Below are 68,423 nucleotides of genomic sequence, written 5' to 3'. Positions count from 1 at the left end.
GTTTTTCAAGTAAACGACTTGCTTCATGTAATATTTACTATTTAGAGATGCCCTCTTTCTTTTTATGAACTTTTAAATTGTGTCCAAACAAGGGATTTTGGGGTGAGATTTATTCAAAGCTGTAATTTGAAAATTTCTAATGTTGATTTCCATTGTTTGGGTTAATAAAAGAGTTATTTCAACGAGTATGTGAAACCCTGATCTCCGTATTTTTAAGCATTAAAATCCCAAGTTTAAATTTTAAGGAGAATTGTTTCATTATACGAATTCTATCAATAAAACCATTCTCATACCATTATCAAGATTCGTTACGTAGTTAATGTTACCATCACCACTATTGTTGCCAATATCATCCCATATATCTACTACCACTACCATCATAATTACTGTTGTCGTCATTGCCACTATCATCACCACTATCATTATCATCACTTTCACTATCGCCACCACCATCACCACCACCGCTCTCACTAATTGCCAATAATACCTGGACGTTACTTATACTATACCTGGTGACGGCTCTAAAAGCTTGATCACAACATTAGAAAATTGAGGGGTTTTTTAATCAACGGAAAGCAAGACATCTTTATTGCTTTCATGGTAATAGCAGTCTTTCCTGGTCTACCATGTTAGCTGTCTTGTTCTTGGCCTCTGCTGTATTGCATTTTGGCTCTATTAACATAATGAAAGCTGATGTTGCTTAGATCGTCAGTAGAAATGTTCGTCCAGAAGGGAGTCGTTGTCAGCTAATCCTGATCCTGCAACAAGTCAAGCTATGAAAAGAAAGAACGTGATCACCAATGTGGCGCCTGCCACAGGTTCTCCGATGCCAAAGTTAGAATGGCTAGAATAACAGAATGTCAAACGTAGTGCGTTTTGAGTGTATGTGTACCTTTCTTTTGGACCTTATGGGTAGGTGTTTATACAAGTGTTTTCCTCTTCCTTCTAGCCGTTGGTGCTGCCTTAATGGTGATTTTATTCTAGTATCAGTAACGCCTTCATATAACATTGATGGTGGGTTATCTCTCCAACAGTAAGGAAATTCATCATTGATTTGTAACGCTTCATTAATGATCAAAGACGGACAAGTCTGTCCTAGCCTAATGATGATCATTAGTTGGACGGTTCCTAGAATTTTCTTCCTCATCATATCTTCCTGTGGACGGAGGTATAATCGGGATCATCAAAAGCAAGTCTAGTAAAGGCATGAAAACCAATCCTTTAATTAAGAGCTTTATAATTCAATTAGTTCCTCCTAGTAATTCTAATGGATATGTTTAAAATTTAAACGTTGCTCCCCAATTAAGGTGATAGAGAAATAGAGCTAAGCTTTTAGCTTAGGCAAACAAGACGTTCAAAACATAAGCATGAAACATATGATTAATTGACTTCACAAAAAGAAACATATAAATGATTCAAAAAAAATTAAATAATATAATTAATAACATAAAGTAATTATAAAACAAGTGCTTAACTGTCATACAAAATATAATAGGTAATTTACATCTTGATGCTCGCTCGTTTAGGATTTAATTGAGATTACAAAGATTCCTCATGATCTCAAGACATCAATTGGCAATTGCAACATTATTTGTCTATATATATAATTCAATAGGTTGAGGAGAGAAATTTGAACCTTAAACTCTGAACTTTTTGGAAACATAAAGCAATGCCAATAATAATATTAATAAATATTTTAACATGCAACTTTATTAATTAACCAATTAAGAATTTTAAACAAGTAGAAGCTAATAAAAGAAATTCCTTATTACATAGAGAATGTTGGGAAATTTAAAGCCTGATTAATTTTTGAACTCTTACTCTCTTATTCAAGAATAAGTGATTTTACTAGTTGAACTAACTGAAATCAATATAGTTGATACCGTACCGATACCAGCTGGTATGTACCGTACCGGTACGTATACCGGTATCGAAATGCAAACATTTCGTACCGGTTTAAATACCAGTCGTACCGGCCATATATCAGCCATACTAGCCAATTTCAAGCAATACCGGCCGGTACAAAAAAAAATCTTTTTTTTTTTTTGTTTTGTAATTTTTGAATTTTTGTAAGGGCAAAATGGTAACTTATTTGCATTAACTTATTAATATTATTTGTTTTCTTAGTATACAATGAACAATTAAATTTTCTATTTTTTATATTGTGTTTTTTTTTTCTTTTAATTGATGCTAAGGTCTAAAACCATGAATAATTTGTTTTGAATTGAGATAATATTTTATGGTAAACTTTTATATTTATTATTGTAGGGTCCGATTTTTCTAGTTTGGCCCAAAATGCGTGGGACCTTAGACCAGTGAGCCCGATACAATGAATTTGTAGAGAGTGGACCAAAGAGCTAGACTTTGGTGTATGAACAAAGGTTATCATGGTGTTTTACTTGATCGAGTTGAGATGGCCTGAGTTCATCTAAGAGAATTGGTCCTCGGCACGGTTCCGGGAGCTCTTTCTGGTGCTTCTTGTGTGTTGGGGGGTCTCCCACCCTTCCTGTCTCTCTTTCCTCCCTTTTTATAGTAGATTTCTTCCTCCTGAATGGGGTCCCTAAGGTAGGTACTTGTCCCATCCGCCCTTCCCTCTAGTCGTTGGGAGTGGTTGTAAGGACAGGGAAGTATGGCCATGTCAGGCACAAGGCAATGGACACAATAATGGCAGCCTTTTCCCTAGACACTTCCCCTTTCTTCATTGTCCTTTTCTGCTTTAGTACTTTTCTTGCTCCATGGTACGATATGGAGTGTCACTACCAGCGACAGGTTGCCTCCTTTATCCTCGACTATATCCATGCCGAGGAGGATTCTCCTCATGGCCGAGGAGGGGTCTTTCCTTGGGCTGGGCCCTTGGCCCAAATGTAGACATTCGCATGGGCCTCTAGGTCTTTTACCTCCCACAATAGCCCCTCAAAATCCTGCTGTCCGGCTCCTCGGACGGAGATGAGGGTTTTGGTGACATTTGGTCTATGTCTCGGCTTGTCAAGTCTTGCCCTCCATTAATGCTAAAGCCTCTTTGTTTGCCTGAGGTGCGTTCCTGGTGGTGAGACATTCTTTTAGTCTATCCAAGTCGCGTTCTCGTCGTTTCGGTACACGAGGCATGCTTTAATTAGGGTCTCTTCACGAGGTGATATAAACCCAATGGTTGAAGACTATCTTGGAAATTGAGCAAGGTGTATCTCGTTTGTAATTCCTTCTTGGAGATTGGAGTGAACTGATTGCTACCAGGTTTGCCCCCTATATAAGACACACAGTGGGAGATCACTCCCCTTTATTCACAGACCCTTAAGTTTTTCTTAGGCTTCTAACTCTCCACATGTTCCCAAAGTCCCCACTATGAGAGTGACTGAGATTTAGGGAGTGAAATGGTCATGGTTAGGACGAGGGTGAAGGAGCCAAACCCTCTTCATAAGCCTTGGGTGTCTCCGAGATTCAAAATGGCTCGATTAGGGCAAGGGAGACAAAGGCTAAAGATATTTCTTCCCCTCGATAGGACGAGAAAGGAGCCTCTTCTTTCTTCCGCCAAAATCCGAAGCAGGTGGAGGTCGCATCAGATTTTTGATGCAACAACACTGGGACTTCCATCCGGCGCCATGTGTTATGCACGTGAAGGCTTGGACCTCCCATCACCAGTACCATCCATACTTGCTCGATTACTGCTAGAACGATACTTGCTCGATTGCTACTAGAGCAAGTATGGGGATTTGGCATCCCCGCTTCTTCCTCTCTTCCATCACTGATGCCATCCAGACTTGCTGAGTTGCTGCTGGAGCAAGGTTGTGGACCAGGTGCCTCAGCTTCTTTTTCTCTTCCCCCGCCATTACCATCCATACTCGCTCGATTGCTGCTGGAGCAAAATTGAAGGATTTATCGTTCCTGTGTACCCCTTTTTTTATAGTTAGCTTATGATATAGGCTTGTCTAAGCCCTTTTATGTACATTGCACTACCTCTTTATCTAATAAAAGATGAGTTTATCTCATTTTATGTATCCTTTCTTTTCTGCAATAATTATTTTGCGAATGGATGTGTTGATGCCTTTTCTTTCGAACCATACTTAGAACCGATGCCCTTGTCGATAAAGAGTTATCACTTTGAACTTATCGAAACTGACGGGCACAACAATGGTGACTTTAAACAGGTTAATTATATAAGACTAACTGGGATAACAGCCGCACGTTCTGTATTGCGAACGGGGTGACCGCCTGAGGACGTGTAGTCTAAAATAAACTGTCCAAAGGGGTTGCTGGGTATTAGGGATCGTTTCTACGTTTCCGATGATATTCATAGCTTTAACTTGTTTTAGGTGTCTGGTCCGAAGGCCGAGGCATGACTGTACCTGGTCTAAACACTCAGGAAGGCACCATTGTGTGTTAGTTTCTATAAAGCCAGAGGTCCGAGGACCATGCAAGACCTCCATTCCGCCTAGGACTTAGGCCTTTCTTGAAGTTGCTAGTTTCCCGTAGGTTTGAGTCCGAGGACCATGCAAGACTTTGGTTCTGTCTAGCATTTAGGCCTTTCTTGAAGTGTCTAGTTTCCCCATAGGTTTGAGTCCGAAGACCATGCAAGACCTGGTTATGTCTAGCACTTAGGCCTTTCTTGAAGTGTCTAGTTTCCCCATAGGTTTGAATCCGAGGACCATGCAAGACCTTGGTTATGTCTAGCACTTAGGCCTTTCTTGAAGTGTCTAGTTTCCCCATAGGTTTGAATCCGAGGACCATGCAAGACCTTGGTTTTGTCTAGCACTTAGGCCTTTCTTGAAGTGTCTAGTTTCCCCATAGGTTTGAGTCTGAGGACCACGCAAGACCTTGGTTCTGTCTAGCACTTAGGCCTTTCTTGAAGTGTCTAGTTTCCCCATAGGTTTGAGTCCGAGGACCATGCAAGACCTTGGTTCTGTCTAGCACTTAGGCCTTTCTTGAAGTGTCTAGTTTCCCCATAGGTTTGAGTGCAAGACCTTGGTTCTGTCTAGCACTTAGGTCTTTTTTGAAGTGTCTAGTTTCCCCATAGGTTTGAGTTCAAGGACCATGCAAGACCTTGATTTTGTCTAGCACTTAGGCCTTTCTTGAAGTGTCTAGTTTCCCCATAGGTTTGAGTGCAAGACCTTGGTTCTGTCTAGCACTTAGGTCTTTTTTGAAGTGTCTAGTTTCCCCATAGGTTTAAGTTCGAGGACCATGCAAGACCTTGATTTTGTCTAGCACTTAGGCCTTTCTTGAAGTGTCTAGTTTCCCCATAGGTTTGAGTCCGAGGACCATGCAAGACCTTGGTTCTGTCTAGCACTTCAAAAGATTCCGGTTTAGCTCTCAGCTTCCTTCTCCGTAGGGAATTCAGCGAACCGGACTACTAGGGTTCTCAAGAGTTAGCCCCTTAACAAGTGCATGGGGGCACATATCTGACATCCGAAGCCCCTTGAACTGTGCTCTGTCTAGCGATCCTCCCCGCATGATGAGCACTTCGAAGCGTGACCCTAAACGAAGGCTGAGCTATGATAATGATGGTGTGTTCGTGGAAATGATGGGGGGCTTTCGTGCAGCTCGCACCATAGCCAAAATGGTCCTCTCGAGGGACTCTCGTTGATAGGGGCTTGACCGTGATTAACCATCATATTTGCCAATGCAAAAACTCTCCCCACAGATGGCGCCAATTGTAGGGTTCGATTTTTCTAGTCTGGCCCAAAATGCGTGGGATCTTGGACCAGTGAGCCCGATACAATGAATTTGTAGAAAGTGGGCCAAAGAGCTAGACTTTGGTGTATGAACAAAGGTTATCACGGTTTTTTACTCGATCGAGTCGAGATGGCCTAAGTTCATCTAAGAGAATTGGTCCTCGGCACGGTTCCGAGAGCTCTTTCTGGTGCTTCTTGTGTGTTAGGGGGTCTCCTACCCTTCCTGTCTCTCTTTCCTCCCTTTTTATAGTAGATTTCTTCCTCTTGAATGGGGTCCCTAGGGTAGATACTTGTCTCATCCGCCCTTCCCTCCAGTCATTGGGAGTGGTTGTAAAGACAGGGAAGTATGGCCATGTCAGGCACAAGGCAATGGACGCAATAATGGCAGCCTTTTCCCTAGACACTTCCCTTTTCTCCATTGTCCTTTTCTGCTTTAGTATTTTTCCTGCTCCATGGTACGATATGGAGTGTCACTACCAGTGACAAGTTGTCTCCTTTATCCTCGACTATATCCATGCCGAGGAGGATTCTCCTCATGGCCGAGAAGGGGTCTTTCCTTGGGATGGGCCCTTGGCCCAAATGTAGACATTCGCATGGGCCTCCAGGTCTTTTACCCCCCACAATTATAATACACACACATACATACATATATATATATATATATATATATATATATATATATATATATATATATATATATATATATATATTATAATGGGTTGGGTTCAAGTTACACATAGTGTAACTCTAAGCAATATTACACCACCCAATAACTTGTTATAGAATTCATATTTTGAAAATCCCACCATTGAATTACATGTTCTATATGTTCTTAATAATCATGTCAGTTTTCATGTTATTTAGATGTTATTTACCATTTGATACATAAGCTCATCTGTTATGCATTATTTTAAACTACAAAATTTTGAATTTAAAAAATTGATTGATGATATGACTATTAATTTTTTATTAGCTTGAAATTTTGCAAGCATGGAGAATATACGAAAATAATATAATCTAACGGTAGATTTATTAAAATTTGCATCCAATTAAAAGATATTGAGTGGTGTAACATTGTTTAGAGTTACACCAGATGTAACTTGAACCCAACTCATATATAATATATTTATAAATATAAAAAATAACGGTAAACCCAAAACGGTACACCGATATTGACCGGTACCGAAATATATCGTTCTACTAGTCAAACCGGTACAGCCCCCGGTACGAAATTGACTCCCTTGACTGAAACTCACTAATAGATTATAGGTGTCTTTTGGTTAAAAAAATAGTATATAAAACTCCATTAATAGCTACTATGCATGATATTTAAAAGGAAATATTACATTTACCAAACTTTTTTTTCTCTCATCTTCTTCTTTTGATAATATCAATTGGTTCATTATTAAGCGCACTCCCATGTACACAAATTCACATTGGGTTGAATGTTTTTTACTTTTTTTTTTTTTTATAAATTTGTTAGCATATATTAACCCAAATTAAATAATAAAATCTCTCATGTACTTCATCTTAATCCTCTAGATTTACTTTATTTGCTATCATTTTCAACTGAAGGTTCACAAAAAAAAATTTTAATTTTTGGTCCAATGAATAAGGTAGTGTTTGATACTCTACAAGCAGATAATACATTATAGTACAATGCCTTTTGACAAAATCTCTCACGTTTTCATTTTCATTGTCATTGTTCTCGCACTCTCCCTCATCCCTCGTCCCTCGTCCCTTGTCCCTCGTCCTTCCTTTTCCTCCTTTTTTTCAGGCCCCACCTTTCATATTTGGTTGTTGCAGTGGTTGTCGTGGCTAGAGTGTGGCTCGTCACTGAAGACTCGTCAGTGAAAATATTGGTGAGTTTAATGTTGACGACAGCGGCTCTGTTTGGTTTTGGGTTTTGGTGGCAGTGATTTTGATAATTTTCATGGCTGGGGTGAGTTGTCGGTGTCAATGGTCGTTACTTGGTGTGGATTGTTGCTAGGTCAGGGGTGGGTTTGGGTTGCAGTGGCAGGTTTGGTTTTGGCTTTAATTAAAATAAATAATGAGATGTATGATATGTTGTTAAAAAATAATAATAATAATAATAAAATAGATATGTAAAATTATATAGGATCTTACTAACGTGTGCCTTAAGGGCACACAATAGTATACCATTTTTGGAAAAAGTTTTATCCGGAATTGAAAAAAATTTGACAGCTTTTTCAATTCCCAATAAAAATTTTCCAAAAACGTATTTGTTAATGACATAAATATAACGTTATTTTAAATATATATATATATATATATATATATATATATATATATATATATATTTTTTCAAAGTAAAAAGAATAGAGGTAATTCTTCTTCTTTTTTAGTTAAATATTTTTATACAAAAGAAATTAAGAAATTCTTTTAATGAAAAGCATATACCCATCAACAATTTCCAAAAATTATTTTAAAAAATTCAACCAATTTCTGCCATTTCTATACCAATTTTCTATAATTTCCACAATGAGAACATCTATAAAAAAATTTAAAAAAAAAAAAAAAAAAAAAAAAAAAAAAAAAAAACAATTTCCAAAAAAAAAAATCAAATCAAATTCAAAATTTTCCAAATCCAACTAAATTGGCAACAAGAATCTATTAGTACCCCAAAACATCAAAGATAAACACCATAACTACCACATTCAACCATAGACTAGCCCCTACACAACAACCCAATACCACACAAATCCGAAACCATCACCATCAAGTGGTCATGAACCTGACTTTCAAACCATATAATTGGGTTTTGGCAATGACAAATCAAACCATCACTACCAATGACAAAATCCAAACACCCATATCATCAAATCCCGCCGTGAGCACAATTAATAACCGCAATCAGTCTAAAACTCAAGACCACCATCAAGACTCAAAAACCAATCAATTATGTGAGCTTCAAATAGGGCTGACTCAAAACAATTTGGGGCCCATATATAAGACAATAAATTTAAATGAGATTTTTAAATATCTAAATACAAATTAAAGAATTTTTATTTAACTTTCTATAAAACGTATGTTTTTACTAATTAATTTTTTTTTTCTTTTTAGATGCAAAATTATTAAATAAGTTTTTTTTTTTGTTGATAGAGTCAAGACATCAATCGGTTTTCAGTGTAGGCAGAGATTGGATTTCGGATCTCTTACTCAACCATCAGAGACTTTACTAGTTGAATTAATTGAAACTCACTAAATAAGTTTTCTTATTTAGGTTTAATTAACACTTTTTTATATCTTATCCAATAGCCACTCAATCAACACACTCATAAACAATTTTGGAGTTTCAGTTAGGTTGAATTTCTATTAATCCAATATAGCAAAATGAAACTTTAAAATATATAAATATATATATGTGTGTGTGTGTATATTTGGAACTCGAGTTTCTAGTGTAAAACTCAAGTTCCATGAACTCAAAGTTCCTTGAAAATATTCAAGTGGAACTCGAGTTCCATGAACTCAAGTTCTTTGAATGGAATTCAAGTTCCACAAATTTATTTATTTATTTATTTATTTTTAAGTTTCATTTCGCTATAACTCAATTGTCCAAAAATCGAGTTTTACATTGAAACTTGATTTTCTAAAAATCAAGTTTCAAAATAGAAGCATTTCCCTAAATAGTTTCAGACATAGAGTATTTTGCTGGAAAGTTTGTGAGAAATGGGTAAAACCCCATTTTGGCACCAGTGATTGACTTTCTCAATTCTCTTGGTCAGCAGTTGCTTGCTAAAGCCATATGTGGAGGAGGAGGAAAAGTTGTCTGAACAGGGAAGTGTGAAAGAAAGAGAGAAGAAAAGGCATAGAGGAGAAAGTGAGAGGAAAAAACATTCGTTTGAGTCTGGTGAAATGTGTTTCCTGGATCTCACAAGTTTTAGGCTTTTAGCAAATCTTTTGCAATGATGCATGGCTTAAAATTCTTTAGAAGATTGATTCACAAGCTTAACGCCTTGTTCCCAAGGCATCTCCATATTATTAGTAATTAATAGTGCAACTGACCAATTTGTGATATGAATCTGATACCTCCTAGACCCACTCGATTGTTGATATTGAAAATCGAGAATCAATTGATGCGATGCCCAATGTCGATGCTCTCGTACACCATTTATTTCCTTACGGTAGATTAAACGTACCAGATTTAACATACTATTTTTTTAACTTAAAAACTACATGATAGATGAATTCTTTTTTTTTTTTTAATGAACATGATAGACGAGACCATTAGAGCAGCCTTTTTTTTTTTTTTTTTTTTTCCATTTTCTGACTTTGAAGCACTCATTAGGGTTTTTTTTTTTTTTCCTGAATGGAGCACTCATTAGTTTGTAAAGGCACGTAAGTTACCAAAGCATCAAATATAAAATTCTCCAGCACCTAAATAAAGAGTCTTTGCTTTGTCAGCTTCTTACTTTTCAACTTGAAGGCGTGACTGAAGCATCGAAATCAAAAAGTATGGCATTGTGTGGATAAGAATTCTTTGAGGAAAAGTTATTTTCTCTTCCTCTTTGTTTTGGATAATTAAAAATTATTTTTATCTTCTAAACTAAGAATGAGATTTGTTATTGTTAAGAGTATTCACATTCGGTGTTTCAAAAGCACCAAAAATACAAAATCACACAAAAATCATATAATGGACAGGTATATTTGTTGGTGTGGGTGGGTGTGTGTTCCAAACACTTTTATTCTTATTTATTTTCTAGCCGTTGGAAATTTATAAGTAAAATAGCCGTTGGGCAATTATGAGAAAAGTAGCTGTGGGGCCAGAGAAGTTGTGGTCCCGTCCCACTTTCAATTAGGGCCCAAGGCCCGCGCCGAGGAGAGTAGTTGCTGAGGACAAGTAGTGAAAGTCCAAATGGCCTAGAGATGCAGCCGAGGATGACCCTGTCCTCAGCATCCCAAGGCCTAAAAGGGAAGAACGACACGTCATCAAAGGCAGTCTCCAAAGCGCTCCCGAAGAAAAGGCGAGTAGAATGGGACTCGCATGGGGGTATAGTATGGGAGTGGTTCAAGGAAAAGACGTCTCCTCCGCATTGAATGCGCCAACAAACGTCATAGCCACATTGATGGGAAAAGACCCCTAAACAGTGTGGTTTCGGTTATTGCAACTAATAGAAGGTGGGGGAGGCGGCTAATGGGAGCTGATGAGACAAGCACTCAAGTAGTTAACTGCTTGATCGATAGATGGAAGGTCAAGATCAACTAAGAAAGGCTATATAATGTAAGGATTCATGCGGCCAAAAAAGAGGAGGGGAACCGAAAAGTGAAAGGAATAATAAGAATATTAAGCTCAATGGACAAGGTCCATGGACAAACTTAGTTCACCTCTGTGCGTCCACCATGAACACCACGACTAACCACTGTCCAGTGACCAAGACCTAGTCTTTCAACCCACTCTCTACAAATTTATTGTTTGGACCTTTAACGTTCGAATGTTAATTTGGGGTCGCTACAAACTGAGTCCTCACAGTAGCCGTTAGGCAATAATTAATAATATAGTCGTTGGGCTTTTAAGGGTTATTAGTAACCAATAACTATAAACTATTATCTTCATAAGTAGCCTATATATTACTCATCATAACACACTTTCTAAATGGGTCTTTTTTACTACTCTATATTTTAGAAATACACAAGTCTACTATCTTTCTCTCCCACATATTTTTTCTACAAAAATATTTGTTCTAAAGAAAGGCAATAGAGGGTTGTTCTTAAACCTTTTGTGAGTGGAAGTGCATACATCACAAAGGTCGACGCTATAATCTAATCTTAGGGGGTTGTTTGGCCAAGAGAACCAATCACACCAAGTTTTACTTTGGGTGGCACGAATCAACCTTTAAGGACAACGCTTTCGCAACGTGATTCTATAGCATTGTGAGATTGTTCTAATCTTCTTTTTATTTTATGTTCTTTCTAATTATTTGGAATATTATTTTTTGTATCAAAACTTGTTTATTCACTAAAATATTTCCAACAATATTTACATGTTCCCTCATCCCTGTAGCTCATCTAAATCTTTTTTGTTTTTTGTTTCTAAAAAAATTTATTCAATTCTCTCTCTCTCTCTCTCTCTCTCTCTCTCTCTCTCTCTCTCATTTATTTTTTTAAAGATACCTTAATTTAGTAAATTGTAAAATAGATGATGTTATATAGCGTGGATTGTTACAGTAAGTATGTAAAATAGATAAAATAGTTTTTTGGTGATAAAAATGGATTTATTTTGCATTTTCAAAAATTTGTCAATGATGCAAGATAGCTTGATGTTCTATGAGTACCCTTCATATTTTGCATTCTCATGTTCTTTCTCTTTGGGTTTGGTTTGGTTTCTACAGAATTGAGATGCCTTTGGTTTGTTAGATAAGCCATGGCTTTCTACCATATATCTGAGGGGTTCAAGAGGCTTTTCGTTGGACAAATGATTGTGGTAGACTTAGCTTAGTAATTAGGGAATTATAACTTGCTTGGCTTTAGTTACAAAAAGAAAATGCTTTCTTGAAAAGTGAAAAATTAGGTTAGGGGCATTAAATGTAGTGGGTGATTGCATTGATAGAGACAATTAAGAGGAAATAATCAAGAAATTGTCATGCATGCAATAGAATGGAGCATATATGGACCTAGGATTTCAAGTTTCAGGGAAGTCGGAGTATAAGTAAAAAAAAAAACAATCATGAAATTTTAAATAAGCATCTATTTAGTATTAACAAATCATCAACAAAGAAAAATATACAAAATCATTGTTTTGTAATACATTATAATGCAACCATCTACAAACAAAGACAAAAATACAAAATACCATTGTTTCTTACTACATTAGAGCACTTGCATTAGCTCATACAAAAATTTCTATCTATTTTAGCATAATAACCTACTTTTTTATTTTATATACTCATTTTTCAAAATATTCCACATCAGATTATTTATTTTATTCTACATTTCATCAGAATACTATTTCCTTATCAATTTTTATTATTATCTCAAATCATCTCTCTCTTCCTCAACCAAAAACCACTGCCCTCAATCTAAATAATTTATAAAACATTCATTTGCATAGCTAGAGTAATTATGTAAATTTTCCCAATCCTAAAATACACACATATCAGTCTATGTGTCATTGTACAAAAATACATTTGTGCTATAATAATTGCGTAAATTTGCAAAAATACATTTGTGCTACAGTAATTGTGTAAATTTACAAAATTATTGTAGAACAAATGTATTTTTACACAATGATACATAGACTAATGTTGGTGTATTTTAAAATTGATTGGAAAATTTTGAGGGCTTATGCTATTTTACAATCGATGCAAATGCTATGTTGCTGAAATCAATATAAAATTATAAGGGAGGGAGCCCAAAATTTTTGAAAGAGGGGGCCCAAATATAAAATTATAAAAAAATATAACTCTATGCATACATACATACATACATACATATATATATATATATATATATATATATATATATATATATATATATATATATATATATATATATTCTCAAGACTAGGGCGCTCGGACCCCCACCTAGTTCCATCCTTAGAATGGAGTCAAACTCGTAATTCATGTGTTCCAAGCAAACACATTAACCAAGGGGATAGCTACACATTCTTCCACTCGTAAAAAATCACTCTCCTACCTACCAGAATACTTCTACCTATGCTCCAAACTTAAAATTCTCCATGGGCTTGGAATGAGTAAATCATAAAAAAATTGAATAGTGTGGGGCCAAGGAACTTAGCAACCCTAGCCCACTTTGTATTGGGCCCAAGGCCCGCGCCGAGGAGGGAAAAATGCCCGAGGACGCACGAAGAAAGCCCGAACGTTCTAGAGACGATGCTGAGGACGATCTTGTCCTCGGTACTCCAGACCCAAGAAGAAAGGACGAGCACAGAAGGACACACACGAGGGTATGGTGTGAGAGCAATTCAAGGAGAAGATATCACCTCCACATTGAATGCACCCAACTAACGTTCTGGCCGCATTAATGAGGAAATGACTCCTGAACAGTGCGGCTTTGGTTGCCGCAACTCACAGAGGGTTTGGGAAAGTGGCTGATAGGACGAGCACTCAAGTGATGACCTGCACGATAAACAAGTGGAGGGTCAAGATCAACTGGAAAGAAGTATATAATGTGAGAGATCCTCCAAGAATGGGGATCACGAAAAAGAGAGTAGGAGGAGAGAAAAAGGAGAAAGCGGTGTCAATCTGCATGGTCTTGAAATCCATTGTAACCTAGTACTAAAAGTAGAAGAAGAAGAGCACTAAGTTCCTCGGACAAAACGCCCGAGGACAAAATTTCATACTTTAATCCATTTTCTTATTGCCCAGCCCGCATCTAACCGTGTCCAATGATTGTGGTTCAGACTAGGACCTAGTTCTTAAACCCACTCTCTAAAAATTCATTGTATTGGGCCAATTGGGCTTTAGACTTTTTGTCCAATAGAAGGAGCGCTCAAACTCATCCCCTACAAATAGAATGAAACATTTTTAAGTAATGGAAAGGTTAGGGAAAAAAATTAATCAAATGCAGAAGAAATGGAATGAAATCATTTAAAAAAAGATTATTATCATTAGACGTGGCAAAACAAGCGAGTTAGGTTAGGTTAATTGGGTTCGGGTAAAAAACCTGTCATTTTAAGCTAGTTAGAAACAAGATGGGTCAATTGGATTGTGGGTTAGGTCGGGTCAACATATATTTCTCACTTGGTAAGTCATGCAGCAAATTACTTGGTATGAAATGCATTACTCTGAATTCACCAGCCCATATAAAGAAAGAGCTTAACTCAACAAATTGATACTTGTTCAATAATTATAAAATTATATAAATCCCAACATTGCTAACCAAAACAAAATAGCACAAATACAACAGTGTCTAGTCTATCAGTTGATAATTTGATTAAAACAAACACACAATTTTCACTTCTAGACAATATTAAACATCCCAAAACATTTAAAAAAAAAAATTACAAATGCCATTTTGGATAGCTAATTTGACAAAGAATAAAAACATATAAAAAATTTACAATCTTGAAAACTAATTTCATAATCTAATATCTTGAAAAATAATCTAATAGTTGTGTTGAATTTTAGATGCATTGTGTTTTGACTTTGTTTCAATTTGGAAATATACATCAAAGTTTGGTCGTTTACTTATTTATACATGGTATCTTTGATGAATATCATGTCATTGTTAAGCAATACACACTCCATCAAATATCGTATTTTATTTTGGCTATGGACTATTTAAAAAATAAGCCTAAGCATTCATAATTTATACCAATTTTATTGATATATTTCAATTTAATCTTTTCACACATATGAGTGCTTCTCATACATATCTATAATTTCAAATATGTTTTTGACTCTACTACACATAACCAAATTATCTTGGTATGTACTGTCATTTGTTTGAGTTGTGCATTGTAAAACCTACAACAAACAAATAAACCAACCATGTCTTAATTTTAAAATTTCTCTGGCACCTAACTAAAAGAGTGCTTACTTTGTCGACTTCTTACTTTTCAAGTGAAGGCGTGAAGCATCGATTCAAAAAGTTAGGCATTGTGTGGATGAGAATTCTTTGAGGAAAAGTTGCTTTTATCTTTTTTATTTTTTGGATAACCAAAGCTTTTATCTTCTAAAGTAAGAGTGAGATTTGTTATTGTTAAGAGCATTCACATTCAGTTTTTCAAAAGCACAAAAAATGCAAAATAGATGTCCAAAAATACAAAATCACACCAAAGATCATTCAGGCCTGGTAATGTATTGTGTGAATGCTCTTAAGTCATGAGTGAGTAAATTTTTTTTAAGCTTTTGGTAAGATGACATAGTATTCTATATCAATAAAAATAAATAATTTATAGAAAAATAGGACATAAAAAAGTACTTCAAAAGTAATTGACTTAGAGTACCATGTCAGCTGTATTTATACGTAATGATTTTTCAATCATAAGCCACTAGCATTATAGTTATAGCCCCATTTTCAATCTATTTGAGCTGTAAGGACTAAGGAGTAGTTTCTTTGCTATTTACATGCACAACTACATCTTCAGTTCACTGCCAGCTTCACGCAGTCATTGTCTACATGGTAGATCTTTTAAAATGAAATGAGATGGAAAAGTATAAGATTATTAAATGATAATGCTTTGTTTTTCTTTTTGATGAAGTGAGGGAATCAATTCCAGTTTTAAGCCCCACAAATGGGGACGATGTGCCATTAAAACATGAAACTAATGATATGTACAGAAACTAATGAGTATGAGATAATTATTATTTAATGCCATTATCTCATACTCATTAGTTTCTGTACATAACATTAGTTTCATGTGTTACTGTAGATATTAAAAAAAATCTGAACACTAGGTATGAAAGTATAGGTATTAAGTGGTGCATCAACTAGTGTGAAACAATATTTCTAATTATTCTTTGATTTTAGTTAGACAAGACAGAAGATTCAAACCTCATGGTTCAAATGGGTATTGATTATCTCACGTTCATTTGTATATACACGCTCCACAAACATCATTAGTTTCATGTGTTAAATGCAAATATTCTTAAAAAATGTGAGAAATTACATTTTACCATCCTAAACTATACTACATATTAATTGAATGCATCTTTTGCACCCTAAATTATGACCCTTGTTACACCTTACACCCCAACATTAAGTTTGCTATTAACTTAGATGAAAATTCTAAGTGTAAGGTGCAAGGTATAATCAAGAGTATAATTTAGGGTGGTAAAATATAATTTAGTAATTCTTTGATTTTAAAAAATTGAGAAGAAGTGCAATTAGGTATTTTCAAGTGGTGCAATATTTTTCCATCCAAGTTAACAACAAACTTAATATCAAGATGCAAAGTGTAACAAATGTCATATATAGTAGTTTAGGGTGTCAAATGTGCATTTGAAAATTTTAGAGTGCAAAGTACAATTGGGAGTATAGTTTAGGATGGTAAAGTGTAATTTCCCTTTAAAAAAATATGAACACTAAGTATGGAAGTATAGTTATTGAATATATGGAGATAGAGTGCACATCAATCAGTGTAAAACAATAATTTTCCATAGTGAGATACCCCATATAAGTGATCAAAATATTGTTGAAAGAAATTTTCTTTTTCAACTGCAAATACTTTTAGTCAAAAATCTCTTGTCAAATATTGAAACATTTGCAACGGAAAAAGTTTCTACATAAAAATACCAATAATTCTATCATAAATGTGATTTTTTTTTTTTTAAAGAGAATTTCAACCTATGGCGTCCACTCCTGATGATAGTTCTTTATCATCAGACCAAGATATCAATCAGTTTTTGGTGTAGGTGGGGATTGAACCCCAGATCTCTTATACAACCATCAGAAACTTTACCAGTTAAGTTAACTGAAGCCCACATAAATATGATTTATTTTCAAGGGATATGAACATGCTATAATTCTTTTTTGGACCAACTTAAAATGTTTGTCAGTAATAAAATATTATTTATAATAGAATAAATATATTACTGTCAGTTTCTTTAAGATCTTCTCTCCTCTTTTCATGTGTGTGTTAAAAATATTTAGTATTCTCAAAATATATATATATATATATATATATATATATATATATATATATATATATATATATATATATCTTCTATATTATTAATAACAGGATTTCAGATTTGATTTTTAACTTTTTGCGTACTAAAATACCCTCACACAAATTCTTAAACTCTCTAAAATACCTCTATCATTAAGTTAAATAATTTTAAATAAATTAAAAAAATAAAAAATAAAAAACACAAACTAGTTAAAAGAGTAATTTATTTTTCCTAAGTTTTAGGTTTTTTCCTTTATCTTCTCCATTCAACCTAAAACTTATGACACTATCTCTATCTCATTTTTAAACATTATTTCTCGTTACCTTATCTCTTTCTTTAAAAAAAAAAAAAATACACACGGTTATTTATATATCACTTTTAAATTTTATAACACTAAACCAAAAAAACAAATAAATAAAAAAGAAAATTATTGCACGCACAAAGCACGTGTGATGAGTCTAGTGTGTTAAGGTTCAGTCACCTATATATACTCATGTTAAGGTTCATTATAACACAAGTATTGTACTAATTAAACTCTTACATAATAAAAATGTAGTCATTAAGGGATTCCTCCATGAACGTAAGCCGACAAGGCTAAACCACGTAACCCTCATGTTCTCGGTATTCCTATTTATTGTTCCTCATTAAGATCCACTCCAGCATATACAACATGATATAACACATTGAGTTACTAATATATTTAACAATTTGAACATTTTCCATTGTAACTAAGGTTTCTAAAATGTATAAATATTTGCTCTTTAAATTGAATAAATTAGTTTTTCATTTAATTGTAATAAGCCGCAAATGTAGTTTAGTGGTTGGCTTGTAAGACAAAAACCAAAAATCTGAACAAACTGGCGGATTCGATTCGAGTTTTAAACCATGGGTTAACGACATTAATGAAATGATCAAATCCAGATCGACCAAAACAATGAAGTTGACAAACTGATCTTGCATGAAGATTATTTACCATATGATATTTGTTGGCTGTTGAGACTTTGGAAATTAGAAGGCGGGATATTGGCGGGTTTAGGATATGCATGAGTCTCGCTTAACCCCAAAAATTTTTGTTCAATTGCTCATAAAGTCATAATTTTGATCCAATTTCTTGACTTCGGTTAGCTTTAAATCTCAATATTTTTGTGGCATTTTTATATTTGTATTTTATTCTAGTCAAAGTTTGGTTCCAAAATGTTTGAAACTATCTTTTTCAATCCATTACATGGTAAATTATATGGTCATTTTATATTTGTGTATTATTTAAACAAGTTATACACCTTATTAAAAATGTTATATGATTAAAAATACATATGAATGATCTTTTTAATTATCACATAGTAGGCTTTTTTTTAAAAGTAAATTGTCACATATTAGGTTGAAGCAAGATAAGAAGTGCATCAATCACAAATTATTATTAAGTAATGTTTAAGAATGTTGTGAATGAGTGTATGATTATAGATCTGATTCTAGACTTACTCAAAGAGAGATCGAGCCACTAAAAAAAAAAAAAAAAAAGCCATAGAGCATCTTGGAATTTGGATGTACTTTGGGATCAGAAAGTAGAAGGCAAAGACAGATGGTACCAAATTCGCTGCATGTACTGCCACGCGTCCAAAGCCGTCGGTGCCTTGTGGCCATGCTAGAAAGTGAATACCAACAAAAAAATCAGAGCCAAATTCTTAAGCAATTAGCTGGACTGAATGGAGAGAGAGAATAATAATAAGAAGAAGAAGAAGAAGAAGAAGAGAGCTTTTAACATGGTACTTTGCATCTGAACTTGTTCAATCCACGTCTATAGACTATAGTTACACTTACAGATTAAATGGCAAAGAACTTCAACAAAATAAACAGCTAAAACATATACTATATGATAAGAGTAAAAAGAGAAGCTTAAAAAAAAAGAACTTGCACCGACAAATACAATCTTGATAATTCTTCATATATCGACTTTGCAACCAGGAGTTGCTCCAAGCAAGGGTACTTGACCCACAAAACCTTTCTTCAATCCCACCAACACATCACATTTCACATAAACCCGATAATGCTCAGTCTTTATAGCTCCGGCTTTCCATCTCAGCCTCCCAAAAAACACTAACCTCAACCCCACCACCCCATATGCCGTATCCATCACCAACCCATTTGCCACATCCAGCGACACCGGCACCGCCGTGCCTCCCACCACCGGTGACACTGCTACGGTGCTGTGCTTCCTGTGATACAAAGGAGGCAGCATCACTAGGGGTGTGATGGGTACGTTTTTATACGACACAAAAGTTGAAAGCTTGTCATAGTAAACGGACACGCGCTTGTTTGGGTTCCTTGTGATGACTGTGAACTGCATGGTGGTGGAGATGAGCGGTGGAGTTGACATGTTGAACTCGTAGACGGCGGCGCCGACTACCTTGAACTGTGGCTTGTGGGGACGGTAGACTAGCCAAAGTGTGAGGGCTGTTACACCAATTAAGAGGAGAAAGATAGTGATGCAAGTGCAGAGAGCTCGGCGTGGGCCTTTGTATAGGTCTGGAGCCATGCCTTTTTTTCTGAGCTTTACTTGGGTCATTGTGGGGTGGGGTTGTTCTAGAGCTTGCTCTTCTGCCATGGTACTAGACGTATTATAATGTTTTAAAAGTAGAGAGAAAGCAAAGGTAGGTGCGTGAGAGAGAAGGTGGGGGAAAAAGTTGAGAAAGAAGAACCTTTCGTACTACTGGAACAAAAAGACGAATCGGAAGAAAAAAAATGAAAGTTCAAAGTAACTAAAGTAGTCTTTTTCCCATTTAATTCATATCAATGCGGTGTGGCTTTTTTATCTTTTCCTCTTTTTTAGGATTATCTTGGGACTAAGCAAACTTTTTATCTTTTCCTTATTTATTAAGAGTAGTTTTATCAAACCACCGCATTCCCTTAATGTCATTTTACAAACACATTTTTATTTTGTACATAGACGTAACAAAATTTCACAATATACTTATTTTTAGTTGTGAAAATTTTCAATTTACTATTTTATTTTGGATTGATGATTGATAGAGTTGGTACAACTTGAATTTTGAGGTTTACGGCAAAAATTTTATAACTTCATTTTTTTTTATTTAAATATTTATGAGTGGTCTTGTAATAAATCAATAAGACTACCCCATTTGTTACGAGTAAAAGCAATATTATCTATGGTAAGTATTAACAAAACCAAAAAATTATTTGTTGGTACATAAGGAAGAAAGTCCGTCAAGTTACACATACATTTGGAAGTCTTAATTGTCTTAGTGTAATGGAACAACTGACCTTGGTGGGAGGGGGGAAACGGAGTTAAGGAAGATATCAATTTTTCGAATCTAGATCTTCTCTATTTCTTTCTCAAAAAATAAAAAATAAAAAAAGATCTTCTCTATTTCAAAACAAATGAAGAGAGTTAACATTAAATTACTAGTTTACCCACACCAACTCCTAATAACATTAAATTTATAATTAAAACAAAAAAAAAAATTTAATTAATACTGAAAAATGTTACATTCACAATTTTTTTTTACTTAAAATTTATTGTAAAAATATTATGTGCATAACATTTCTTTTTTACCATTTATTTTGAAAAACATATTTTGATATTGTCATGAACATTAGAGCAAAGCCGTTAGAAGACGTGGTTTCTATGGGAAGAAGGGAAGGGTAAGGCAATGTGGTCACCTTTGGTCCTTCACCGACATTGTTGATAAGTTTCAGCCGGTTCTGCATGTGGCCGTGGTTCTATCTTCATTCTTCTACACAAACTTTGGCTCTTTTTGGATCATGTGTCGTCAGACTCAGATCCCACAGCTTGTTGGTTTTTGAATTAACCCCACCAATTTTGCGAACCACCTTTCTCCATTTTTTTACACGTCACACTTCCATGTATTTTACTCTCTTTTTTGCTTCCTGTATATAAGTTCCAAGGTTTTGCTTCATTTGGATTTGACCATTTAAAACCAGAAGATTTGGAAAAAAAAATTAAAAATTGTCAATATTAATTTTACAATATTTGATAACGTGAATGTTGAGGATTTTACTCAAATAAAGATATTTATGATATTACAGATTTAAATCATTTTAAATCGACAACTAATTATATTACGTTGCACCTGGCTTACAAACTGTCGAGGACGTTGCTCTGCCAGTCTTTTCTGGCTGTGAAATCGGATATGTGCAAGAATTTTGACATTAATTATGGTTATTGTGTGATTTGGTATTCTCACCACATGCAACTGAAGGTGTTCTAAGCAGCTGAGCCATGATGGGTTTCTGAAACTAGGTTCATGGGAGCAGTGGGAAAGACTTAAAAATTAGAGCTGGAACTACTAATGTAGCTTAATACAGGAACAAGAATCACTGGGATAAAGAACTGTTAGAAGAAAAAATTAATGACTGTCCATAGAGAACAGAAAAGGACTTAGGGTAGCGGCAAGTAGTAGATGGAAAAGCCCACGTACTTAGGGTAGCAGCAAGCAGTTGATGGAAAAAGCCCACTCTTAGCTGCATTAGAGTAGACATCAATTTCTGCATTAAACTGGAATATCCAAGACCATAAATCCAACCTCAGATGAATCAAATATATAAAGTACAGTACCTTTTTTTCTCACAGAACCGATCTTCCCGGTTCAGTCGGAACTTTGTGAGAGCTGCTTCGTTTTGGCTAGAAGGAAAAGAGTCCAGTCTTCTAGATCCATCATGAATAAAGTGACCACTTACTCTTCTAGTGGAACTGTGCTCCCATACTTAAGCCATAAATATTATCTACTGCACTATTTCATAAACTACTTCTTATTGTTTGACCAGCAGCACAGGATCCATGTCTAAGTTCCTTCACAGACCCCAAATCAATTTTCCTCATGCTCAGCTTGTTGAATGGAATTTTTTTTTTTCTTTTTCCCCTAGAATCCAGCCAACAGCCTACAAATTTTTTATTGAACTGAGCTAAGAAACATCATACAAAACTAGAGGAACAAACTCCTCAGGGGTATCTTCAAGCTAGACCAGCAAGTCTGCAGAATTTTTAGAACCCCCCCCCCCTCCCCCCCCCCACCCAAGCCAAAGAGTGAGCAACAACGTTGCCATTTCTTTTTACATGAGAGAAAGAGAAGTAAGAACTATGCTAGGGCCACATAAAGTGCCACAACCCGCCACCAAAGAGTGAGCAACAACATTGCCATTTCTTTTTACATGAGAGAAAGAGAAGTAAGAGCTATGCTAGGGCCACATAAAGTGCCACAAAACTCGCCCACGTAGCAAGTTGTGAGTGGTAGGGAGGAGACCCCACATGGACCCACCATCACCTCTCTAACACTCACAACTCGCCACGTAAGCGAGTTGTGGCATAAGTTGTGCCACTTTATGTGGCCCTATCATAGCTCAAGAAGTAATGTAGTTCCACTGCCATCATCAGAATATCCTCAAATCACATGACCATATGAAGAGACACCAGTAGTATTACTCTGTAGCTGCTGAATTATGACTTCTGCATCCCCCTCTAAAATGACTTCACTTAGCTGAATTTTCTTGGGAAATTCAACTGCTCTATGACAAGCTAGAGCCTCAACTTCAGCCATCATCTGTGGAAGAGGAATACACATTGAAGGGCACCAATTATTTCACCCTAGTCACAAATAACCACCCCAATTCCAGCAGCAAAAAGCTCACGAAATTCTTTAACAGAACATTAGTATGTTTAAGCATGTTTTAGACTAGAGAGCTGACATGTAATAAAATACAATAATTCATTTTGATATATTTACATTATTAGTTGTTTTTTTTAAGAGTTTGTGAACTCTCAAAATCCTCTAGTCAACCTTATCACCTAATCTTGAATATCCTTCCAACAATCTTTGATAGAATCCCATTTTAACATTGCAGTAATTAACAGTTCATCATTGCAGTAATTAGCTTGTCAGAATTTCCCTTCGTTAATATTAATTATAAGGGAGAAATTATTATTATTATTTTTAATGTTGAAAAAGGGAGATAGCAAAACAAGATAATATGATGGACCTCCATTTTCACTCTCTTCCTTATCCAACTGAGCACACCCTCCATGCTTGTCCATATTGCTATTGCTCAAATTTGACGTTCTACCACATTATATCTGTAAATGACCCTGCATATTTTGCATGTATGCATTCTCAGCTTCCTAGTAAGGTGTCGTACAAGAGCTTCAGACAAGAGGTGGCAAAACATGCATTCTCTATGTGAAACTTCATGAAGCCAACCTAGAATGGAAAAAAGAAACTTTTCTCTCTAGAAGTGGCCTTACTCTATTCCATGGATCCTGGATACTCTATTCTAACAACTTCTTTATTTTCATGTCAACTGTACAATCCATGAGAGTTTACAAATAAAAGGAAATGGGAAACATTTGATAGTTAGCAAGTAGGAATGGAAATTCTTAATACTTTCTTCGGTTGTAAAATACTGAAAGGAGACTGGCATCTGAAAAAGTGATAGATGCTAGCATAATGTGTATATTCATCAACTGAAAACAATAATTCCCTCACAAGGCACAGCATACATATTACAAGCTTTATTTATTTTTATTTTTTAAGAAATGTACAACATGAAAAGGTACTTACTTGAGCATGACTCCCTTTCTCACTGCATTTGATATTTTTCTGCATAGAAGCTACACAATCATTTGAATGATTTCTTGCCGCATTATTTCGAGATGTGTCTTCAACTTTTTGATGTGGAGCAATTAATTTCTGACGAACACATCCATCAGTCAGCAGTAATAAAGATATTTTAAAAAATGGTTGAGTTCACATGTTGATTTGTATGCCACAACAAAACAAAGAAACATAACAAATCCAAAAAAATTGAGCATAGTTAAAGGATAGAAACATACAGTTTGCCTTCTCCATACATGTTCCATGACTAAAGTAAGTAGTGCAAGTCCGAATATTGATGGAAGCTCCACTTCAGTCAATTCAAGATCAATGTTATGAGGTCTCCCCTTCAATGTCTCCCATGCCTATAATGCATCAGAAACTGCTTCAACTGTTTGATAAATAGAGTTTATGCTAAGTTACAAAACTGAGATTTGTTGAAAGTGAAGATTTTTTTTTTTTTTTTATATATGTAAAAAGTGAAGATCTCATATCTTCAACAAACTTGCTTGAGTATAAGCATACAAAAAAAATTTTGGAGTTCCACAGAAATTAGCAATCAAAGCAAGATGTGCTTTTCACAGGGAAAGAGGAAATGCAATAGGCTGAAGCAAATTTTTGAATTCCAAGTAAGCAGGCTTACTGAAACCTTGGTGACAGGTAAATGTATTTGATGAACAAAAGCCAATTTGTGCAGAATTGAAAAAAAAAAATAAAACAAATAAGGCACAGACATAACGCACAAATTTTATCCTCTGCCATATGTAACACAGACACCTATGTTGGGTGCACTGATTTATAACCACAAAATGTGCATATAAGTTTGCTAAGTAATTGAGGAACTGGCTAGCCCTTCCCAAACAGGAAAGAGACTGGCTCAATCCTTAATCATTACTAGTCACACTCAGCCATCAGCAGAGTCATCACTCAAACAGAATAAAGACTAACCATCTACTCTAGCTACAAAATCACCACAATTATCCAGCCTCTCAATTCTTCAGAAATATTATTTGAGCGTAAAATTTCATTTAAAAAAGGCAAACTGCACCTCCCTTAAATATGGTGCAGTTGCAATGTCCTCCTAAATTTCACAACCAAGCAATGTCTCCCTGATTTATTGGTAATAAGCACTTTGGCCCCATGGCCTTAGGATTCCATCAAAATAACCAAAAATTCAAAAAAAAAAAAAAATTATTTTCAAAAAATGACTTCTCCATTGAATTTGACGGAAATTATAACATAAGGCAAAGTGCTTATCATCAATAAATTAGGAAGGACATTGCTCAGTTTTGAAGTTTAGGATCAGACCATATTAAGCAGGGAAAGTGCAATTAATCCCCCCCCCCCCCCCCCTCCCCCCTCCCATCCAAAAAATATACAAATAAATCCACTGAGTTAACATAGATTTTTTTTTTTTTTCTTTTTTTCATGTTTAAAAAAAAAAAAAAAAAAAAAAAAAAAAAAAAAAAAAAAAAAACAGAAAAACAAAAACAAATTGGCAGCAGCAATGAGCAATCAAACAAAAATTAGTGCGAGAGAGAGTAAAAGAACTGACCTTCGTAGCTGCATTTCCAGAGAAGTGCAGGGATAATCTGTCAAGTGGAATCATCAGCTTTGATGAGCAGAACCCTATGTGCGATCCTCCACAGAAACCTCTCCCAAGGCCCATCCTTCTTCTGCATCTCTCCCTCCTCTTTCTCCATCTCCACATACTCCTCACCACTCACTAATTAACATTAATCTTCCCTCTTTGGATATGTATAGCTTCTTCTACGCTGCTAATCTTCACTCCATTTTCTCTACAATGGGGCTCCACACTACTGCAGCCTTGAAAAAGAAGAGCCTAAAGGCATACCTAAATAATTCATTGGCAACCTCCCAATTTTACAACTGAGAATATCAGCCAACTCCTCCAATCCCCCAACATCTCCTACCAGGACTACTTCACTTTTATTCAAAATTATATAATGTAACAGAAGACTCGTTTATGTCTGTGAACCACATTCTGGGGCCGATAGTATGCTCAAACATTGAAATTGCCATAAGTAGTGTATAATCAAACACACAAAAGATATATTTTCATAATCATTACTAGTCCAGTAATTAAGAGATCATTCTAAGACATGATAGTCCACAAAGATTGATCAACCTACGATTGTTGGCTGAAATTCACTCAAATAAACCAACCATTACCTCCAAAAGAACACTACGCATTGGCATTACTAATGCATAGTTGAAATACAACAAAACCTTTTTCTTTTTGGTGAAAAGGAAATAACATTAAACAACAGAACTTTAATCGTATACAAACTTTGTCATTTGGTACACATATGGAAACTTACCTATTCTGCCTATATGTCTCAACTGAAACAGGTGCTCCAAATCATCCGATTTCTTTAACAGAAGAAACTTCAATCAAGCGTGTATGCAGCAGGGCAAAACTCCAGTCAGGGCTTGGTCCTTTCCACACTTGCTCTAACTACTAGTGCTCTACCAAAGAACTCCTACAAGTGAGACCAAGTAAGTAAGAGAGACACAAAATGAGATGAAGAAAAAATAAGTTTCAGACTTTCAGCAGTGGTGGAAATAGACTCACTGTTCCATTTAAAGATAATGCTGCATCACGTTCTGCAGCTGAAGAAAAGGAGAGAAACCCATAACAACGGGTTGTTCGTGCTTTTTGATCATGCAACAATTTTGCACTAACCAAAGTTCCAAACTGGCTAAAATGATTCCTCAAATCTTCAGGTTTAACAGCCCGAGGAAGATTTCCCACATATATCTTGTAAGGACTTTCATATACTATCTGTTTCTTGGGTATGGAATTCAATACCTCAGGATTCCTCATCCTAGGACTCATATCAACAGAAAATTTAACCCGCATTTCTCTGCCACCAACATCCTTAGAATAAAAAGAGAGAACAATTTCAGGCAAAAATAGAAAAGACTCAGAGAGATTAAACATAGAGGGTAACTAGCTTCACACTGACAGATGCATCTAATCCGGCAATTGCAACTTTTGCAGCGTTTATTGAACTCATTGTAACATAACCACATCCCCGACTTTCACCGGTCACAGCATTCCGTGAAATCTGCAACCAAATTACCAAAACATAAATAATCCAACTACATTTTTCGTAAAAATACACAAAGTTTGATCAATTCTCAAAGTTATCAAAGTGTATTTTTGCCAAATTTTTTGTTATATCACAATAAGCATTTTAATATCTCTAAATTGTTCAATAATTCACCAACAATGATATTTTGCTTTGAATTTCACTTCAACTAGTAAAGCATTACTAAGAAAGTTTTGACATAATTAAATCTAAGACATGAGCTAACCTCAACAGCTAGTACTGTTCCGAAAGGGTTGAAAATGTCAAGCAACTCGGCAATGTCACAACTCCTCGGGAGATTACACACGTAAAGCTCACAAGGTCTTGAGCTTGACTGCGACTGCTTCCATCCCGGAACCAATACGCCGTCGTGTAGGGAGTTCACGATATTTTCCTCGCTTCCTGCTTTCTCTTCACCCACAACTGACAAGACCGTTGAAGCCCTAGCTTTGCTCGCAGGCCTCAACGAGACTGAGTAAGACCAAGACAGCCTTGGGTGGCAAAACTCGTTCGACCACGAAACGAACCGTTTTGCTGTAGCTCCAGCTCTGTTGTTCTGAACTAAACACGTAGACAAAGGCGTTAAACTAAACCAAGTGGAAGTGCTCGCCATTGTCATACGCAGCTCCCCTTTCTCACTGTGTATGCGAGAAATGCTATCCTAGCCTACTTTTCGGTCCGGACAGGGTGAATGAGAGAATTTTTAGGGATTTTCAAAAATCGAGTCCGGATTATAAAAATGAAATATATATATATATATATTTAGAGATTTTGGATCACTCTAGTGATAGCTCTTTATACCAATGAAATTAAAATGTTTTGACTTTAATATTTTCTAGGAAATGTGTAATTTCTCGAAACATATTTTCTATAAAATTATGCTATTTTTCTATGTTTGTCAGTAATAGGTCTGTTAAGTTTAGTTTTTTTTTTTTTTTTTTTTTTGAGAAAAAAATCTGTTTAGTTGAGGAAATGAAAAAGTGAGAGGATAGAAAAAATTTAATTTTCCTCATGTGTGTTTTGTTGGAAGGATAAAAAAAGTAGAAAGATGAAAAACTCTTTTGTTTGGTTAAGGAAAAAATAAAGCAGATAAAAAATGTAATTTATGTAAATCTATTCTTATAACCTTATTAAATAATATGTATGAAATAATTTATTTTATACTCATTAAATAATAAAAATATTACTTATTATCAATTAAAATTATTAAAATAACATTTATAAAAAATTTACACATTATTATATTATATTATATTATATATAAGAAAAAAAAAAGAAAAAAAAATTAAACACGTAATAAAGGAAGAAAAAGAAAAAAAGGAAAAAAAAAACCGTGATGACCCTGGTGAGGCGTAGCTACTCTACTGTTTAAATTGCAATATGATAAAATTGTTTTCCAAAAAAAAATTAGTAGAAAACAATCTCTAAAAAATAATTCATACTTTTTATATTGACAAAAAATAGTTTTTCATTGACTCATTTTTTATAATGCTACCAAATACTAGAAAACGCAGAAAATTTTCTTCACACATGGTTTTCCATCAAAACAAATGGAGTGTAAGTCCTCCCATTTCTAAACAAATGAAAGACATTTGGCAACTAATAAATCTAAAGGTCAAAAACATGCCACTTCAAAATATAAATTATTTCTCTCTTTCCCAAATCCAACCCCTTCATCAACCTCCTTGGCAAACCCACACCAAAGACATGGAGCTAGAGATAGCAATTTCTCCCCACCCTGCCCTAACCCACTTCGCCTCACTAAGGTCTTTCCTGCCCCGCAAAGGTGTTGGGGCGAGATGGGACAAGATATTTTCCCCGCATCTCATGGTGGAGCAAGGATGGGTTTAGGCCTTTTAGCCTCACCCAATTCTATTAATATTAAAGACTTAATTTGTATTACTAAGTATTTAAATGCATGAATATTAGACTTTTTGTTTTATTGTGATATTATCTTGTTAAACACTTTAGATAATGTTATTCAGTCCTTACTAAAAATTAGTTTAATATCATGTAATAAGTTTAATTGTAATTTTAAGTTTATTTATATTAATGAAACATGTTTAAAGAAAATTGTAATAGATATGCAATGCTGAGAGAGAGACAAAGAACAAGAAGAAGAAGAGTATGCTGTAAGGTGAGAAATAAATTGTGTTTGACATGGTATTTTTCTAACTTTTAGATTTATTGGATGCCAAGTGTCTTTATTCCGTTTTTAAAATAGGAGCAAATGGGAGGATTTATTAGACATGGCAAAATGAGTCAAAATTTGTTGACCCGACCCGAACTAGATTTTTTTTTATCCGAATGAAAAACATGGCCAACTTGCAATGTCCCCCCCCCCCCACCCCCCTTTTTACAAGCTAACCTGTGACCCAACTAATTTTTTAAAACTTTTTTCCCTAAAAAAGATTTAGACTACATGCCAAGGTATTAGGTGCATATACATACAGACAAAAAGCACTACACTAACACTATCTAGTCATTTAGTAGCCACCAATGGCAGTGGCCATGCCCCCATTTATTAAAAAAAAAAAAAAAAGAGTTAATTAAAAGGAAAAAGTATCTACAACTACATGTCTACACTACTAAACATCTAACACTAAGTTAAATACTTAGTAGTAGAGTTAAATCCTAACACTAAGTCTAATTAGTACAAAACAAAACTAAAGTTAAATAAATAAATAAAATCCAAAAGTCTATATCAAGTTGTAAACTTAATATATATATATATATATATATATATATATATTTTGGAACCTGCAGAGTCCACAAGTTGTCAAGTTGAATCTGAAGTATGTAAACTTAAAATATATACTTTTTTGTACTCCTTAGAATCTCTCTCAAGTTGTAAATTTGTAATTATAAGCATTCTAGTTGTAAGTTATTAACATAAAAAATTATGTTATCATGACTATAAAGAATTTTAGTCATGCTTAAAACTATCAAAATTGAAAGGATATGTTTTTTTGGTTTGTTTGTGTAAGGGCACAATTTGATCCACGATCCAAAAATGACTTGGACAATGGCCCAATAAGCCCACCACAATAGATTTGTTAGAGAGTGGGTTAGATATTGAACGCTCAATAAGTTAAAGGTTAATCACAATGAGCTAGGGAGCAAATGAAATAACTAAGGCAACAAGTTTAAAACGAAAAGTACTCATCGGTCAAGCCCGAGAAAGGTCTATTTTTATATATGTATGGCTCTCTCACTTATACAAATGTTTCAGTTCTTGGTTACAAAGTTCTCTCTTTTCCTCTTTTTTTTTTTTTTTTTTTGTCCTTTTCCCATATGGATCTGCCTTTTCCTTTTATATCTAAACACAAATCATCTTAATCTTACACTTGGAGGACTAAGATCACATTCCTAGGACTTTTGTCTCATCTAGAACATACTAGTAAGCTTTTACCTTGCAATTTTAGCTGTGCCACCACTATTCATAGTCATTTCCTCATTAATGCGGTCAGGGGAGTGGTTGTCTTGTATTTAATGCGGAAGGGATGGCTTCTACACCCTTCTTCCTTCATCCTTCTCGTGTTTCGTGCCAAGTCTGCCTTCTTTCCTTTTTCATGTTTTAACTTCATGCGCCTCACACAGCTAGTGCTCGTCCCCGAGGTCCGAGGTTTATCCTCAGAAATAGCCTTGGCTACCCATTTAAATCAAACTTGAGATCCTCGTCCTTACAATAGCCCTCAGAACCTCATTTTTCACTCCTGACCAAGAAAAGTGAGGTTTTTGCCAACAGAAGTTATTGACAAGGGTACGTTTGTAAATAGGTTCACACGCGAGCACGTCTTTTTAACTAATTACGACCCGCTCCTGATGTGTCGAAATCCCCAACTCCGTAATAAATGCAACTGGCAGCCTGCTATTCCCCACGTTCTACAATGAGATCATGATCGAACGGCCTAGAATTCATCATCAGAAGGGGCGGGAAGATTACCGCTCCTTTTTTCCCAACCTATATATAGAGAAATGTGAGGCCCTCACCTCTGTTTCGCCTTTCTAAAAGCAGAAAAGAACATAAATACGCTCCTCACACTTGATGATCTCATCCAAGGAGCCCTTCTTCCTCGAATTTGTAAGTGTGCATTTTTGTTAACAAGATTTCTTCCCTTAAGAGATATTATAGGATTCCTAACAATGTGTTAATATAGCATTGCAATCCAGGTGACTGGCACGAAAAGAGGCCTACTGGTGCCATTGTAATTCCCATGATTGCCTTCATTGAAAGGGGTATGAGGATTCTCATGGATAGAGTCACTAGGGATTTTTTTAAACCTTTTTAGGTTGTTTCTCACCCAATGTGTTCCAAACATGTTCAGAATACTAGGTTGTGTAGATGCACTAAAAGAAAAGTTGGGTATATGTCTTACCCATCACGATGTAAATTGAGTGTACAGTTGCCAAAAAGGTGTCGATGGGGGATATTACTTAAAAACTAGGGTTCCTGCCGTTAAGCTAATATCTTGTCTCCTTGAGACGAACAAAGGCATGGACGAGGACTTTCTCATCGTTTCAGGGGAGTGGCACGACGCGCTCCATTGTCCTATTAAGGATGGAACTCCAAGTGGGATGGCTTAGGGACCCTCAAAAAATAAATCTATGTTAGCTTAGGAAATTATAAAAGCTGTTTATTCACCTGCCATTTCGTTGTTTTACCTTTGTGTGCGTATATTTTTCTTTTACTTGCTAAGATTTGGGCTTGTCCAACCTGCAAACTAACGTGAACTCTTAACTGTTCTTCCTCAGAGAAAAACTACTAAGACACAAAGCTTGGTGAACTTCGATCTACTGAATCGAGTTCTACGATCTGAGATCTTCCTACGCCGGGACGATCAGCTCCAAGCAATTCACGTGATCCTAAGCTTCAGGCCCATATCCAATTGCTTCCAAGTGTCTAAGCACGTCATCAAGGCCCGAGACTCTAGCCTTGTCCTAGTTAACGTGGCCATCGAGGGATTTATAAGCAACCTCCTCCAGAAGGAACACAAGTGGTTGAGCTTCCTACCTTTAAGGATCCTCAACCAACTGTAGAGGATATTACATCCTCGAACAAAGAAGTTAAGATAGAAACTAAGGACAATTCTTCAGAGGAGGATACTGAAGATCCTGTTCAAGAAGAGGATTTCGAGATCTTCTATAGTGCAAACGAGTCTAAGAAGGAAGGACTCAGCCCCCATCTAGCTACAACCTCAATTAGTGAGGACCAAGAGGTTACTGAAGTGCCTGAAGGGATGGTGATAAAGAAAAAATTACCAGACCTACTCTCTCTCCATACTGGGACTACAGCTCCCGAGGTCCCAATAGTTCCTAGGCCTCCAACTCCAATACCTCCTGCCCCTGTACAGACTGAGGCAACTGACAAAAAACGTAAGAGGGATAAGAAAGAGGGCAAAGGACCTATTGAAGAGGGTGAAGTCCAAGAGGAAGCCCCTCCTGAGCCCACCAAAGTGGCAAAAGTGACCCGAGCTCAACAAAAAAGGGGCGTGGAAAGCTCGGATGCTACTTTTGAGTGAAGATCTCGAGTTCTAAACTGGAACCCAGTCTTTGAGTTGGATGGTTTGCCTCTTGGGGAGGATGCTTCCATTCGCAATTTTGATGGTGGAAAAGCGGGCTATGTGGCCAATGCTGTGGAACAATGGGTGGCCGAGAAAGGCATTCCTTCAATTACTGAAAAGGAATGGCACATTCTTCATTCCACTCAAACCGTTTCCACTTGTGCAAAAGTTGGAAAAATTGCCTACATCTATCTGCGAATTAAGAAATAAATTTGTTCAAGGCTGCGGTCATTCCAGTCAACTTTTGCACTTCTTTAGGATTCTAAGAAGGCTATAAGTCATTGATTGCTTTAATCTGATCAAGATTAACTTCAATCCCATGATGGGTAATCATATAGCCCAAAAATTTACCCGAGCCAACACCAAAGGAACATTTAGAAGCATTAAGGTGCAATTTATGTTTTCTCATGACTTCAAAGACATTTCCGAGGTCACTCATATGCTCGGTCACTACCTTACTCTTCACCACCATATCATTAATATAAACCTCAATATTCTTGCCAAGTTGGGATTCAAATATTCTAATCATCATTCTTTGGTAAGTAGACCCTGCATTCTTCAATCCAAAAGGCATTACCTTATAATGATAATTCCCCATGAGCGTTACAAAAGAAGTCTTTTCCTAGTCGGTTAGAGCTAATGGTATCTGATGGTACCCCTAAAAAGCATCCAAAAAACTCATCCAAGGATGACCAACTGTCGCGTCCACTAACTGGTCTATTCAAGATATTGGGAAGGGATCCTTGGGGCAATCCTTGTTTAAGTCTGTGAAATCTACACATACTCGCCACTTCCCATTCTTCTTCCTCACTTCCCATTCTTCTTCCTCACCACCACCGTGTTAGCCAACCACTCTGGGTAAAAAACTTCTTTTATTGCTCCTGCCTGCTTAACCTTTACCACCTCTTCTTTAACAGCCTCGAAATGATCCTTAGAAGAGCGTCAAGGTAGTTATTTCTTAGGGGTGACAGATGGATTGACATTCAGATAATGACAAATGAAATTCATGTCCACCCCAAGAGCTTCATAAGCACTCCAAGCAAACACATCAACATTTTTTCAAGGGAAAGCTAACAATTCCTCTTTCTCCCGAGGTGGCAATTGGACTCCAATTCGGAAGTACTTTTCATGATCAATGTCTATTGTGACCTTCTCCAACTCCTCGCATTTCACTCCTTCGTTCGTGGTATCCTCCGAGGACACTTCCACTTCCATTAACTACTATGAAGCCTCTTCAATGATTCCCAAGGATTTATCCTCGGAATGGTGTCTAATAGCAGCAACCAAGCACTACCTTGCCATGGCTTGGCTTCCGACTAGCTCTTCAACATGGTCCCCAAAGGGATACTTCACTTTTAAGTGCAAAGATGAGGAAACAGCTCCCATAGTATGAAGCCATGGCCTTGCTAAGATGGCAATATATGGTAAGTAAGCATCCACCACAATGAAGTTCGCATCCACCACCTCTGACCTCGCTTGAACAGGCAGCTTGATTAATCCTTTTGGTATAACAGTCTTCCTATCAAACCCAACTAAAGGGGAGTCATAGCTAACTAAATTCTCAGGTTTCAAATTAAGTCTCTTGTACATATCAGGATACATAATCTCTGCACTACTACCCTGATCCACCAAGACCCTCCTTACATCATACCCTTCTATATGAAGAGTAACCACTAAGGTATCATCATGTGGCTGAACCGTTCCCACCTTATCATCAACGGAAAAACTCAAGATTGGTCGGGCTTCATTCTTCCTATGCTTAAACTTAGGGACCGTGTCCTTGACACCTGGTCAAGCTATGGACATTACTCCATGAGAACACGCTTCGATCTGGCCTAGGACTGCTAGAATAACACTGGTGGTTCCCAGTGGTGGTCTTAAGGAAGATTCCCTTCTGTATACTGTCTCAATATGATTCCCCTGTCCTAGAGGTTGGTGCAAAAATTGTCCCAATTTCTCAACCTTAACCAGCTGCCCAAGATAGTCGCACAAAGTCCGGAAATCTTCTGTAGTGTGTCTGTGGTCTTGGTGATATTAACAATAAAGACCTTGATTTCGCCTCATAGGGTCACCCCCCCTATTTTGTTTGGCCACTTGAAGTATGACTCGACCTTTATCTTCTCAAGAATTTGGTGCACAGGCTCTTTGAATATGGTGCTAACCACCTGAGCAGCAGGAAGGCCAGCATGTCCAGAAAAGTCTCTTCGAGGTCGGTTATTATTGTACCTCTCAAACCTAAAGTCTCTTCGGTCAAGGGGAATTACTTTGGCCTTTCCCTTGCCCTGCTGCTGATTGTCCTCGACCCGTTTGTGTTCATCAATCTGATCCATGAGCTGACACATATTTTGTGCCGGTTTCTTCGTCAAAGACTTCCTTAATTCGTGCTCAGCAGGAAGGCCGACCTTAAAGGTTCTTATAGCCACATCCTCAAAGTCTCCATCTATTTCATTAAACATTTCCCAATATCTATTAGAGTAAGTCTTTAAAGTCTCCCCCTCTTCCATTGTCATTAACAGTAAGGAATCCATAGGACGAGAAACTCTGCTGCATGTAACAAATCGAGCTCCAAAGGCCCTAGTAAGCTCTCGAAAGGAGTTGATGGAGCCTACCTCCAATCCATCAAACCATCTCATTGCCACAGGCCCCAAACTAGATGTGAATACTTTGCATATTAGGGCCTCATTCGTCGAATGAACAACCATTCTCTAGTTAAAATGATTGACATGCTCCACCGAGTCCGTCCTACCATTATACATGGTAAACATTGGCTGCGCAAACCGTCAAGAAACCTTTGCCCTCTCAATCCCCTGTGCAAACAGTGATTTTTGAGATTTGACGTAAAGCCTTGCTCATAGCATCATTTCCCAAGCCCCTATAGGTCGGGCTTCTATTCCTTTGCCTATGATGACACTCCTTATTATAGTAGAAAAACTCGCTGGGAGGGGTCCTGGATCTAGGTCTATAACTGCCATCATCATCAAATGGAGACCCTAAGCTTGATGGAGACCTTATCCTTTGCTTTCGACGTAACTTCCTACGTAAATGGTCTATCTCCAGTTGCAAGTTTCTGGTATCCTCCCTATAAGACACATGGCTCCCACTTCTAGAATGACTCTTATCGAAATGAGTTGTGTGCACACTAACTTCACGATCTCTCCCTTGCTCAAGATTAAGAAAATAATCTTGACATTGCGATCCCACAGATTTCTCTCGATTTGGCCCTAAACTCACCATGGTTGAACTAATTCAAGTCTATTCAATATTCCTACAGAGCACCAATTGTAAGGGCGCAATTTGATCCACAGCCCAAAAATGACTCAGACGATGGCCCAATAAGCCCACCACAATAGATTTGTTAGAAAGTGTGTTAGATATTGAACACTCAATAAGTCAAAGGTTAATCAAAATGAGGTAGGGAGCAAATGAAATAACTAAGGCAACAAGTTTAAAAGGAAAAATATTCCTCGGTTAATCCCGAGAAAGGTCTATTTTTATATATGTATGTCGTCAAAGGTTAATCAAAATGAGATAGGGAGCAAATGAAATAACTAAGGCAACAAGTTAAAAAGGAAAAACACTCCTCGGTCAAGCCCGAGGAAGGTCTATTTTTTTTTATATATGTATGTCTTTCTCACTTATACAAATGTTTCAATTCTTGGTTACAAAGTTCTCTCTTTTCCTCTCTTTTTTTTTTTTTTTGTCCTTTTCCCATATGGATCTTCCTTTTCCTTTTATATCTAAACACAAATCATCTTAATCTTACACTTGGAGGGCAAAGATCGCATTCCTAGGACTTCTGTCTCATCCGAAACATACTAGTAAGCTTTTACCCTGCAATTTTAGCTGTGCCACCACTGTTCATGGTCATTCTCTCATTAATGCGGCCAGGAGAGTAGTTGTCTTGTATTTAATATGGAGGATACACATGAAGGGTAAAAAAAAAACTGTTAGGACGAGGATCCTGAGTTTGATTTAAACGGGTAGCCAAGGTTATTTCCGAGGATACACCTCAAACCTCAGGGGACGAGCACCAGCTATATGAGGCACATGAAGTTAAAACATCGAAAAGGAAAGAAGGCAAACTTGGCACGAAACACGAGAAGGATGTAGGAAGAATGGTGTAGAAGCCAATCTACCCCATGTACTTTAGCCCTCCAAGCTCCTACTACTAACAGACTTCTCGGAGTCTTGTCTTCTCTAACTTTCCAGATCCCGCAATTCAACCCCATTGCATCCGCCAAAAAATGGCTCATTCAAATGCTTCCCAGCAGCACCAAGATCTTACTTTACACTCAGAATGGGTGTGGTAAGTGTTTGGGCTAGTAACCTTTCAAAAATCTAGAGATGGAGAGGTAAGAGTTAAGGAAAACCACAAAAAAGTGTGTAGATGATTATGGGTATAACAATCTCTAACTCTCACGTGTTTTTTATGGGGTTTTCTCTTTGAAAAGCACTCCTTACACTTTGTGGGTAAATAGGGTATATATAGTGTGGGTAAAAACTTGGTAAAGCAAAACACAACTTTTTGCCAAACAAAGACTTTCTCAAGTCCTTCGAGGGTTGGCCCTTCCCGTGAGACAGTCGCAAAATTGATAGCCTGGCACAACTCTTCATCTTCTAGTCATGTGCTCTACATGTGGTTTTTTCGCAAGTTGCTTCTCGCGAGTCAGTCGCGAAATCCACTTGTTCAACTTTTGAAGCTTGATTCTTCACCGATCTCTCACACTTATCCCTTACAATTAAACCCACATACATATAGGGAAAATGATTGAAGAAATTATGATAAAATTTGGCACAGAATTAAAGCCAACACAATTGATGGAGATCAAGGCACTGCTTCGAAGGATCTTGTTCAAGTACCAATTGGGCCGGTTACAAGAGCACGAGCAAAGAAGTTCAAGGATGTACTCAACGGACTCATCCAAGAGTTATGGGCTCAAGCAAATTCGTGGAGGCCCATTGAGCATGATCCACGTGGGCAACAAAAAATCGTCACCTTGATTCAAGTTCTAGAAGGATCCGGTCAAGGCTAAGAATTGGCATGAAATATTTTGGGTCTATGTAAAAAACGTTATTCTAGGTTTAGGTGATTTATTTCCTTGTTTTTAGGTGCATTTAATGCTTTTTAGGTTAAACTTTATTCCTAATATGATTAGGTATCAATTAGGAGTTATTTTAGAATATATTTTCTTATCTGTTAAGTTTTAAGGAGCCCTTAAATAATCATCTAAGTCTGTAAACGTTTTTTCAGATATTATTGATAAAACTTGTGAGGTTTATTCTCTTTGGTTCTTTGAAGAACTACTCGAACTTATCGGGAATTCCCGTGGCATTCATCTCGACTTATCAAACAGAGTTTCCACCACCATTTGTGGTGTCTTCCTTATACCGAGGTTCTTGTTTGTCATAAACAACGGGTCGAGGTCTCCCATTTGAATCTGTCCATAGAACGATCTTGGGTTAGCAATCTCCATCTCCTTGTAGTAATCCTCTACGCTTCGACTCCCTTGTCTAAGACCTTGTAGCTTTTTGTACAACTCTCGGTAGTAGTAACTTAGAACGAATCACTTTCTCATCACTACTTTCATCTCCTCCCATGTGTCTATTGGGCGTTCTCTATTCCGCCTCCTATTTATCACAAGCTGATCCCACCAAGTAATAGCGTATTCAAGAAATTCAATCACGGCTAATTTTACCTTCTTTGTCTCGAAGTAATTGTGGCAATCAAACACGAACTCCATCTTCTTCTCCCACTCAAGATATGCCTCAGGATCAGACCTACCTTGAAAGGACAAAATCTTCATCTTAATACCACCCAAGTTGTTATCTTCGCGATTCCTAGCTTCTCTAAATCTTCCTCCAAGTCTCCTATTGCTAACAATGGAATCTTGATCTTCTTCTTCATCAAAACCAGACCCATAACGCTCTTCATCCTCCTCCCTCGATGGAACTCTTTCCCTTCTACGCAAATTATGACCGTTTTGTGGTTGCTCCTCACGTCTATTCTCCATTTGATCTATCCGTTTGTGAACCTGTGCCATCCATCTCTATCTTCATCACATGCCTCATCTCACTCATCATGGCCTCCAAAAACACTTTCGGATCAGCCAATTTTGTATCATCTTTGGCAATGCTCTTACCACTATCGTGAGACATGATTGCTGCAAAACAAAGGTTAGAAGAAAAAAAAAAAAAAAAAAAAAAAAAAAAAAAGAAACCTCACGAATCACTCCCTTACGTGTTTACACTCAAGAATGTGGATCACTCTCCACTCGTGTTTCACTCAAAATAATATGGCTTTTTCCCTCTAATGTTCTCACCACTCTTGCCTTTTTCCACTCGATAATTCTCTTTCAGTTCTTTTGAAACTAAACAAACAACTCAAAATTTCCAGCAACAATTCACCAAGAACTAATCAAGGAATCTCAGATTTGAACGTAAGGAATATGGAAATTTTCAGATTAGAATTAGAAGGAATATGGCAGTTTTGGAATTTTGGAAGCACAGAATAGTGAATTTTTTTTTTTTTTTTTTGTTCGTACTCCTTTCTATCTTCTTCTTCAAGTCTCTTTTTTTTTTTTTTTTTTTTTTTTTTTTTTTTAAGATCAGTAACTAGCTTTTGAAAATAATGAAATAAGATTTCGAAATAACTAAGAGATGTGAGACCAGACCAATAGTTTAGGCATCAGCAAGACAAACAAAAATTGAACAGATAGGGTAAAGGAAATTCGGCTAAGAAGAGATAAATATGTTAAAGGATAGGCAAACCTAAACTAGAAACCTTGCTCTGATACCAAATGATGTGAACCCCGTCAAGAATAACGAGACCCAACAACGAAAGGGAACCCAAGATCATTCTATGGACAGATTCAAATGGGAGACATTGACCCGTTGTTTATGACAAACAAGAACCTCGGTATTAGGAAGACGCCACAAACGGTGGTGGAAACTCCATTTGATTAGTCGAGATGAACGCCACGGGAATTCCCGATAAGTTCGAGTAGTTCTTCAAAGAACCAAAGAGAATAAATCTCATAAATTTTATCAATAATATCTGGAAAAACGTTTACAGACTTAGATGACTATTTAAGGGCTCCTTAAAACTTGACAGATAAGAAAATATATTCTAAAATAACTCCTAATTGATACCTAACCATATTAGGAATAAAGTTTAACCTAAAAAGCATTAAATGCACCTAAAAACAAGGAAATAAATCACCTAAACCTAGAATAACGTTTTTTACATAGACCCAAAATATTTCATGCCAATTCTTAGCCTTGACCGAATCCTTCTAGAACTTGAATCAAGGTGACGATTTTTTTGTTGCCCACGTGGATCATGCTCAATGGGCCTCCACGAATTTGCTTGAGCCCATAACTCTTGGATGAGTCCGTTGAGTACATCCTTGAACTTCTTTGCTCATGCTCTTGTAACCGGCCCAATTGGTACTTGAACAAGATCCTTCGAAGCGGTGCCTTGATCTCCATCAACAATATAGTTGGAAATCACAAATTTACAATCTCCCTCTTTGGCTATTCCATGACAAAACCCCTAAACAGACTCTAGACTTAAACGTGAGTTTAGAGGCAAAACTCACTCACACCTAAATCTAAAGGTTGTGAAGCACTTGCACCAAAATATACATGTATCCTGAAACACTTGCGTATAACAACATAACTTCATCAAAGCCAAGTAGAACACAAGGCATGTATAAGGAACAAGTAAAATGTGATCAAGATATCAAAGGGATATATAATAATAAGCATAACTTGATCAAACATAAACAGTCATTAGAAAATGACTACAATGAACATTTACCAAGTAAATGATCGTCTGAACACGCAATGCAATTAAGAGCAATGCTAAAATCAATTGCATGTCCAACAAACACATGATGCATTAAAGAAACTAAAGCAATAAGCAATAGAAAACAATAGGCATCAAGACATGGCTATAAAAACCAAGATACAAAGCAATACTAAAGAAAACTAAGTTTTAAACTAAAGTACTTGAAAGCTTTAAACGAAAGCACTGTAAACATCCAATAGTTATAAAAGCATAAAATAAACTAGAAACCACCAAAATAAACCAATGTTATACTACTCCCCCTCAGACTGTACTCCCCCTCAGGCTGTACTCTCCCTCAAGCCTAAACTTCTCCCCCTTTTTGACCGAAATGGCCAAAGGTCCTAAAATGCATTAGACTCTGAGTCCGAGTCCGAGTTTGACTCCGATTTCTACATCATGTCATCAATTTGGGACAAAAGGGTAGTAATCTGGCCTTGAAGGCATGTGAATTGATTCATGGAGTAGTTGATGTGTCAAGATAGCATCAAATGCAACTCTTCAACTTTTCCAAGTAGATGATCAAAGCGATCGAGTGCTCTTGCTTGTGCTTGAGAAGAAGGTCGTGCAGTATCCTTCTGGATTGAAGTGAAATGCTTAATTTCCTCATCAGTGTTTCCTCCTTCTGCAACATCATCTCTTGGAATTTGAGAAACACCAATGCTTGGTCCGGGGATGTGAGCTTTGCTTCGGATGATGGTCTGCTAACTAATAGGGTCTTCCCTTTACATGACTAGAAGCCCACTTGGAATCATCACCTTTGCCCTTATTTTAAGAGACATGACAAGGCTTGGAAACAATAGAAATAGCCTTGCATTCCTCTTCTTGATGCTCTTGACAAAGAGGTGATAGATGTGACCGTAGATGTTGATCTCCTTGTGAGTGAAGAGATCATATAGGAACACCGTCCTTGGTCCTAACAAAGTTGTCCTCCAAGAACTTCAACGAGAGGCTCTAGTTTCTCCTTTCTCTCATCAAACTGAAAAGATGTGTCTGGAGTCGTCAGTCGAATCTCCAAAACTTCCTGAATTGACTCTCTTGAGACAAGGAACTCTCTCCCTATTAACCAACAATTAATGTGATCACCTTCCACAATGGCATTGGCGAAGAATTCTCGAATGATGTCCTCAAACACATCGCCCATCGAATTTAGCGACTTTTTCCATGTCCTTTCTTTGAACACATCCGGAATGAAAGTGCCCTCTAGGGACTCTAAGTCCACAGACCTCTCTAGGATGATTAGGGCCCGTTTGTAGTGATCAAGGAAGGCCATGTTAGCGTCATCATTTCTAAATGAGTCCAAGGAGGTGTGAGGACGCTTTGAAGACTTCTTTGTGGCATTTTTCTTAATAGGAGACATCTGTAAAACAAACACCAACACAAAGAAACAACAACAAACAAAAAAAACATGGAAACAAACTTGATGAGACACAAGTTAGACCACAAAAACAAACAAAATAGTCCTAAAAAGCATAAAGACAAGCAAAAAAAGTCACAAAAACATGTTTTAAGAGCTAACAGTTGAACAAGATTTACATAGCATAAGCGAAAAGTAAATACATGTTAAGTGATAGAGTGTGTGCATCAAGTGTGCTTGTGGAGCAATGCATGACAAAGTACTTATGGGGCAAAGTGTGTAAACCACACAATCAATGTTCAAAACATGTTAAGTATGTAAAAACATAGTCGTCCCTAAAAATTGGTACTCATGGGAGTCCAAAACAATGAGAAAAATGTCATTTGGGCATTTTATCAAACACTTAGAGTGCATACAAACCTCTAACATGTGAAACAAAGTATGAACATATGGAAATCTTGCCTAAATATAAGTTAAAATGCCACTTGGGGTCAACACAATGTAACACATCCCAATCAAGAAAAATTAAAAAAAAAAATTGACATGAAATTAAGTTTTTCCCAAACCCTTTCAAAATAACCCAACCCGAGAAATCTTAGAATCTGAGGCTTAATCTAAGGAAATAAAAGAGAAGTAATGTTAAAACATACCTTAGACCAATCTTAGAAATGAAAGCCCTTGAGATTTGGTTGAGTTTTTGAGTGAAAATGTGTTTTGGGTTGAGATAGGCACAGAGGAGGCAAAAGAGATGTTTTGAAAAACTGTCACTATTTGCCCTTTAAAAACTGAAAATCTGTTCATTTCACGGGTAAGGTACTCATGAAGTTACTCGCAAAATGGCCTCAAAAGCACAGGGTTTGATCCGTGGGAAGCCACTTCTCGTGAAAGAGCCGCAAGAGAGTTGCGAAACTCTCTGTGTAAAAGTTAGGAAGAACTAAAAATAACTTCCTAATTTTCGCGAATAAGTTCTTACTTGTGACTTACTCGCAAAAAATGCCTCTAAAAGAGTTTTTCAACAAAACAATTTTGGCTTTTTGGAAAAACTCATAACACAAACATGCTACACAAAAACACTTTCAAAAACATATAAAATACTCAAAAAACTTTTTGGGTTTGATCATCAAGTGATTGAGTATAAACATATCACATTTGAACACGTACAATCACACAAATGAAATAAGCATTCATTGAACATTAAACATGTGTGTTGTGTGTGTGGATCAAGTATGAACTAGTCCGTAGTCTAGTATGAACCTTCAATAATCAATTCAATCAAGTCATACATAATTAGCACGAAGTAAGGTGACCTATCTCACTTGTAGAAATGAACATATATGACCCCTCACTAGTGTGTTTACATATGATTGAAAGCTTTTAATGTGGCTTTCACTTTTCATGCTTTTGATCAATACAACTCAAATGTTTGAGAACCAATGCCATGAACTTTTGATATTTCTTTGAAGAATAAGCCTTTGGCTTTGGCACCATACATTTTAATACATATTTGCTCCACCTTTTCCTAGTCAAACTAGTTTTCAAAGCAATGATTTTTCAGCCCTATTCTCCTTTTAGAGATGTACATTTGTAGACCTCTTTGAAAAAGAAAAAAAATTGTGAGAAGATATATAGGCACAAGTCTACGCATGTATAGATTAAACAAGACTATTGACTAATCATTCATGACAAGCTTGAAGATCTATTTACAATAATCAAATGTAGATTCTAGATGTCACTCACACTTAAAAAAATGTGCATATATAACAAACTAAACTCGTAAATGCACTACACCATTAGTACGGAGGTACTAGGCCAAACTCAACATGTAATTACACAACACAAGCGATCAAACTTTTGAGATTTTTCATTGTTATGGGTTTTGAATATTTCAACACACAAAAAAACAAAGCAATAAAGTAAAAACAAGAGAACAACACGGTAAACAAATAAAGACCTATAGAAGAAACATGCTAAAAACAGAAGTAATGACACAAGAAGATTGCATATGTCATGATGCATAAAACTATAACCCTAATACGTTGGTACTATTAATGCATGGGCATAGTGAGTGATCATGCATGAGTACCCTACTTCACCCACACAGTACGAGTATTTTAGGCGAGATCCTTAGAAGGAAGGATACGACCGACATAACTTTCAAACCTTAGGGTAAAGCTAGCTAGGCATAGTGAAATGTTTTTCAACATCTCCATAACATCTCCAATGAGTTGTCCCTCATTTCCTACTTTAGCTTGAATTCCCTTGGCATTCTTCTTAAGTTGTCTTGTCCACGCAAAGAATCAGTTCTCTTGAGTGCCTGAAGCTTGAAGCAATTTAGCCTTGTATGTCCTCATACACCACAATGATGACAAAAATGCTTCACATGAGGTCCCCTTTGACTTTTGGGTGATAACTTCCATTTTTTCTTTGGTTTTGCACCAATAGTTCTCTTTGCAACAACAAGGATCTCAACCTTGGGCTTTTCCACTTTGGGCTTTTCTATCTTGGGCTTCTCTACATTTTTGGCCAACACAAACCTCACTCCCTTCTTGGGTTCATTGCTTGAGCTTCCTTCACCGATATAGCCTAGTCCGGTCTTGTCATTTGAAGGTTTTTGTGAAGAGAGCACATTGTAAAGTTTCTTGGTGGAAATGCACTCCACTTTGACATTTGCTCGGATAATTTCAAGTTCAAGAAACTTGATTTTAGAGTAGGCATTCAGCAATTCTTCCTTTAACTCTTCAACTTCACATTTAACTTCCTTAAATTGCACAAGTGTGAACTTATGCTCTTCTTCAATTTTCTTCATCCTTTTAACATCATTCTTTGCAACTTTGGCATATTTGCCACAATCTTCAAGCAACGCATTATACACTTCTTGAAGGTTCGTCTCACCTTCATTTAGGTACACATCTCCATCTTCCGAATCTTTAACTTCTTCACCTTCAAAATGTACACCTAGCTCATCAACCAAGTTGCTCAACTCATCTTTATAATCAACAGTGGTAATTGCCATGAAAGCCGAATAATTTCCATCACTATCACATTCTCCTTCCACATCGTAGTTTGAGCTCTTCGAGTCACTAAGGGTAGTAACAAGCACTTTACCCTTTCCTCTCAAGTAGTTTGGACATTCCTTCTTTAGGTATCCATGACCGTTGCATTCATAACACACGATTCCTTAGGTTAATGATGATTCTTTCCCATCCTTCTTCTTGTATTCTCTTTTATCATTTTTGGATGATGAGAATCTCCCTTTGCCAAACGACTTCCCATTGTTCTTTATCTTAAGAAATTTCCAGAAGTTCTTTACTAGAAATGCCATCTCCTTTTCTACATCGTCTTCATCGGAGGAATCACCCATTCTCTCATTTATAGTTTTGAGAGCAAGTGATTTGCTAGACTTGTGAGAGGGTAGTCCGAGCTCATAGGTTTGGAGAGATCCAATGAGTTCTTGAATCTTTATCTCATCCAAATCTTTGCTCCTCTATGGTGGTGACCTTAGCCTGGAAGCTTTTGGGTAAGGATCTGAAAATCTTCCACACCACCTTGGCGTCTTCAATCTTCTCCCTAAGATTGAGCTTGGCAATCACTATCTCGTTGAGTCTCCCATAAAAGGAATTGAACGACTCATCGTCACTCATTTTCACTTCTTCGAACCGAGTAGTGAGCATTTGAAGCTGGTGTCCTTAACCTTCTTGGTACATTCATAGGTTGTCTCAAGGATGGTCTATGCCTCTTTGGCGGTCTTCACATGCGAATCCTGTGAACCTCTTCAGTAGAAACACCACAGAAAATAGCGTTAATCGCTTTGCTATTTGCATTTGCCAAAGTAAGAGCATCCTTATCCCATTCGAATTTAGATGTTATGGGTTTTACCTAACCATTTTTGACGAATTCCCACATCGTCTCGTCAATTGCACAAAGAAAAGCACGCATACATACTTTCCAAAAAGCATAGTTACTCCCATCAAAGTAGGGAGGAGCATTAAGGGATTGAGATCTATCCATCTCACATGGGGTCTAGGATCACACTAAGATTTTGAAATCCGACAAATGTACCCGCTCTGATACCAATTGAGAGCTCGAATTTGTGCTAAAACACGAGAGCTTGTTCAAACCCCCAAATAAAAATTACAACTAGATTGCTTTTACTTTACTTAGACTAAGTGCAGAATAAGAGTAAATAAGTGCAATGAACCGATAATACTACCCTAAGCTATATTCATCCATCATTAACAATAAAAAGAAAGCTTAAAAAGTAGGGAAGAGATATGCAAATACAAGATAACACTGAAACGTGTTAACGAAGAGGAAATCGAAGAACTCGGTAAATTAAAAAATAAAAAAAAACCCGGAACTATGGAGGCTTGGTTTGATGGTTCAAGGCAAGGACAGGACAACCTGGGGCGAGACGGCTAGCAGCGTGGGGAAAGCAATAGAAAAGAGAAAGAGAGGAGGTGGCTCATGTTAGAAGAAAGAGAGAAAGAGGAGAGGCATGCACATGAGGGGATCAAAAAATAATATTTACTTATAACATTCAGCTACAGTGAGCTGCTAAAGATGGCAACTCACTTTAGCTGTGTCAAATTTGTTACATTTGAAAGCTTTGACATAGAAGGTTTTATTGTGGTTTTGGTGCTAAAATAAGAATATAACAATTTTCACATTTTTTATGTAAATGCTCTTAGGTGTGTACTTTTTTAGAACCTTTGTTTCTTTCTTGAATTTCTCATTATTCAGCTTTTTTGTTGTACCTTCTTTTTTATTTTATTCTTGCCAATTACTATTCTGAGTTCTGACACAGCACATGCCTAAGTTCATTTTCATTCATTCATTTAACAAATTGGGTGGGGGCGTGTGGTAGCATAGGACAATCGATTTTTTTTTTTTTTTTTTTGGTTTTAAGGGTAATCATGAGATTAACGTTTGTATTCGTTTTCATTCATTCATTTAACAAATTGGGTAGGTCCGTGGGGTAGCATTGGACAATAGATTTTTGTTTTTAAGAGTAATTATGGGATTACGTTTGTACTTATTATCTCTTAAGGTTTTAATTTTTTAAATAAATTTCACCTTCTTTTTCGGGTAATTCCTTTGATTTTTTACATAGAATTTTACCTGTATACTCCTCTATAGGGTCCACGTTAACACTTTCTCTATTTATTTTTTTCTCTTTGGTCTTTTAGTATTTAATATCTTAGTTGTTAACAAATACATACATATATATATATATATATATATATATATATTTGTGAAAAAAATCATTATGCTAGCTAGTATAATTATAAAATGTACTAGATAAAGCAATATAATACAACTTCACCTAACCATGAAAGTATCTCAACCCATAAATAAAATCAAATTACTCAATGAATTTAGATAACACAATATAATACAACTAAAAAATACTATCTATTAAGTTAAGTAACCAAATACTAGGGGGACAAGGTTTTTCTCTTTACTAGTAAATACATTTTATAGATCATGTTGAGTCTAAAAGAAGAGAATAAAAAAAAAAAGTTTAAATATAAGAAAAGGCTCCACTTAAAGTTGTTGCTTTAGGCTCCAAAATACAGTGAATTGGTCGAACCATTAAAATATCACCACACCATGCGCACGCATATTATAATGTCATATTATAATGTCATAGTCCTTGTAGGGATGTTGGGCCAAGGAGTTCTTTATCTAATTGTATCTTGGGCCCATGGCCCATGCCGAGGACAAGGGGTTGTCTGAGGAGGATAAATCTTTAGCAAAGGAGACTGTATTACTAAATAAAGAAGTTTGTTTTGGTCATAATAGCTTGAAAGGATGGGCCGAGGATAAATGTATCCTCGGCTATCCAAAGCCAAGGTCTGAATACATGGGCTGCTGTCCAGGGGAATGTTCCAAGAAGTTCTGCTGGCACGGATGAACATTACAGAAACAAGGTACAAAGGAGAGTCCTAAAATATCTAAGGGAAAAGTTGTTACCACCGTATTAATTGCTCCTCAGCTAACTCTCTAGCCGCATTAATGTGAAGGTAATGCCTGAACAGTAGTTATCAGCCTTACAGCTACTACATGGAGACTTAGGGAATGGGCTAATGGGACAAGTATCAACACCAGCCATCTGGCATGCACATGGAGGGCGAAGGTGAAGGAAAACAAGAGTATAAAAGAAAAAGAAGGCAGCGAGAGTGGGAGGCGAGAAATCAAGTGGAAAATACCGTAGCAATTAGGAACCAATCTTGTAATTAAACCTAAGAGCAATGTATAAGAGTTGTGCTCCTCGGATCTTGCCGAGGATGTTTTTTCTTCAACATAAACCCATCTATTTTCATTCTTTTGTCATTCCAATCTACCTTAGTATTTGTTTGAATCATTAAAACCCAGTTTTTTCAACCCACTCTCTACAAATTCATTGTTTTGGGTTTTTTGGGCCTAAGTCCACCAACCTTTGGGATAGGGAACTTAAATCCGGTCCTTACAGTCCTTAATTCTCTAAATAATTTATTTGTTTTTATTTATTTACTTATTTATGATTCGATAATTAGATAGGAGGATTTAAATCCTGAATATCTCTGCTTGAAACATTATAAGTTGCCAACCAATTGAGCTATAAGACACTTAGTAGTAAATTATTGGTGATTATATTGTTTTAAAGTTATAATTTTTTTTTTAAACATGGTACAATATATTTAATGAGTGATGCTAGAAATATTATAAATTTAACAAACTAAAATGTCATCTGTAGGGACAAGGTTTACAGCCTAAGCCCAAAATGTGTGGGATCTTGGCCCAATGAGCCCAATACAATAAGTTTGTAAAGAGTGGATCGAAGAACTAGGCCCTAATGAATTTGACAACAGCTAGTATGGATTTGGAAGATGATCAAACAAGAACAAAGAAGGTAAAGCTAAATGACTTCACCGTCCGAGGAGATTAAACTTATATAAATTGGTTACAATTGAATACAAGAACAATTTAGATGGATACAGTGTTCTCTCTCTCTCTCTCTCTCTTTTCTGATCTCTCTCTCATGGAGGCTCTTTAACATTATATATCTCCCTTTGGACCATCTTCATCCGACACTCGTTGATCATCTAAGCCCTCACTTGAGTACATGTCCCATCAAACACCCTCTTTAGTTTTCTGTGAGTTGTGATAGCCAAGGCAGTACTGTTCAGAGGTTTTCTCCACATAAATGCAGCCAAAAAAGTAGCTGTAGTGCATTTAATGCGGTGGTGGCAGCTTTCCCTTAGATATTTTTGGGTTTCCTTCCTTCTCGTATGTTCATGAGGCATGTCTCTATCATTGGAGCTTCTTGGAGGGTCACTCTAATTGCCAGAGTACATACTTGAATTGTGTTCATTATATCCGAGGAAAAGTTCCTCCTCGGACCACCTTCCATTTGTTCCTTACTTATGAGACTTTAAATTGTAATTTCTAATAACTATTTGTTCCTCCTCAGATCATCCAATGTCCTCGGATAAAGCCCAAGGCCCAATGCATGATTATGGGCCCTTAACCCTACAATAACCCCTCAAAACTCTGGTTTTTCCCTCTCATCCGAGGAGAAAAAGTGGGGTTTTGATTTTTAATGGATAAGATCAACTGATTCCTTGATCCATACATGCGGGAGTACCGTTTTACATGCCTCATAATTGTTACTGAAGCTTCGTAGCTCACAAGGCATCATTTATTGCTCCAGGCGGCGTTATGTTCCCCGTATCCAACGGTGAGGCACCAATCCAACAGCTGATGTTTTTCCTAAAATTTTGACCGGGAGTATTCCCACCCATTGTCTCCCTCTATATAAAGCCTTAAGGGTGCTCGTTCCCTTCTTTACTTCATAAATCTTCAAGTACTCCAGAGAACTCGAGCGCTCCAACTCACAAAACACTCTAAAATTTCCAAGCTTCCCTAACTCCTTCCTTATAAGAAATCTTTGAAAATCTTCCTGAAGGTTTCAAAGATTAACATACTTGTTCTCGTAAGTCTTTATTTCTTTATATTCTTCTTTTTCTTCTTAGCCTTTCTCCTTAGACTTCTTTCTTTTTTTAGAAACCTTTTTTCGCGTCATTTCCATTTACTTAGATGGGTAGATTCAAGCACTTAGGGCTAGATACCACATCCCACAAGGTGTAGGCCTACAATATTGTTCTCTCGGCAGGGTGCTCACAAATAGAGAGGTGGGTGAAGTTGTCATTCCAATGATCATCCTTATAAAGGAAGGAATGACACTTCTTATGGGTATAATAACCAGAGATTATTTTCTCAATCACAGGTTGTGCCCCCACTAGTGCACTGCCAACATGTTTAGAGTCTTGGGGCGCGTAGATGCTCTAAACGATCAGATGAATCTTGGGCTTACATGGCATGACGTCGCTCACTTGTACGAGTGTCATTCTCTCGCCGGGGGGTATTACCTCAAATCTCGGTCCGAGGAAGTGAGATTGATATCCTGCCTTCCCAAGTCTAACAAGGGCTTGAAGGACGATTACCTGGTCGTCTCCAGGGAGTGGCATGACGGTCTTTACTGCCCAGTTAGGGCGGGAACACCAGGTGGGGTACCCTAGGATTAGGTCCCTTGGTAGGGACCTTAGTTTTCTACGCTTTTCTTTTATTCTTTCTAAGTCATTTGTCTTCTCGGATAACAGTTGTCAATAATCTGACCATAATTTCCCTCTTGGATTTTTTTTTTTTTTTTTTTTTTTTTTTTTTACATATAAAGATCACGTCGCTCCAGAACTCAGCCTTGTCAACGTCCCAGGACTCAATTACTTGCTGAGATCGGAAATATTCTTGAGTGAAGACAGATAGCTACGGGCTGCCCACCTTATTTTAAATTACAAGTCCATATCGCGTATATTTCAGGACACAAGTCAAGCATTGAGAGAAAGTAACCTTAAGCTTGCCCGAATAGACGTCTCCAAGCCTGAGTTTTTGGCTCGAAGAGACCTTCCCCTAATTGTGTTGCCACCCAACACGTTCCTCAGCAGGTAGCTGCTTTAAGAGAGGAGTCGGCCTTGTCCTGCCATTCTCTAGACGTCAAGACCGACTAGTTCCACTTTGGAGAAGAGGAAAGGGCTTCGGAAAGGCCTGTAGAGCTCTTGGATTCTGAGACTGAGTTTGATAGGTTTTCTACGGTCCATCATCCAAGATTAATAGTCGCTCGACCAAATACTAGTTCCGAGGAACGAGAAAGCATTGACCTAAAGCAAAGGACGGGCTTAAAGGGTCTGATGGCCAGCAGGAACAAGGGACAAACTTCCAAAGAAGCCCCTAAGACCCAGGTTGCTCCCAATCTTCCTCTTCCTCCCCCTTCGCTCCCTGTTGACCTTGGACTGAAAGCCATTCTGGATTTAAGGAAGAAGAGGCCAGCAAAGGACCTAGAGGAAGGTGAGGTGGCACCTCAAAAGGGCGCCAAGTAGCAGAAGAAGTCCAAGGACCTTAAGGACAAGAGGGCCAAATCGATAGATAGCTGAGATGAAGCCGAAATACGCCGAGGGCAGCGCACTTGGGCCCCTCGGCTGGAGATGGACGGTGCTTCCATTAGTTGGGATGCTTTGATTTGGGAGTCTCAGAGGGGGAATGCCACCTACCTCACCAAGGCTTTGGAGCAACCACTCCTCCTTCCCCGAGACATGGAGGGCCTCAGGCGCACTAAGCAACCGGACCTCTTCATGTCATTGAAGAGGGACCTTGCGATGGTAAGCCAACCAACATCTCTCTTTGCTAAATACTAAGCCATATGTTGGTTCATATACGCATTTATTTTCATAACCCCTTTGCCATTTTTATGCAGGTTACTCAAATATATGTAGCCGAGGAGTGAGTCAGGAACGCCCGCGATGAGGTTAGGGCTGAGGCCAACTCCCGTCTCAAAACTAAGAAGGCTCTTGAAGCCCTCAAACAAGAATAGGTGGGGTTGTTTGAGAAGATTAAGGAAGCTATCCAAGCTTGCCAGAGTGCTGAGGCAGGTCTAAAGAGCACGAAGAGGCAGGCCGAGGATATGCGACAACAGCTGCATATTACATAGATAAACCTGACCACCGAGAAACAATCTGTTTTAGGCCTCAAGGCAGAGTTGCAGAAAGTCAAAGACGCAGCTCGGGTGGCCAAGGAAGCTACTGAGGCCGCAGTGAAGGCATCCTACGAACGTGGGGTGCAGGATACGGAGGCCCGACTGTCAGAGGAGGTGGCTGTAGTATGCAGGGACTATTGCATCGAGTCTTGGGGAGTGGCGATGGACCTGGAGAATGCTTGTAGACTCCGAGTTGAGGAAGGCCGAGAATATCTTCTTCCCAAAGGATATTCAAGAAATCCTTGAGTTGAACCCTCCTCCCAAGCAACTCCTTTCTACCCAAGCTCCCCTTCCTGATGTTGAAGTTCCTAAAGGGGCTGGAGTGGGTAAGGAAGCTCGGCCACCAATGAAGGATAAGCCCTCTAAGGACTCCCTCACAATCAGGGATGTGGTCTCCCAAGCCAAGGACATGGAGGTTTAGTCTAAAGCTGACGATGTCCATTCCAAGGTTGTTGATCACAAGAAAGACTGTCTCCAAAACAAGGCCTAGACTCTCAGATGTAGGATTTTCTTTCGTAGCCACCCCCCCCCCCCCCACCTTTTTTTTTTCTTTTTTCTTTTTTTTTTTTACTTTTGTAATGGCATTCTGTCCTCAGATAATGTATTCCCTTTTTGTTGAATGAAAAGTGTTTTTCTTTTTATCTCTCGTACCTTTATTGTTATGTGTTTTGAAGCTTATTACTGTCATAAATAGTATTAAACAGTTGCTACTCTAACTTTAATAAAAACTGGAAACAATTATGTATCAGTAACAAAGAGATTTACCCCATGCTTGCACTGTGAAATGACTCATTCAAAGTCATTGGTCCAAGGAGTTGTGCATAATCCTGGATTTGTTCTAATGTTTAGTAAGAAATGCCAATGGGTGTTAATTTCACCCAAGTATGTGGTCCGAGAGACCTGACATGTCGTGGAATCTATTTAACACTTATAAAGATGTCAATGAAGGTTAATTTCACCCAAGTATGTGGTCCGAGAGACCTGACATGCCTTGGGATTTGTTTAACACTTATAAAGATGCCAATGAAGTATGTAGTCCAAGAGACATGACATGTCGTGGGATCTGTTTAACACTTATAAAGATGCCAATGAAGGTTAATTTCACCCAAGTATGTGGTCCGAGAGACCTGACATGCCTTGAGATCTATTTAACACTTATAAAGCTGCCAATGAAGGTTAATTTCACCCAAGTATGTGGTCTGAGAGAACTGACATGCCTTGGGATCTGTTTAACACTTATAAAGACTGAATAATAAGAAATATAATGCCTTTAATAAACGAACATGTTGACAAAAAGGGACTTACATTAATAATAATACCTTTTTAGGTTGTTTACATTCCACGGGCGTGGTATTACATGTTCATCTAGATCTTCAAGAAAGTATGCTCCTATACCAACCACCGAGGTGATGCGATATGGTCCTTCCCAATTGGGCCCTAGCCTTCCCAATTAGGCCCTAGCTTTCCCCATGCTGGGTTCTTTGTAGTGCCTAGAACTTTCCTCAAAACCAAGTCACCAGGCACTAATGGCCTTAGCTTAACATTGGCATCATAACCTTGCCTGAGTTTATGTTGGTAATATGCCAATTGGACCATTGCACTTTCTCTTCTTTCTTCAATAATGCCTAAGCTCTTTTCTAGCAACTCATTGTTACTGCTCAGACTGAATAAGTGGTCTTTAACGTTGGGAAGCCTGTTTCTAAAGGAATATTAGCCTCGGCTCCATAAGTCATTGAAAATGGAGTCTCCCATGTTGATTTGCGAGGTGTGGTTCGATATGTCCACAGGACATGTGGCAGTTCTTCCACCCACTTTCCCTTCGCATCATCTAACCTCTTCTTGAGTCCATTCACTATGACCTTGTTAATAGCCTCAGCTTGTCCATTCCCCTGGGGATAAGCTGGAGTAGAATATCTATTCGTAATTCCCAATTCACGGCAGTAACTCCTAAAGGATTTACTATCAAACTGAAGGTCATTGTTTGAGATGAGGGTATAAGGGACCCCGAATTGGGTGACAATGTTTTTCCAAACAAACTTCTTAGCTTCAACCCACATCTCTGATGTTCGCCAAGGGCTCAGCTTCAACCCACTTAGTAAAATAGTCAGTGTCAAACAGCAGATACCTCTTGTTCCCTGCTGCTTTGGGGAAAGGGCCAACTATATCTAAGCCCTATTAAGCAAATGGCCAAAGGCTGGATAGAGGGTTAAGAACTCCTCATGGCTGGTGTATGTTTGGTGCAAATCTTTGGCGTTGATCACATTTCTTCACATACTCTTGTGCTTCTTTCTGCATATTTGGCCACTAGTAGCCCTGAGTGGTGGCTCTGTGAGACAAAGACCTGCTTCCTATGTGACTTCCACAAATCCCTTCATGTAACTCCTCGAAGAGTAACTCTGATGCCTCAGGGTGGATGCAGAGTAGATATGGCCCAGAAAAAGAGCGTTTGTACAATTTTTGGTCCTCGGACAGCCAGAAACGAGGCGCCTTTCTCCTTACCTTATCAACTTCTGATTTGTCTTCCGGCAAGATGTCCTCTCTCAGGTATAGTACTATGGGATCCATCCAACTGGGCCCTACTCTAACTTGGTGAATATGAACCATTTTTCCCTTCACCTCTGTGGGTTTACACAAGTCTTTTATAAGGATAACCGAGGTAAGCTCTGCGCCAAGGAAGTTGCAAGCGTGGTTAGGGAATCGGCGAGTGTGTTTCCATTCGTGGGGACATGCAATAGGCTGAAGGATTCAAATCCTGATTGCAAATGCCTAACCTGACTTAAATACACTTGCATTCTCTCATCTCTTGCTTTTAGTTCGCCCTTCACCTGGCCAACGACTAGCCTCGAGTCCGAGAACATTTTTACTGCCTTTCCTCCCTTTCTTTGAACCATGGGCATTCCCTTCAACAAAGCTTCACATTTAGTCTCATTATCTGTGGTCAAAAAGCCCAATCTTAATGATTTCTCGATGATGAGCTTTTCAGGTAAGACCAGAACTAGTCCCACTCTAGAACCCCTTTGATTTCCCGCATCATCAACGTATACCTTCTAGAATAAAGGTTCTTGTAGGGAGATTGTTCCAACCGATTTTCCATCCATGTTCTGTGTCACTGCTACTTCTTCTGATAGGGGTTCAACGAACTCGGCCACCAGGTCCGCAAGGACCTGGCCCTTGACAAAGGTACGAGGCATGTATTTAATGTCAAAAGCCCGCAGAACTGTGCCCCATTTTGCAATCTCCCCATGTAATCAGCACTGCTATGTATGGCCTTGAGTGGAAGCTAAGTTAGGACGACAACTATATGTGCTTGGACGTAATGGGGAAGCTTTCGCGTACCATGCACTACTACCAGGATGGCTTTCTCCAATGGTAGGTAACGAACCTCGACCTCATGTAGTGACTTTCTCACGTAGTAAACTGGCCGTTGTATACCACTGTCAACTCTTATCAATACTAAACTCACAGCATGAGGGGCTACATCAATATAAGCAAATAGAATTTCATCAACCTCAAGGCTGGACTTGATAGGTGGATGAGAGAGATATTCCTTAAACTATTGGAAAGCTAAAGTGCATTCCTTGGTCCACTCAAATCCCTTCCATTTATTCATCAACAGGAAGAAGGGTCTGCATCTATCCGCGGACCGGGAGATAAATCGGTTCAAGGCAGCAGTCATTCCGGTTAGTTTTTGAACTTCTTTTGGATTCCGAGGTGGTTGTAGATTTTTTATTGCCTTAATCTAGTCGGGATTAACCTCGATCCCTCGGTGAGTCACCATATAGCCTAGAAACTTGCCTGATCCCACACCAAAAGAGCACTTGGAAGCGTAAAGGCGTAGCTTGTGTTTCCTCAGAATTTCAAAAATGTTTCCAAGGTCTCCCACATGCTCAGACACTACCTTGCTCTTCACCACCATGTTGTCTATATAGACCTTAATACTCTTCCCCAACTACAACTCAAACATCTTAGTCATCATCCTTTGATAAATAGATCTCACATTTTTCAAGCCAAAGGGCATTACTTTGTAATGGTAGTTTCCAGTGGGAGTGACAAAGGTTGTCTTCTCCTGATCATCCAAGGCTAGTGGTATTTGATGGTATCCTTGAAAGGCATCTAAGAAACTCATCCAATGATGGCCAATCGTGGCATCCACCAGTTGTTCTATTCAAGGCATAGGTGTAACACCCCGACCCAATTTTTATAATTAAACTATGTGTTTAAGTGGTTAAGTATTATTAATATTTTAAGCCACTTACTTACAAAGTATTTAATAAACATATTATTTTATAATGTCATTGAATAAGAATTGTAAAGATTATAAATAATTGAAATGGCTATTTGTATTATAAATATATACTTAGTATGTGCAAAACTATATTAAGTGGTTAAGTTATGAGATATATATATATATATATATATATATAGTTGTTGGTGTTTTAACCATATATGATGCATGAAATATTATAGAACATATATGCTCTTTTAATGTGATGGATATAACTTTATAAAGGTAAGGATATATATATATATATATATATATGTATGTATGTATGTATGTATATGTGAAGTGATATTATTTTTGTAGAAAAGGGTGAGTGTGAATGCAAGAAATTATTTTTGTAGGAAAGTTTGAGTGTGAATGCAAGAAAGTTGAAAAGTGGGTGTGATTTTTCTTTCTCTAGCCATACAAGTATCCACCCCAAATTTTCCACTCTCCTTATCTGATTTTGCTGCCCCAAAAGTCTTCTCCCATATCTAATCTTCTTGGCTGCACCAGACAAGAAAGTCCAGCTCCTTTACTTCTTTCTCTATTCCTCTTTCTTTGCTCTTCTTTCTCTCTTCTTCCTTTGTTCTTACATGGCAGCCCTCCCTCTCTCACCAAAACAAAATATCCCTCTCTAAAGAAGAAATTAAAGGGTTAACACTAAAATTTCAGCTTTAAATTGTTGGGGGTAAGTAATGGTTTTTAGACCCCTTAAAACATAATTGATTTAACCTAGGTAATTAGCCAAGTTATTACTTAGTCCAATTTAATAAATCTAGGTTATCACAATCACAAAGATCATATCATGCAAAGCAGGGAAAAGATAAGTAATACAAGATATGATCACCCAGGAAACCAAACCAGTAAAAACCTGGGGAGGATTTGACCTAGCTATCCTCAAGGTAAACTTGAATCCACTATCTTGAAAGAATCGAAGTTCATACAATAAGATTTACAAGCCCCTACGCTTGACTTCTTATTGCTACCAACCGGTAGAACTTACTGACACGACCACGTGCAAGCTCCGAATCCACGGACTCCTTCTTTCTTGGATTCACCACCAGATACAAGCACACCCGCTTGTGTTTTCTTTAAACTTCAATGGCAGCAACTGAGTTGATTATCAAGGTGTAGATAAATCTTCTCCTTGAAAACCCTAAGTTTGTGTAAAGGAAAGTTCCTCTAGATCTCACAAGAGATTTACACAAACCGCAATATGAGCAACACTAAAATGTGGCTAAGGTTTTCCTTTTATACTTAGGACAAATTATAAAACCCTAAAACATTTTAAAACAACTAAGGCTGAGTTGGAAAATTTGCAGAAAAAAACATTCTGCCCAAGCTTCGATCGATCGAGCTAGGCCGAAATGCATAAAACTTTTCTGCATTAGTTCGATTCCAACTTTACAAAAATGCACAACTTTGAGCAAGACTAAAACACTTCTAAACACATTGTTTTGATCATGGTTTGCCAACAATACATATTAGAGTTCTAAATACATAAATACCTAAGTCTTTAGAACCTAACAAACTCCCCCTTTGGTAGTTCGTGACAAAACACAACTAGAAGCTCAAAGTTTACAAAATAAAAGCCCTTTACACAAATAATGCTCATAAAATAAATTCAATCCTAACTACTATCCATCAGTTGCAAGTGTAAACAGCAGCTCAATTGAATCAACCTGTATATTTCCTAAAACACTAAACAAAATACATAACCGCATGTGTGGAAAAAATACAAGTAAATAAATTAAATTCTTGATTTCAAACAACATACAATAAAGACATATATCAATGAATAACTCATAAATATAAATCAATAAAAGTTTGAAACAAGAAACATATAAGGAACCAAAAAAAACAACACTCCCCCTAACATGAATATCCCATCAAAAACATGACAAGAGCTAAAAAGGTAAAATATAATGTGAAGCACCTAGATACAATCTAAACTCCACAAGCTCCAACCAAAGAAATACTCTCCCCCTGAAAACAAAAACTCTACAAATATACAAATACTCCCCCTTTTTGTGATGGAATGCCAAAGGGCAAACAAACTCCATCATCAAAAGGGAGGTGGTCTAAACTGTGCCAACTCCGCACGCAAGGCACGGATCTCATTGAGCACGTCCACCAAAATCTGTCCATGAGCCGCCTGAACGGCCAAGACATGATCCAACGTACGTCGAATGTCTGAATCATCCGAAGTAGTCGGTGGAGGAACATTAGTACCAGCAACAGCAGCACCAGATGTCTCAGCATCATCAGCACCTATAGAAGAGGGAGGAGGGGGAACAGCACTAGATGACGCACCCCTAGGACGCGAAGGAACAGCTCGCATGTGAGCAGCCCTTTGTCTAAGAAAGGTGGCACCTATGGGAGCAACGACATGAACAGGCTCACCAGACAGGAAACCATCTAGACCTAAAATGAGCAAAATCCTATGAATGAAAATAGGATGAATAAACGCATGCCCTACGGCAGAACTCCTACGAACCTCGTTCAAAGAACGAAGGAACAGAATGAGGGAAACTAATCAACAAACCAGAAAAAAAAAGCATACAAAAACCCACATCGCTCTAGAGGGATGGTGTGGAAATGAGAAATAGGCCACAACGAATGACACGCTATCCTAAAGAAAAGATTGGCAGTCTTGGTAAGCTCAGCGGATGTGATCCGAGGATCAGAACTCCACTGGATAGATGACCCAGTGATGTATGACATGACAACATCTAAGGAGGGCGACTCATCATAGGGATAGTCAGACTCTCGAACAACCGGAACCCCAAAAGCCTCAGCCACTACCCGAGGGGTAATGGTGAACTCGACACCTCGTATCCAACTCCTAACAAGGGTGTTGGAATCATAGACATGGCAAGAGAGGTTCGAGAAGAACTCTCTAATCAGGGTGGTCGGGGGTGGATGATCTATCTCTAAGAGAGGCAACCAACCTCTAAACTCAAAGTTAGCCCTAATGGCCGGAATAATCTCATCTAAAACCACAGCACGCTCAGCCCAAATCTTACGCTTACTGTTCAAAGTCTCAAAGGCCTCTCTGCTCTTATCCTTCCTAAACACCTCACTCCTAGAGGGAGACTCAGAGGAAGTGGTAAGGGTCCTATGGGCTCTAGTTTTCCTAGGCATGGTGCTAGGATAAGGACCAAAACACAAAGCAAAGGAACAAAAAAAAACAAAAACAAAAAAAATACCAAGGGCAGACTGCAAGTTAGCACATAAAAAAATATAGAACAAAATCTATATGATGCATGAACAATTTAAATGGCATGATGCATGTCCTAATGCAGTGCAATTAAGTCCAAATAAGTTCAAATTCACAAAATTGGCTTGAACATAGAGGTATTAACACAAAAACCCCAAAATTTGGAAAACCACTTGATCAATTTGAAAGATATTGACTAATTGATCATTTTACAAGATAGATTTCAGAAAATAATGACCAATTACATCAATTGAACAAGCCAATTTCATCAATTTAACCCAATTTGAACAAAATTCCCAATTCGGATCAATTACAAACCCTAGAATTTTCAATTTTTCACAAATCTCCAAATCTCCAAATTAACCAACATATATCATGAATATAACAATATAGAAGCAAAACCCAATGATCAATTTCAGAAAAAGAGGATTGATTCAACAAAAAACCCAAAAATGAATAGTTCTGAAAATTCCCTTAAAATGCAAGAGTTTATGCATGAAAACATGAAAATAAATGCAAAAGGAATGGTATAAGTGTCTTACCGGCCTTGGGAGACAAAAACATAGCAAAAAATTTGGTCGAAAACGACAAAAAATCCTTAGTAGAGCCTAGCCAAGTCGGAGAGAGAGAGGAAAGTTTGAAAAAGTTTGAAAAAGTAAGTTTGAAACAGTCCAATCTGACTTTTAAAAAAAACTTGATTCACGAGTTTCGATCGATCGAAAAACAACCTCAATCGATCGAAACAGACAGAGACTTTAACAAAGCAATTTTAAAAAAATTCGATCGATCGAAATAGTCAGAGGCTCTCTCAAACATATTTAAAAAATTTCGATTGATCGAAAAATAGAATGGATCGATCGAAATGGGCAGAGGCTCACTAAATTTGAAGAAAAAACTCAGTTTTTTGAAAAAAATTCAGAAACAACTCACAACATGGAAATTAAAGAATAAAATGCATGAGTATGTGATGATGTGATTTTCAAAAACAAGAATTTAAGCCCAAAATTCCCAAAGTTAAAACTTCTTGCATTCTTCACAAATTTTCAAGCATCAAATTAATTTTGCACAAAATTCAAAGTATTTGCAAAACTTGGTTGGTCAGACCATAAACACACACAATAACATGTACAAAGTTTAGCAAAGAGTAACTCGTGTAGTGTGTGCAACTAGCAAAAACTTGAGATACATGTGAGGTGATATGTGAATAGCAATCAATCACAAAGTCTACAAAATTCATCACAAAGAATTTAAAAGAGACTATCACCTAAAGAGTTACATCATATAACTCCCACATCTCCTAGATCATAAGCTTGCAATCATGTAAGTTTCTTGAAATTATGTCTCATAATATACACACCAATTTTAAGTATTAAGCAATTTAAACTGAGGTTTCACCTTGTGTTCTTTTTGTGCATGTGCTACACTTTCTCGAGCACAAAATCTTATGATATGCACTAAGGTGTTCATGATTGGCTAGTGAACAGTGGTAAGATGGTTATTTATGCCTTTCTCTAAAAGTTCAAGTCTGACAGTCAAAAACATGTGACTTCAAGATTAAGACAGAGTAATCAAAAACCATAAACATCTTTCCCACACAACATGCACTACAAAACTTCAACTAGTAAAGCGCAATAAGTAAGCTCATCAAAGCTAAACAAGGTACAAACGACATGTTATGTGAAAATAAATTGACCAAACTTGTTCTTCAAAAACCAAGAAGAATAGTACAAAACACAATTTGCTTCCTTTTTCTTCCATTTTATTTTCATTTTTTTTATTAAAAAAAACACCTAGAATGAAATGCATGAATGTTATGCAATGAAAATCCTAGAAAACAAAAAACAAAACCAAAGAACAAATGTCACAAAGGGTAGAGCAATGAAGCACAAGGACCATGTCAAAAAGACTCAGTTAGTTCGAGTCTTTTGCATCCAAAACCTTTTAGATGCACCATGAACATTGGAGTTCTTATTCACATGGGAATGATTACCAACTCCAGGATTGGAATAAAGGTTTAAAGCCTTTACCAATTCACCAATAAGTACCATAGGATCTTGTGCTTGAGGTACAGGTACTTTTGGTTTGTTTGCTCTCTTTGCAGCTTACAGCTTGTAACAATTAGGACGTATGTGTCTAGACTTTCCACAAAAGTGACAAACCCATGCAGGCTTATCATATGTCTTGTCCTTAGATAGGGTAGGCTTCTGAGACTTAGACTCTTTCAGATCAACCCTAATCTTCCTAGATGATGAAACTTCTATGGGTTTGACAACCTCACTCACAGGGGGTTTGACAGTTTCACTCACTATCTCACTCACAGAAGGTTCAGAAGAAGATGAAGGGACAAAGTTTGTGGAATGGGGAGCAAACACAGAGATGCTTTCAACATAACCTAAACTGGATTTGTCAGAAGGAGACTTTTGAACACTCAACATTTGATCAAATTTAGAACTAGCAGATCTAGCAACCGATAAATCAAGTTCCAAAGATTTAACTTTATCAAGTAAAAGCATATTCTCAGTTTTCACATTGTTCAAAAGTTCAATAGCATCAAACAGTTTTACAAGCAAATTCTTCTTATCAAGCTCAAGAGATTCAATTTTCTTCAGGCCAAGTTCAACATTCATAGCATCCTTTGCAGAAACTTTGCAAAGTTTATTATAGGCCTCTTGAAGATCTGCATCCTCAGAGAGTTCCCCATCAAAAGGATTCTCTTTAACAGATATGCTCTCATTGACTACAGCAATAGCAGTGAAAGTAATGAAGTTTCCATCCTCATCACAATCAGACTCATTATCTGAAACTTCACCATCACTAAGGGTTACAGCCATAGCCTTACCCTTAGACTTCAAATAGGTAGGACATTCAGATTTCATGTGACTATACCCTTGACATCCAAAACACTGAGAACCCAAAGAATTATTAGAAGATTGACCTACTTTTTCTCTAGGTTTATCATTATTGTTAACCTTAGTGGGATCATGCTTCCTAAAGTTTCTAGGTTCAGCAGTGTTCGTGCCTCTTGCCTTTCTGTTACTATTCCTGAGAAAGTTTCTAAAATTCTTGGCAAGGTAAGCAATCTCTGTAGCAGAGAGCTCATCATCAAATCCACCACCTTCAACATCATCAACTGACTTAAGAGCCATTGATTTGGATTTGGTAGTTTTGGGGAGATCCAACTCATAAGATTGAAGAGATCCTACAAGTTCATCAACAGGGATGGAGTCCACATCCTTGCTTTCAATAATGACAGTCACCTTGGGCCTAAAGTTTTCAGTTAAAGATCTAAGAATCTTCCTAACAATTTTAGGTTGATCACAGATTTCACCCAAGTTAAAAGCAGAATTAACAATGTCATTCAATTTAGCATAGAATTCATCAAAAGATTCTTCATCAGACATCCTGATGCTTTTAAATTTAGAAGTCAATTGCTATAATTTATTGATTTTGACAGCCTTTGTGCCTTCATGCACAGTCTAGAGGATATTCCAAGCAGTATGAGCAACCTCAACATTAGAGATTCTCTTAAATTCCTCCATAGAAACAGCGTTAAAGATAGCATTCATAACCTTGCTATTAAACACAACTGCTTCCTTTTGAGAAGTTTCCCACTCACTAACAAGAGTAGTGGGCTTCTCCCTTCCGTATTCAATGGAGTTCCACACTCTCTCATCAATAGATTTCAGGAATGCTTTCATCCTTACTTTCCAATAAGCATAATTATTCCCATCAAAGTGAGGAGGAATAACTAGAGAGTGTCCGTGTTCCATGACAATAGGGGTCAAGGATCAGCTTAGTGATCAAAAGATCAATAACAAAAGAGCAACCCGCTCTGGTACCACTTGATGGTTTTTAGACCCCTTAAAACACAATTGATTTAACCTAGGTAATTAGCCAAGTTGTTACTTAGTCCAATTTAATAAATCTAGGTTATCACAATCATAAAGATCATATCATGCAAAGCAGCGGAAAGATAAATAACACAAGATATGATCACCCAGGAAACCAAACCGGTAAAAACCTGGGGAGGATTTGACCTAGCTATCCTCAAGGTAAACTTAAATCCACTATCTTGAAAGAATCGAAGCTCATACAATAAGACTTACAAGCCCCCACGCTCGACTTCTTATTGCTACCAACCAGTAGAACTTACTGACACGACCACGTGCAAGCTCCGAATCCATGAACTCCTTCTTTCTTGGATTCACTACCAGATACAAGCACACCCGCTTGTGTTTTCTTTAAACTTCAATGGCAGCAACCGAGTTGATCATCAAGGTGTAGATAAATCTTCTCCTTGAAAACCTTAAGTTTATGTAAAGGAAAGCTCCTCTAGATCTCACAAGAGATTTATACAAACCGCAATATGAGCAACACTAAAACGTGACTAGGGTTTGCCTTTTATATTTAGGACAAATTAGAAAACCCTAAAACGTTTTAAAACAACTAGGGCTGAGTTGGAAAATCTACAGAAAAAAAATTCTGCCCGAGCTTCGATCGATCGAGCCTAAGCTTCGATCAATCGAGCCTAAGCTTCGATCGATCAAGCCAGGCCGAAATGCATAAAACTTTTCTGCATTAGCTCGATTCCAACTTTACATAAATGCACAACTTTGAGCAAGACTAAAACACTTCTAAACACATTGTTTTGATCATGGTTTGTTAACAATACATATTAGAGTTCTAAATACATAAATACCTAAGTCTTTAGAACCTAACAGTAAGTAATCAAAACTTCACTTATTTATTTCTACTTCTTTAACCTCTATCCTGATTTTATGGGCTGAATTATGATTCTGTTTTAGTGATTTGAAGGTTTGATAATATTATGGTTTATTGAATGTTTAATAACATATTTTAGTATGTTTAATATAGGTATAAAAATACCCAAATGAAATTAGGTCTATTGCTATTTGTTGATGACTTTGTAAGAATATGTACTGAAGCTGTTTCTGTGACAGATTTGATGTTTACAACAAGAAAAATATGTATTAAATCATATTCTGTGAATTAGGATGCTAGGAGTAGTTTTTATGAACTCTAAGACTAGGGGTGTCCAACAAAACCGTGATCCGACCAACCCGCCCAAACCCGTCCGATCCGGCCCGACAACCGTCCGACCCGACGCCGGTGACGGTCGGCGGCGGATCTCGGCCTCTAGAACCCGAAAACGGCGGGTCGGTTGGTGGGTTTTCTCTCCAAAACCCGAAGAAACCCGACCGAACCGAGATCTGAAATTCCGACCATCCGATCTGGTCAGGTCGGTTCCGGGTTGGGCACAAACCCGACCCGAACCGACCCGTGGACAGGCCTATCTAAGACACACATGGTTGTTATGGAAGTGGTCTCACAGAATTTGGATGAATATAAAATAATGGTTTAATTTCCAAGTTGCATGAAATTCTGTCAGGACAGATTTGAATACGTTTTCTTGTATGATTTTTAATAAATCATGGGTTTATGATTTGACTCCGAAATTTTTATGGTATATACTAGACATATAGGAGAGTTGTTTTGTAAAATTTCATGACAATTGGATGTGCTTGAACAGCCCATTTGTATTTTACAAATGAGGCATACACTGCTGGAATAAAACAGTGAACAGTAAGGGACATGCCTAACTTTGAGGATTTAATTCCAAAGTTAGGATGAATGTTTTGAGTTATAATTTAATATGCTTATCTTTTGGTATGTCTCAATCATAGATTAATTTTTGTGTAACTTGTTTTGAGGTTTAGTACTCAAAGGAGGGTTTCTAAACCATGAGACATTTGTATTTATGAAGTTGTTTTGTCCGACGTGTTGTATGTTACCATATGAATCTATATAGTTACATGACTATGCTTAAAGGATTTTATATTTATGCATGCATTATTGCTCTAACCTCCAAGCACCTTTTGAAACAAAGTTAGCTCTTCTAGAGATATGGGATTAATATAAGAATGTTGGTTTCTCTAGGATTTTGTACTTGTTGTTGATGAATGTATTTTTGTTTGTGGGAACCTTGTTGAGGTGGGATTAGGATTCCCTTGATTCTAAGAAATAGTCTTTGAGATGAATGTATAAGTCTATGACAAGGAAATTATGGATAGTAATAAGTTTTGATTTATGGTTTAGGTGTTACCAGTATCCAAGTCTAAGCTCCTTCGACTTTAGGCTCTCAGTCTCTGCTTTCAGGTAAGGAATAAGTTATATGGGTATTTGGTAAGTCATGAGGTTATTTTAAAGTATATTATGCATTAAAAGGTTTTTGATTAGAGATATGGCATATAATCATTATTCTGACAAAAATATGTTCTTGAGTTCTCGAAACCCTATGTATATGATTTAAGCATATTGATGCCATTACGAATTTCCACGAACATGATGTTTAATGAAAAGAATGGAAATGCTATTATTATGAAATGTTATGCAAAATAAGAAATTTCAGTATGACATAAAGTATGAAATGTTTTCGAGTTATGTCCTCTGGTGATTTGAACTCTGCTAGTAGGGGTTAATTACTAGTTTTCCATGGAAAACGTTATATGATTGGCCATTATAAGTGGGACTAGCTCTGCTGTACCCGCCCCTTGTTGGTTACGGCCAACTTGTGGGGGAAGCCAACCTACCCCCATGGTTGGAAGATATGTATTATGATGTAATCCTTGGAATACCTGGCATTGTGGGGAAAGCTAGATGCCTAGCACCGTGGTGCTAGAAGCCTCCCAAATAAGTACAGACTTATCAGATATGGGCTAACCAATAAGTTATTTATGAACAACTATGTTGTGTTATTAATCATAAAAGAATTATTTTGTTTAAATGCATTGTGAAAAGTAAAAGCTCTCATGGCAAGAAGAAGTTTCTAATGAAAAGAAAAGTTGTTCATCAAAGATAAAAGTTTCTGAAGTTCTATTGTGCTATAAAGATAAAGTTTCTGATGAAAGTACAAGTTATAATATTTTTCGGGAAAATGTTTATAAAGAAAGATTTTCTTATTGGGTCAAGATGTTTCTAGTTTAATACAAAGTTGCCGATTATCTGATTTAAGTTAAAATAATTATTTTTTAATGAGAATATATATATATGGCGACTTTGTAAGAAATGAAAGAAGTTTAATTCGAAAGGTTTTGGTAATATGAACCCGATAAAAAAAATGAGAACAATTATTTTCTATGAAGAGCGTATAAGCTATTATTATGAATAGTATAAAATACTATGCATGAAAAGATGTTCTCCTATTCGAATATTCAAAGAATAAAATGATCTGATTTAGATGCATCCTTATTAAATTCTCATATATCTTACCTTTGCTGAGCTGTGTAGCTCACCCCTTCCACTCTTTCAGTCAGCAGGTTTTATTTTGGAGCAGAGGGAGCCTTAGTCGAGTTTGGAAAGAGCTAATTTTAGTTTGATATGTATAGATCCTAAATTAGCAATATGATGTTTAGATTTGTAGCATTGTGTATTTTAGGATCTAATGAAAGTTGTGTACCTTAAAGTATTAAGAGATGTATTATGTGAAATTCCAAATTTGAACAATTGGTGGATTATGTCAATCTTTGAGTACAATGTAGATGCTTTGAATATCAAGTGAAAAGTTATATCATTTAAGTAAAAAAAAAAAAAAACACGGATGAAAAGTAAGAGGGAAGCTTTTGGTAAAAGTTTTGTAAAAGTTAAGTTGGTTCTTGTTAATATCAGGTTTAGGCTTGATATTAGCATGCTTGTATGCGTAGCGTGCACGCTGCCCTCTTGATCACTTCTACGCTCAAGGTTGGCAAAAGGATTTTCACGTTGAGATGCTATGGATTCTGCTTAGTGTGAACCTGAACCTACCATAGTTGACCATTGTTTTTACTATCACATAAGTTCTTCCCATAGACGCCAACTGTAGGGACACGGTTTACAGCCTAAACCCAAAATGTGTGGGATCTTGGCCCAATGAGCCCAATACAATAAATTTGTAGAGAGTGGTTCGAAGAACTAGGCTTTAATGAATTTGACAACAACTAGTATGGATTTGGAAGATGATCAAGCAAGAACAAAGAAGGTAAAGTTGAACGACTTCACTGTCCGAGGAGATCAAACTTGTATAAGTTGGTTACAATTGAATACAAGAACAATTTAGATGAATACAGTGTTCTCTCTCTCTTTTTCGATCTCTCTCTCATGTAGGGTCTTTCATATTATATATCTCCCTTTGGACCATCTTCATCCTACACTTGTTGATCATCTGAGCCATCACTTGAGTACCTGTCCCATTAGACACCCTCTTTAGTTTTCTGTGAGTTGTGGTAGCTAAGGCAATACTGTTCAAAGGTCTTCTCCACATAAATGCAGCCAGAAAAGTAGCTGCAGTGCATTTAATGCGATGGTGGCAGCTTTCTCTTAGATATTTTTGGGTTTCCTTCCTTCTCGTATGTTCATGAGGCATGTCCCTATCATTGGAGCTTCTTGGAGGGTTACTCTAATTGCCGAAGTACATACGTGAACTGCGTTCATCATATCCGAGAAGGAGTTCCTCCTTAGACCACCTTCCATTCGTTCCTTACTCAAGAGACTTTAAATTGTAATTTCTAATAACTATTTGTTCCTCCTCAGATCATCCAACATCCTCGGACAAAACCCAAGGCCCAATGCATGATTCTGGACCCTTAACCCTACATCATCCGTTATAAAAAGAAAGTATTGCAAATACTACAAATTTACTATATAATATTTATAAAGAGAGGTGGCAATCAATGTGACTAATAGAATTCAACAACATAATAAATGTAGGTCTAAAATACATATTTATGATTGTGACACATCAACTTATAAAACTTTTATTTTTATCCAAAAAAAAAACTTATAAAACTTTTATAGTAAAATTTGTAGCCCTAATTAACATTTTCCATATAAAAATATTAAAAAGTTACAACAAATTTTAATACAAAAAGCATACAAACTTTTTTAAAAAGACAAAAAAAATAAAAATAAAAATTACAAACTGATTTAACAATGAATATAATTGGTGTCATTTCAACAAGATAATCGTTCACTCCATGATGATTGCCTAATATATGACTCAATTTGATACCCATTATCACACTTATAATTGATACACATATGATAATATTTTT

The 68,423-nt window shown here is 37.1% G+C and overlaps 5 protein-coding genes and 1 long non-coding RNA gene across 7 annotated transcripts in view; 2 read left to right on the top strand and 4 right to left on the bottom strand.

The window, feature by feature from the left end:
- LOC126696424 (anthranilate N-methyltransferase-like) overlaps positions 1 to 13 on the top strand; it is a 1,206-nt gene extending 1,193 nt beyond the window's left edge. The window contains exon 3 of the mRNA XM_050393170.1: positions 1 to 13. This exon is cut by the window's left edge and continues 284 nt beyond it. Within this exon, the coding sequence (XP_050249127.1) occupies positions 1 to 13 (13 nt within the window).
- Positions 14 to 19,005: 18,992 nt separating this feature from the next.
- Positions 19,006 to 19,998, bottom strand: LOC126696854 (NDR1/HIN1-like protein 12). The gene has a single exon (XM_050393582.1). It carries the CDS (start codon positions 19,857 to 19,859, stop codon positions 19,197 to 19,199), a length of 663 nt encoding a protein of 220 aa, XP_050249539.1. The 5' UTR covers positions 19,860 to 19,998; the 3' UTR covers positions 19,006 to 19,196.
- A 1,539-nt stretch (positions 19,999 to 21,537) lies between these two features.
- LOC126696853 (uncharacterized) lies at positions 21,538 to 25,693 on the bottom strand. Of its 2 annotated transcripts, none has more exons than XM_050393580.1 (6): positions 25,436 to 25,693; positions 24,120 to 24,245; positions 23,848 to 23,976; positions 22,716 to 22,833; positions 21,852 to 22,174; positions 21,538 to 21,757 (listed from the first exon to the last, which is right to left on the bottom strand). In XM_050393580.1, exons 1-5 carry the CDS (start codon positions 25,589 to 25,591, stop codon positions 22,032 to 22,034), a joined length of 672 nt encoding a protein of 223 aa, XP_050249537.1. In that variant the 5' UTR covers positions 25,592 to 25,693; the 3' UTR covers positions 21,538 to 21,757; positions 21,852 to 22,031. The 2 variants fall into 2 exon arrangements, with proteins under 2 accessions (XP_050249537.1, XP_050249538.1); XM_050393581.1 differs by having other exon boundaries at positions 24,138 to 24,245.
- A 240-nt stretch (positions 25,694 to 25,933) lies between these two features.
- LOC126696852 (RNA-binding protein CP31B, chloroplastic) lies at positions 25,934 to 27,734 on the bottom strand. Its single transcript, XM_050393579.1, has 4 exons — positions 27,223 to 27,734; positions 26,871 to 26,972; positions 26,477 to 26,782; positions 25,934 to 26,384 (listed from the first exon to the last, which is right to left on the bottom strand). Exons 1-4 carry the CDS (start codon positions 27,613 to 27,615, stop codon positions 26,328 to 26,330), a joined length of 858 nt encoding a protein of 285 aa, XP_050249536.1. The 5' UTR covers positions 27,616 to 27,734; the 3' UTR covers positions 25,934 to 26,327.
- Positions 27,735 to 33,850: 6,116 nt separating this feature from the next.
- On the bottom strand, positions 33,851 to 35,064 carry LOC126696423 (uncharacterized). Its single transcript, XM_050393169.1, has 3 exons — positions 34,633 to 35,064; positions 34,370 to 34,531; positions 33,851 to 34,252 (listed from the first exon to the last, which is right to left on the bottom strand). The coding sequence occupies exons 1-3, from the start codon at positions 35,062 to 35,064 to the stop codon at positions 33,851 to 33,853; spliced, it is 996 nt and encodes a 331-aa protein (XP_050249126.1).
- Positions 35,065 to 56,453: 21,389 nt separating this feature from the next.
- On the top strand, positions 56,454 to 65,467 carry LOC126696858 (uncharacterized). Its single transcript, XR_007646108.1, has 2 exons — positions 56,454 to 56,784; positions 65,434 to 65,467. It is a non-coding gene; the product is annotated as an uncharacterized LOC126696858 (long non-coding RNA).
- Positions 65,468 to 68,423: the final 2,956 nt, after the last annotated feature.

The sequence above is a fragment of the Quercus robur genome, chromosome 8, assembly GCF_932294415.1.
Source record: "Quercus robur chromosome 8, dhQueRobu3.1, whole genome shotgun sequence".
Taxonomy (NCBI): Eukaryota; Viridiplantae; Streptophyta; class Magnoliopsida; order Fagales; family Fagaceae; genus Quercus; species Quercus robur.
This window is presented reverse-complemented; position numbering and strand designations above follow the sequence as displayed.

Excerpts from the sequence above, each read along its gene's own strand:
- LOC126696854 (XM_050393582.1), bottom strand. The coding sequence starts at position 19,859 with ATGGCAGAAGAGCAAGCTCTAGAACAACCCCACCCCACAATGACCCAA.
- LOC126696853 (XM_050393580.1), bottom strand. The coding sequence starts at position 25,591 with ATGTGGAGATGGAGAAAGAGGAGGGAGAGATGCAGAAGAAGGATGGGC. Across the intron at positions 24,246-25,435 it reads CTGGAAATGCAGCTACGAAG|GCATGGGAGACATTGAAGGG; the intron begins GTCAGTTCTTTT and ends GATGCATTATAG. Across the intron at positions 23,977-24,119 it reads ATGTATGGAGAAGGCAAACT|AAATTAATTGCTCCACATCA; the intron begins GTATGTTTCTAT and ends TGTGTTCGTCAG.
- LOC126696852 (XM_050393579.1), bottom strand. The coding sequence starts at position 27,615 with ATGACAATGGCGAGCACTTCCACTTGGTTTAGTTTAACGCCTTTGTCT. Across the intron at positions 26,973-27,222 it reads GAACAGTACTAGCTGTTGAG|ATTTCACGGAATGCTGTGAC; the intron begins GTTAGCTCATGT and ends ATTTGGTTGCAG. Across the intron at positions 26,783-26,870 it reads TTGCCGGATTAGATGCATCT|GATGTTGGTGGCAGAGAAAT; the intron begins GTCAGTGTGAAG and ends TTTTATTCTAAG.
- LOC126696423 (XM_050393169.1), bottom strand. The coding sequence starts at position 35,064 with ATGGAAGAGGGGGAGACTTTAAAGACTTACTCTAATAGATATTGGGAA. Across the intron at positions 34,532-34,632 it reads GGCCAAACAAAATAGGGGGG|CTGGTTAAGGTTGAGAAATT; the intron begins GTGACCCTATGA and ends TATCTTGGGCAG. Across the intron at positions 34,253-34,369 it reads TCGAAGCGTGTTCTCATGGA|CCACATGATGATACCTTAGT; the intron begins GTAATGTCCATA and ends GGAACGGTTCAG.